Raw genomic sequence first — 72,089 nt, 5'->3', positions numbered from 1 at the left:
ACAATGCCCATCGACTTTAGAGATGCCCTGTCCCCTCAGATATTTCATTGGGGGCGTCAAAGAGATCCTGGACCCTTAGAAATAGTTTCGTTGCTTGGACATGTCCAGAATGTCTGCTCTGTGCATATCATGGGGTAGAAAGTACTTTCAACCTTTCAAATTCAGGTCCAAAAGGCCAAATAAAACACAATGTTTTTGCATGGTGCCTAAAAATATATAAAGATTATGTTGGGTGAGTATTCCACCAGCAGGGAGCCACCCCCGGAAAGGCCCTTTCCTATGTTTCCAGCCTCTGGATCACCCATGGAGGGGGCACTAAGAAAAACATGAATGAGTCTTTTGGCATGGCATACAATGTTTTGTTTATCTATTTATTTAAAGCGTTTAAATTGAGTTAGCTACTGACAGAACAATATTGAAAAAAAGAGTTGAGACACAACCGAACCTATAATAAATTACATTTCATTTCTTTCTGCTGCCTCTGATCAAAGGACACAGTGCAGTGCAATGAAGCCAATCCATCTCTCTTCCTACTGCAGAACTGTACAATACCTGGTGCCTCCCTCCTCCCTCTGCATCTTTGGCAAGTGCCAGTGAGACTCTATTTTGAAGTTAGGAGAACAGTGAAGCTCCACCACTGCTGCCCCACTGACTGCTACTGCCTTGCAAGTTGCAGCTATCATCTCCTCCTCCTCCTCCTCCTCCTCCTCCTCCTCCTTCAAAACATGTTTATTATTTTACATTCATTTACATTAAGATCACATAACATACAATTTACACTAGAATCTATTTATTTATCTTGGTGACTTCCCTTCCTTACATTGGTGATGGGCTAATTCTCCCTCCTCCCTGCTGCCTGCCCAACCTTATCTATTGACCTTAAACATATCTTACAATCTTTTACAAGGTGTGACTGTCTTCATGGCATGCACCAAATCTTGGGTTGGCAAAGGAGTGGAAGGTTGGGGCACCATCTGCCTGTTTCAGGAACCTGGAGGATTATTCCAAAGAACAGAGACTCTTGCAAAAACCAATGGACGACACATCTTTGGGTTGTTCTTCTTGGTATATCATGGAGCCTCCACCATGTTGACTTGATGTCAAAACATGCAGCACCGCCTAATGGGCCAAAAGCATTCTCCAATATAGTATCCTAGGGGCCAGGGACAAACAAATGGAAAGCAACGACCTCTGGCTCTCATACAATCCTTTCTCTTCAAAATTTCTATACTAAATCCTGTAGGGGGAAAAAATAGATTGGGGAAGAACTGAGAGTACCAGATAGAAATTCAGATATGCCTGCTTTAGTCATACAAAAAAATTATGTTTTGGTCATCATGATATTGTTATATACCTTGTCCTATTGATAATAGGAAATTGATTATCTTGTTATGGGTCAGCTTGAATATTTTGTTGCAAGGCAGGGTTTATATACTTTACAAAAATAAAGAAATACAAAATAGATAAATAGAATAGTCCAGCACAATCAGACATTGTGTCTTCAATTCACTTGTCGATATTTCCACATCAGTTCACATTCCTTTTTATAGAAATAATGAAAATTCACCAGGATTGTTGTTACAATTTCTTTGCAATTTGCCCTAATATACATGAGTTTGCAAAGCACCTCCCCCTGATATAATGAATTTTGTATGTTATTTTCACTAGTATATGCATTTATATGCACACTTTAGTAAATATATTTTTGTATACAGTGCTTGGCTGAAAAACCGCATTGCAACATTCAGGGAGAAACGCAAATACAAATTTCAACGGATGACTAATCTTTGCATCTCACATAATTTCAGATGGTGTTAATTTGGCAAGTTCACCTTTACATGCAAACTGAATCATATTGTCCTGCATCACTAGACCTGAATTAACTCCAACTCAACTTGGTTTGAAGGAATGGAGTCCTGGGTGCATCGCAGGAAACCAGGTTCATTGATCAACTCATATGCCCAAGGCCATTTTTAAGATTATTTTCATAATCTTAATTGATATATGCACGTATCAAAGAACATTTATACACATCTTACCTGGATCAACAAGCAGCAGCACTGAGAAGACGAGGACTGAGAAATGGTGGAGAGTCTTCATGGTTGGAAATTGGGCTGAAGTTCTGTGTTGACTAAAAATATGGAGTTGACTTAACTCCTGCCCCAATGGAAGTCTTAATTGCACTCCACTCATTTATGCTAGTTGACTAAAGTCCCATTAATTTTAATTGAATTTAAGCATTCAGTTGCATGTCTATACCATAAGGATATCCATGGAAAATAAAACCTATCTCTGAATTTTGTACTAAATCCAGCAGCTGTTTTTTTTTTTTTTTGTTTTTTTAGTAGAGCAGCATAAAGAGAAACATATCCTTGTATGCAATAATGAAGTAGCTAAAAAAGATCCTGGAGATCATACTGAGCTTCATCTGTATGAAGGATGTGGCACAATATAAGGCAGCTTTTAAAAATACAGGAAATTCACTTACCAGTCAGACCACTAGTCCATTTAGTTCAGCATTGCCTACAGTTTTTGCAATGAATCTCCAGGATGTCGGACAGTGGACAGCCTCAATGCTAGTTGGAGATGCCAAGGGTTGAACCCACAACTCTCTGCATGCAAATCAGATGCTCTTGTCACTGAACTATGATCCTTCCTGTGTTAAATATCATTTTACAAAATTTGGTGCCATCGCATCTTTTATCTAATCCCGTAATTAGCAGCACATATGTGCATGCTAGGGACGCGGGTGGCACTGTGGGTAAAACCTCTGTGCCTAGGACTTGCCGATCGCATGGTCGGCGGTTCGAATCCCTGCGGCGGTGTGCGCTCCCATCGTTCGGTCCCAGCGCCTGCCAACCTAGCAGTTTGAAAGCATCTCCGGGTGCAAGTAGATAAATAGGGACCGCTTACCAGCGGGAAGGTAAACGGTGTTCCGTGTGCTGCGCTGGCTCGCCAGATGCAGCTTGTCACGCTTGCCACGTGACCCGGAAGTGTCTGTGGACAGCGCTGGCTCCCGGCCTATAGAGTGAGATAAGCGCACAACCCTAGCGTCTGGCAAGACTGGCCCGTACGGGCAGGGGTACCTTTACCTTTATCTTTATGTGCATGGAATCTGTTTTCTGAATTCCTGCCAGTCATTATAGACAATACTCAGGTTGATGGACCAGTGATCTAACTCTGGATTGGCTTACACCTATACATGCTCCTTTGATCAAGGAATTCAACATGATGGCTGCTGGTTGTGCATTTCTCATCTGCATGCTAGGAGCTATATCCATAGAAGCTTGGCTACATCATCTGAGTGATGTCTATTGCCAGCGAGAGATAGCAAATGGGAACTGAGTTTAGCTGCAATCCTCTGTTCTGCCCAGGGCAACTGCTTCATGCACATAGAGTTGAAGGATGACCTTGCTAAACAACTTAAATTTGACAGCTTCCTTTACTAGAAACATTGAAACAATGCAGATGTGTAGAGCACAATTTTAACTCTATTTATCCCCCACCTTCTTCCCCCAAACTTCTTTTCTGCTCTATGATGTATCAATAGGCAATAATGCAAGGAAATATGCTGTCTCAATCCTAATGCAATTATATTTCAAATGATTGTAATGAAATAGTTGCCTGCAGCTACTTACCAAAGAGATGGGAAGCCTCTGTTGCTTTCCGATTTCGTTTCTTATGCTCTTCTTTGGTCTTTTAACTACACTATTAATAGATGTGCCTCTTTGCCTGAACGATTTATGATTATCTGCTGGATCTTCCACCTCGGCAGCGTCCTCAAGATTTCTTAAACCATCATTATGCATTTGTGTTAGCAGATCAGAGCTAAATTTACCAAGAACGGAGTGTACCCGCTAAGTACCATATGTCCTGCACCTGGTAGGAAGGTAAACAAGATCTGGACATTTAACCCCAGTCTCTCAACTTGCCCTGATAGTTCTTCTTTCTGTGAAAGGGCAAAATTCCATTTCTGATAGATACACCTAGTTATTTCATTCAACTGCCATCACCACCACCATCTGAAATGCAGTATACCTGTGACAGTTTCCAAAAATCCAATTGGCATTGAGATAACTGCTTTAACTAAATACTGAAATAACTAAAGCTAAGTTTCCCTTTGAGGAATGGACTGTCCTCTGATTGCTTTACCAGGTGCACATTTGATCCACACAACAACCCTGTGAGATATTTGAGGCTGAGTGGCAATGACAGGCCCTATGCCACCCAGTGAGCCTTATATCAAGTGAGGATTTGAATCCTGGTCCTAAAATCATAGAGTTGGAAGGAACCCCAAAGGTCATCTACTCAATCCTCCTGAAATCTTCTTCTTCTTCTTCTTCTTCTTTGGTAATCACTCGTGGCCGAGTAAGATTGTCTTCCATAAACACGGTTTTAACAATGAGTCTGTAAATGACTGTGGAGGCCAATTCTGGATCCTCATGACCTTCCACAGTGGGGACCTTGGTTTCCGGGCGGGAGTTGATCACGGTGTGGATTTGCCAAGCATGCCTTCCTCTTAGCATGTTTCTCGCTTGCGTCCTAAGTTTGAGTATCTTCAAAGCCCATGACACCTTTGGTAAACTTGAGCGCTTGCAGGCCAGTGTTTCCCAGTTGTCTGTTTATACTACATTTTTTAAAGAATTGTCTTTAAACCTCTTTTGTTCACCACCAGCATTACGCTTTCCATTTTTAAGTTCAGAAAAGAGTAGTTGCTGTGGAAGGTGATCATCAGGCATCCTCACAACATGACCAGTCCAACGAAGTTGACGTTGAAGAATCATTGCTTCAACACTGGTGATCTTTGCTTCTTCCAGTACACTGATATTAGTTCGCCTGTCTTCCCAAGTGATGTGCAATACAGGAATCTCAACTAAAGAATCCAAAATGGCCACCCAACCTCTATTTTAAAAACTTCAGTGAAGCATTGTCCTCAACCTCCTGAGCGAGTCTGTTACACTGTCGACTTACTGCCATAAAGTTATTCTTTAGGTTTAGCTGGAATCTCCTTTGATCTGGACTTAGAATCATAGAATCATAGAGTTGGAAGAGACCACAAGGGCCATCGAGTCCAACCCCCTGCCAAGCAGGAAACACCATCAGAGCACTCCTGACATATGGTTGTCAAGCCTCTGCTTAAAGACCTCCAAAGAAGGAGACTCCACCACACTCCTTGGCAGCAAATTCCACTGTCGAACAGCTATTACTGTCAGCAAGTTCTTGTTAAGACTTGTTAAGCTTGTAGTTTTCTAAGGCCTCTACAACATTTTCACTTATACTGCTAGCAAGCCAGGTGTCCCCCATTTTATATTTGTGCATCTTGGTATTCCTTCCCTATGTGCCCTCTCTCATCCCTCCTTTAGCTTTGAGAGTGCTTAGTTGCACTTGAACTATCTGCAAAAAGAACTCCATCCTTGTTGACTGAGATTCATATTTCCTCCACATTTTGAAGGTGTAATTTGCACAGCAGAAGCTTTTCATTCTGCCATTTCTGATCACAATAAGACTTGCCCCTCCTTTATCTCTTTTGTGTCACCCAAGGCCTCCTTAAAAGAGTTAAACATATCCCATTACTGAAACATTGGATAGATATGTCAATATCTGTTTTTTTCAGCTTTCTAATATGGCATGCAGTTCTCCACATTTCTGCACCAATTTACATTTTGTTAAAAAAACTCTTGTGAAATTTCATCAGCGTCTTAGTGCAAATTTCTCATCATAAGCACACATTTGCCAGTGGTTTAATCTAACAAACAGAATTGTCCCAGTGCATAGGCACTGATTCTAAGGGGCCAAGGCAGATTCAGTTTCCTACAATTTTCAGAGGGCATTTGGCTCCGCCCCTGGCTACTCAGGATGTTGTGCACACGATGTCAGGTTGTTGTGGGATGCTGTGTCACCCCCTGCCATTCCTCTGGAGAAGCTGGCACCTCTACCCTAATAGAATGCATATTGATATGTTTGCATGCTGCTTGCATAAATATATTCATTTTCTGCACATTTTCTGCTGATATATGCGTTGTTGCAAATGTTTAATTGGAGAAGTGTGTTGTAAAATTTGGAGGGATGGATATTTCAAAAGACGGATCTGTTTTGGTTCTTGTATTGTTTCGGAAAGTGCAAAATTGGTTCAATTTTATTTTATTTGTTGGTTGGTTGGTTTATGATTGTATACTGCTCTTCATCATTCATTTTTGATGTTTGTGTTGGTACCATCGCCACATATTCCCCAGTAAAGTTGGGGCCAACAATCTCCACACCCCCAATTTTCCTCCAGGTTTTTCACACTGTTTTAGAAATCAAATGCTGACATATACGTGATATGCCCAATTTATTCCCTAGAAAAAGGGGAGTTATTTCAAGTTTCTTTTCTTCCAGCACTTGGATCATCTCTACACGATCACATTACCAGTTGCAGCCACGTTCATTGCAAGCAGAGATTTGAAGACCTCTATATGGTGGCAAAAAGGGGGGCATTTTTATAGGTTTGGGGAGGCAGCAGTGCATCCTTTGACCACCACACACTCCCCCATAATTTTGCCGGGGCTCATAACAGTTGGTCTCTTGGCATTGGCCTCCTGCTATATCACACTCCACTGCAGTAAATACCCAGGAGAATCCTGTAGAAAAGAAAAGAAAAAGTGGTAGACAAATTCTGAGTAGGCATTTGCCTTAAAACACAAAGACAAATCCATGGATGGAGATGGGGTCATGCTAGCCCCCAGTCACTTAGTGCATGCTGCCTCACCTGCTCAGTCTGTGACCTCCCCTGTTTTGAGTGACAGATATCTCTAGTGCCTTGGCATTCACATTCCATGGAATAGGAGTGAAACGTCAGGTTCATTTGAGGATCCTGGTCATTCTAAATCATTTGAGGAAATAGTAGCACATTCCAAGCAAAGAGGAGTTTATGCTTCAAGGTGTGTGTGTGTGTGTGTGTGTGTGTGTGTGTGTGTAGTTTCCCTTCCAGCATGGGAAACCCAGCCAGATGCGCGGGCTATAAATAATAAAATTATTATTATTATTATTATTATTATTATTTTGAAACTGACTGTGCTCATTCATGCACCAAGTGCTTAGATTATTGTAACACACTTAGTGAAGAGGGTTTGCAACCAGACTGTTGCCTGAAAATATAAGTCAAGTGTTATTTCTACAGCAGTGATGGTCATTTTGCATCTAGACATAGGCAGGTAAAGGTGAGCAATGTAACCCAATTAAACTGCTTAACTTAGCCTGTGTTCCTAGCAGATTAGTGCTAGGTACAACCAAGATCAGTTCATGTAGAATCTTTCCCCACTGCCATTTCCAGATCTCAGCAGCAGCGAGGCTTGGAGTGGTGTTTCAATGGTAACCTGGACATATCTCCAAGCCTATGATCTAAGACGCATGTTTTGACTCAAATGCCCAACTTCATGCCAGATGTAATGGCTCATCCAGTCAGGGGTACCAACTTGAATAAAATATGGGGGGGCAGGTAAACCCCACCCCTTATAATCAATCACATCACATGGCACACGTACAACACTAGAATGGCAATGCCCATCAGTGTGGGGGCATGGCCTCTTCAAATATTTCATTAGGAGAGTCAAATGGACCTCGGCCCCTAGGACTGGCTCCTATGCATCCAGTTCTAGAATTCCAATATCACTGATACTTTGGAAGATTTGAATTACCAGATAGTTAAAATGTGTTGCTGCCCACAGAAAGAGCAAGTTCCTGTCACCCACCTGCAAAACAAATTTCACCTAGTAGTAAAGGTATTTTAAAATACCTATTATTATGACTATTGATTAACATAATCTCCTGCTAAATGAGAGGGACTGTCCCATTAACCTATTATTATGACTATTGATTAACATAATCTCCTGCTAAATGAGAGGGACTGTCGCATTATTTTAGCAGGGCATCCAGTGCATGTTTTCTGTCAGGGTTCCTAATGGGCATCACAATGATTCTGAATCATAGGCTGCATAGGCCTGAGGTTGATGGTTTCACTGCGTTTCTCAACTTGCCATTCAAATATTTGAAGCTTTTCATTCTGCCACATCTGCACGCAACAATATTTGGGCAAAACTTATCCTATTGTATCCGTATCGGGGTGAGGGTTTAGTAGAAACAGAAATTTCACCATTTTGATAGGGACTTTTCCAGACCCTCCAAGTATCCCTGTTTTCCAGGAACAGTACCGGATTTACCTTTTTCTGATTTGATCCCGGAATGTCCCGCTTTTCCTTAGGACGTCTCTATTATCATTGAAAAAAATGTTGGAGGGTATGGAGTCATGCAACCCCTGAGCCAAGAATTTAAGTAACTATACAACCTTTAGAAGACATTTGAACAGGGAAGTTTTTTAAATGTTTTATTATGTTTTTATACATGTTTTATATATGGAGTGGAACCCAGCCAGATGTGTGGGGTATCATCATCATCATGATGGAATAGGATGTACCTATTTTCATCAGAGAAATGTTTGAAGGTATGTTTTTCTCTGAAAGGTTTACTTTGACCTGTGTCTCAAATAAAGGGGTTAAGCCGAATATTCTAGCCTGAATATTATCTCTGATCAATATAGAAATCTGGCTTTTCTGAAATCCTGGCTATTTCATAAGCCAGCTATACCATAGAAATGTGTGTAATGAAGCCCTGAAACCCTTATTTTGTTAAAAGAAAAGCTGATTTAGGGTGAGGTCGATTTACACCACAGCCATGGTGATGGAGAAGCTGGCTGTTCCTTTCCTGTTCCTGCCACTTCTCCTCTTCTTCATATTGTTGTTGTTTAGTCGTTTAGTCGTGTCTGACTCTTCGTGACCCCATGGACCAGCGCACGCCAGGCACTTCTGTCTTCCACTGCCTCCTGCAGTTTGGTCAAATTTATGCTGGTAGCTTCGAGAACACTGTCCCACCATCTCGTCCTCTGTTGTCCCCTTCTCCTTGTGCCCTCCATCCTTCCCAACATCAGGGTCTTTTCCAGGGAGTCTTCTCTTCTCATGAGGTGGCCAAAGTATTGGACCCTCAGCTTCATGATCTGTCCTTCCAGTGAGCACTCAGGACTGATTTCCTTAAGAATGGAGAGGTTTGATCTTCTTGCAGTCCATGGGACTCTCAAGAGTCTCCTCCAGCACCATAATTCAAAAGCATCAATTCTTCGGCAATCAGCCTTCTTTATGGTCCAGCTCTCACTTCCATATATCTCTACTGGGAAAACCATGGCTTTAACTATATGGATCTTTGTCGGCAAGGTGGTGTCTCTGCTTTTTAAGATGCCCCAAATCCCCGAGGCTTCCAACAGTTTATGTGAAAGCCAGTGTTTCATGTTGCCAGCCAGTCACATAATACAACATTTAAACAATATGACTGAAGAATTCAGAATCAACAAATTTTATTGACCAAATTTAGTTAAGGGAACATTTACTGAATTCTGCTACTACTTTGAAAACAAATACAGAGAATTTTATATTTTGATTGCTGCATAGACCACAACTATATGCCGGCTGTCAGATACAGTCAACTGCTGTCTGAAAAGAAGTCCAGTTCTGGAGGCTGCATAATGCCTGCTGTCAGATGCCTGCCCCTTATGACCAAATCTTCCGATATGAGATGTTTATGTCAAATGTCAGTTAACCAGCAAATGTTAAGAAGATTCTTCCAGATTATTCATAACAGCAATGGAGATTTCTCAAGTTTCTTTGATTCTGGTATTCCCCCCCCCCCCTAATGCTGCAATATTAGCTACATCTACCTTCATTGCAAGCTGAGATTTGAGCTCCTCTAGATTTTGGGGTTGGCAAAGCCGCCCCACAATTTGCTGCTATTGAGAGCCCTGAAGTTGATTCAAGCAAATACCTATACAGAATAGGTCTTGCACAAAGACATGGAGCACATATGCTTCAAGTCTATCTTAGTGTTTTTCTACTTTGTGGGTAGACAACAGACTATTGTATACATATGACACATTCCTCCATAATAACTAGAGGGCCAATCGCATTCACGTGGTCTGCATTGTCCTTTGGCTTGATAACAGTGCTTTTCATTCCTAATGGTAGAGAATCCTGTAGAAAGCAACAAATATGACAAATGATTTCTGAGTAGGCATGCTACACCTTTGCCAGAAGACATGAAGCCCGGCCCATGAATGGGGACCCATACATGCATTCAGGTGATGTTTCCAATGTCCTGGTGGATTTTGCCCCAGCTGGTCAGTCCCTGACCTCCTCTGTTTTAAGTGATGAAGATCTACAGTGGCCTGTTACTCACATTCACTTGAATGTTGGGGAGGAGGGGGAGGAGGGAATTTCATATATTTGAGGACCCTGATGGTCCTCAATCAGCAGTGGTGTCAAGCAGCACCTTCTTCCACCAAGAAAACAGAAGTGAATGCTCCAGATATTGGTCCCCCCCCCCGTGTGTGTGTGTGTGTGTGTGTGTGTGTGTGTACCTTGCAGAAATGAAGAAAGACTTTGGGTGAATTTGTATGATCAGGGTTCCAAAGGGTTGGGCCATAATAATAATAATAATAATAATAATAATAATAATTTATTATTTATACCCCACCCATCTGGCTGGGTTTTCCCAGCCACTCTGGGCAGCTTCCAACAAAGTATTAAAATACAGTGGTCTGTTAAACATTAAAAGCTTCCCAAAACAGGGCTGCCTTCAGATGTCTACTAAAGAATTTGGTCATCTTCCTGCTGTACCAGTCCTATTTTATTTATTTATTTATTTATTTATTTATTTATTTATTTATTTATTTACATGTCTCTGAATCATCTACCCCCATAAGTCCATCATTCCATGCTGTCAAGGAGCTCTCAATGAGCCATGTCATCCACAGGGCAGGCACACAGAGAGAAAGCACGGGATGCAATTAGCATTTTATTAGCGGAAAACAACAATACAGCAATGTCCCTGGTTCGTCTTAACTCAATGAAGGCATTGCTGAAACTAAGCTCTAGATGTGCCTTTTCCCTCTAGCTTCTCGCTCTGGATCCCACCAAGCAGGTGAAGGTTGCATTGAGGGGGGTGAGCTCCTTCTCTGCACTCATCTGGCTCATTGCTTCAAGCAGTAGGTCAGAGTGGGAGGAGAGTCAGCAGGACTGAGAAAGTCTGTGTGCATGCTGTGATTCTCAACTTCTAATCATGCCCTGGAAGACCCTCCTTCTCCTGACCCTCCTTGACTGCTCAAGTCTCCTGCTTCTATCAGCTTCCAGCTTGTCCCCTCTGCTGGCTCCTCCTCAGTGTCCCACCACCAGGCTCTGGGCTCTAAGATGTCATCTTTGGAACCCTCCCTGGAGGGCTATTGAAAGGCAGGTTCCCAGCAGACTTTTTCATCCTGCCAGACCCTGACACATGCATATCTTACCTGGATCAGGCAGTAGAAGTATCAGGGAGAGGAACACTGAGAGACTGAAGAAAGAGTTCATGGTGGAACATTTGTTGAAAAATCTGTTGTAGGTGGAAGAGAGGAGCTGGTTTAATCCTTCATCGACATGTGGTACCCTTGAGTGAATCTTTCTCATTGGTTTGGATATTCCCCCCTCTACCATTCTGGTTTACAATGAATGGTTGTTGAAAGAGACATACAATATATATACCGTACTTTAGATATTGTACTTATTTATACCTACAGTTTCCTGCCAACCTAGCAGTTCGAAAGCATGTCAAAGTGCAAGTAGATAAATTGGTACCGCTCTGGCGGGAAGATAAACGGCATTTCCATGTGCTGCTCTGGTTCACCAGAAGCGCTTAGTCATGCTTGCCACATGACCCGGAAGCTGTACGCCGGCTCCCTCGGCCAATAAAGCGAGATGAGCGCCGCAACCCCAGAGTCGGTCACGATTGGACCTAATGGTCAGGGGTCCCTTTACCTTTATACCTACAGTTACATACCAAAGAAATGGAAAGCCTCTGTTCCTTTTGATTTAACTTTCTTCCTTGTGCTCTTCTTCAGCCTTTAATCTCACTGTTACATGTCATTCCTCTTTGACTGAACTGTTTATATTGATCTGGAGAACCTGCCTGACTGTAGACTTCACACCCAAAACACGGAACATGACGAACAACTAGATAAACCCACTTTTCTTCAATAATCATTATATGAGATCAGGATCAATGTTCCTTCTTAAGTACCTTACAACCTACAACTTGGAGGCACTTAAGGAACTTGCTTAAAACAATTTTGTTTCAGCAGTGTATTCAGGCATTTAGCAGTTATATGTGTTTTATCTCATTTTAGGTACACTTGGTTATAATTAACTTTTGAATTTTATTATGATCTGAAGGATCTTCCTACTGGGCAGTCCCTCTGGATTGTGATCTCACATCAAAAATGAGGAATACTGCAGAGTAGGTAGAGGAAGCATTACTAATCTCCCTTAATTTATTTCATTAATTCCTCACCGTAAGAACTCGGACCATCTTCTGTTAACGTTTCTTTTTGAATAAGTATGTTATCCTGAATTTTACCGAACTGTTAGAGATTTTCTTTACTTACTGTAGATATCACATCACTGACGCTCTTCATGGTTTAAAGCGTTGTTGTTGTTGTTAACCTTGCAAATCTGTTGTAGTAATTAATCTTATATGTTTGGCATTTATAGAAACATTATTTCCAGAGTGTGTAATGAGGATGCATGGTTCCCTCAAGTATTCTCCATGTGTTCATTGGAATGGTTTTACATTGCTTGTTTTAATGCTTTAGCTGTAGCAATAATAATAAAAACGAGGAACCATGATGTGCATCTGTATTGTTGCATTATTTAATAAACCTATCATTATGTATATTTTTAGCAGATCAGTGCTATGTACAAAGAATATCATGTAGCATCTTTCCCACAGTCATTTCCAGACCCCATTTTCCATGTTTACGCCAATGACAAAAGGAATTGGAGTGGTGTGTACTATGGATTTATAAAAGCAGGGAAAGCAAACTTTATCCAATTCAAGTATTGTCAACTCCCCAACTGAAAAAGGGGTGTTTCCATCCACTCACCACATCTGCATTGCAGTTGCAAAAGAAAAGACTCTCAGTCAAATAATTACAATATTGCTGTTAATTTACCGTTTTAGACCAGCATAACAGTTAACATCTGTTATGACCTATCGATAGAACCAGTTGACTCCAATTAAAATTTCTTGTAGTGACATGACCACTGATTGAGCCCAATTTATTTTCTATCTCAACTAGGGATGGGTCTCAACCCATAGTCTCTGCTTGTTTAATGTTCAATTCATTCAATGCTTGTTTAATGTTCAATTCAAAGTGTTGGTGCTGACCTTTAAAGCCCTAAATGGCCTCGGCCCTGTATACCTGAAGGAGCATCTCCACCCCCATCGTTCAGCCCAGACCCTGAGATCCAGCACCGAGGACCTTCTGGCGGTTCCCTCATTGCAAGAAGTGAGGTTACAGGGAACCAGACAGAGGGCCTTCTTGGTAGTGGTGCCCACCCTGTGGAACACCCTCCCTTCAGATGTGAAGGAAATAAGCAGCTATCTTCTCTTTAAAAGACATCTGAAGGCAGCCCTGTTTAGGGAAGTTTTTAATATTTAATGCTGTATTGTTTTCAACACTTGATTGGAAGCCGCCCAGAGTGGCTGGGGAAACTCAGTCAGATGGGCAGGGTATAAATAAATTATTATTATTATTATTATTATTATTATTATTATTATTATTATTATTGGTTCTCGCCATGACAAGTCAGTACATGGCCAACTGTTCTGGGAACAGTATCTATAAATTTCACCACTTCTTCATGACTTGAACATGCATGTAGCCAGTTTTTGTGAGGGTAGCTGAATGCACTGATTTCCACAACTCAAAAGATGCCTCAGCATTTTGATCGGGAGATCATAGCATGTCCCCTTTACTAAATTTCTCTTGGTGCCCAGGAGATTTCTAGCTTGCTGGACCCAATGCTTTCTTTGTGGTACAGAACAACACTGCCTCCAATACATCCTTTATAGAGAGTTTAAAATAGATAACCGTGTCCTACTGTGTCTCTTCATTCTATCCATTTCAATTGCGCCTACTATATCAATGTTGACCTCTAAGAACAAGCATTCCAGTTTGCCCATCTTGGCTCAAAGGCTTCTAGCAAAGTTTCTTGCCTCAAAGAGAAGAGTCTGTGTGGTCTCACATGTAACTACTCCATTTGAAGGTAGCTCCTCTCATCAATTTACAGATCTAGTTTTCTTAAATCATACCCTTATTTCAGGAGCCAGCTAAACCACCAAAACTGATGTCATGAAACTCTTGTTTTGTTATAAGAAAACCCCAAGAAGGATACATGTGGTCATCTAGGTAAAACCGATCTTGCACAAACACACATGACACATTGTTAAAATAGATCTTTGTATCCCCCCCCCCCCAAATTGTGGAGCCTCTGTCTATATGATCTCCTGTCAAAATTTGCAACAGACCAGAATATGGTAATTACAGCTCTCAATGCGATAGGGTTGGGGCAAACGGCAGAAAACTTCTTGGCAAAGTCCTCCAGCAGCATGACACTCCCATCTCCTCGAAATCCTATAAGAGAACGCTGTGGAAAAGAAAAGAAGATGGTAGACTATCTCAGAAGATTATATGCCACATGCTCTTATGAAACCTAATCCATGGATGGAGACAGGGCTGTGCATTGAACAGGTGCGAGCTCGGCCAAAATAATAATACCATATCTCCTCAAGCTCCTTTTAAAATGTTGAAGAACCTCAGACTTATCCCAGAAAATATCAGTTTAAATTGGCCTTCCTAATGTTGCCACCCCCCACACCAATATTTGCAGTTTTCTTTCTTTCTTTCTTTCTTTCTTTCTTTCTTTCTTTCTTTCTTTCTTTCTTTCTTTCTTTCACATGTTTCCCCTTTTGATGTCCATTTTTGTACATCTTGCTTGGCTGGAGAACTGCATTGCAAAAGTAGAAGGAATTTAAAGGATAGTTGTGTGCATTCTTTTGGAAAGGGTGAATTGGGCAGGTTTTTGCCATTAAATGTGAACTGAATTCAATTTCTTCCCCATCCTTACTTCCCACAGTATAAACCCTGCCAAATCATGGGGGAAATTAGTTTAGGTTTATTTGTAACTGGAAACTTTGACTTTATTTATTTAATGGCTTGAAAAGGGAATGATGCATAGTTCTTTAAAATAAATAAATGAATGGCAGCTTTGCTTTATCTGAAAGTGACAAATGATAAATTTCAGAAAGATCATTGCCTTGGTTTTCCTAGATGGGCAGACATTAATACTGAGGTGGTTGGGGAAACGAAAGAGATTTCCCTTAATGTATCCTACTGTTTTCTAAACTGCTTTTATGAAAATAGGAGACATGAACAGGATGCCCAGCACCTGCCATGTTATAGTCAAATAGGTCCAGGGACACTTCACACATGATTGCAAAGTGAGGAAGAAGAAGTGACCAGGAAGGTTGATAATTTTTTACCTAGTACAACCTACTTAGATTGTTGTTGTTTAGTCGTTTAGTCATATCCGACTCTTCGTGACCCCATGGACCAGAGCACGCCAGGCACCTCTGTCCTCCACTGCCCCCCGCAGTCCGGTCAGACTCATGTTTGTAGCCTCAAGAACACCGTCCAGCCATCTCGTCCTCTGTCGTCCCCTTCTCCTTGTGCCCTCAATCTTTCCCAACATCAGGGTCTTTTCCAGATTATTGCAACACAATCCATGCAAAGCTGTATTCGAAGCAAATTTGCAACCAGACTGTTGTTTGAATATATAACTCAATTTGTTATTCCAGCTGTAGTGATGGTTTGCATCTAGACGCAATTGAAACTGACGGTCTTTACCTTTAAGTTCTTGAATGTCCAAGGAGCAGGATAAGTCACATCTATGAAAATTCACTCCCGACACCTCATTACATACTGGAAGTCCTGGTTACTGTCTCTTGTCATCAGAAATATAATGCTTGCTAAATGTCTCTCATGTAGATCACTTAGTATTTTCCTGCTTTGTGGAACCTCTGCCTGTATTACTTCATGTCAAAATATGCAAGAGATCTTTTTAAATTTACCACAGTCTCCAACATAAGATAGTTTGGACCAATGGCAGACACGCATTTGACATATTCCTCCAGCAGAATAACACTCCTTTGCATTTATAAGTAAACTGTGTAGAAAAGATTATAAATGTTGCAGGAGGCATGCCACATACTAGGCTGAACTCATGAAGCCTAATTCACAAATGAAGACAGGGGCGTGCATGGAAGCCATGCTCTCAAAGTCCCCATGCATGTTGCCCACATGCTCAGTCCATGACCTTCCCTATTTTGAAGGTCAACACCCACCCACCCAATTTAAAAGGCCATAGATTGCTTAATTAACCAGAGCCAAAGTCTCGTAAGCTCCCATTGCTTGGTCCCTGCTCCTGCCAACCTAGCAGTTCAAAAGCACATCAAAGTGCAAGTAGATAAATAGGTACCATTCCGGCAGGAAGGTAAACGGCGTTTCCGTGCGCTGCTCTGGTTCGCCAGAAACGGCTTAGTCATGCCGGCCGCATGACCCGGAAGCTGTACGCCGGCTCCCTTGGTCTTTAAAGCAAGATGAGTGCCGCAACCCCAGAGTCGGTCATGACTGGACCTAATGGTCAGGGTTCCCTTTATCCTTTACCTTTACCTATGTTTTAAAATGTGTTAGAAGCCACCCAGCCAGAGGGGCAGGAAATAAATAATAAAACTATTCTTTTTTTTTAAAAAAAATTTATTAACCGGCCAATCAAATCAAATTAAATCACATCACATAAATTCCGAATTACAAAGCCGAATTTTAAATTTTGTTGTGTGGATCCATATTTCAAGATCCGAAGTGGGATTCTGATCATCTTCTTGCTACTGCGTTAATGTCCAAATCAATCCAAATCAGTCCAAGCAGAGTTCATAATTCTATCCAGTCTTATCTTGCTGTTTCCACATCACATCTTGTTCATATATTTTCTCTTTTTTCTTTATGATCTCTTCTGATAGTCTCCTTAAACCGATAAACACCAATAATAATCCTGTGTGAATTTTCCGTTCTTCCAATCCTCAAATCGAGATGGTTTCCATATATCATCACCTTCATAGATAACAGCGCTCTTTCCATCATTAATTACAGAACTGTCATTCTTAAGTCCCACTGAGGAGTTTCACCCACAATATAAAAACAGTTCTATTTCTCTATTTCTCCTCTCAGACTTAAGTCCTCCGACAGAACTTCCCAATATGGCGACGGCATTTTTAACTGCATCATTATACAGCTCTTATACATTCCACGCTCTTCTTAAAACATGCTTTGGTTCGAAAGTTTATCTCCACACAGCCTTAAATCCGCAGCTTAAGTCCTTAAAACGACAATTCTGACTCGTGAGGGGAGGGGGTTCTTGTTTAATCACATAAGGAAAGAAAGGAAAGTTTCCCCCCCTCCCCCATCAGTCATTTGCCATACCGTATCTTGGCGTATCTTCTCATGTTTTATTCTTGTCTTGTTTTATCAGAGATCTCTTCTGTTAGCAGTCTTTACTCCCCCTCCTTCCTTGAGATATGTGCATTCCTTCATCCAAATTGTTTCTTTTGAAGTTCTTGCAGCTAATGGCGCAGATCAGGGACGGTGTCCAGGAATGCCGGAATCCCACAGGAGGGCTTTGTGCCTAGTGCCCCCATCCCCACAAATTCGGGGGTGATATAGTGCACAGCAGGCAAGGGCAGTCCGTCCCCCCACCATCCTAGGAGGGGGTAGAGAGGCTAATTATTCCCATCATAGCCTCCAAATTACCTCGTGTGGGTCGGAGAGATGTTATTGTCAGCCATCTTCTGATGCACCCCCTAGTGGCCCCCCAATAATAATAAAATTATTCTTATTCTTATTCACCACTGTGATTTTTTTTTTTTTTGTAGAATTTGAAATCTGCCTCAGAGCCAAAAACAATGGCGGCCCTGTTACTGCCTCATCCATTTAGTGTGGCTTGTTTATGAATTGACATGCTGAGATTTGAGCCATCAACTGAACATCTATAATTCTATGGACACTCATGAAACTTTAAGTTTTGATAGATTCTGATCAGAATATGTATTTACAGACAATCATGTTAAGTAACAGCCTTGTAAAAAATCAAGTACTTTGCAATACTCGAGGCAAGTAGTACATTTGGCATTTGTTAAAATCTCTTAATAAATCACATTCCATTTTTTAAAACTTTGAAAGAAGTTTACGGGCACAATTGTTTTAAATGTTCTTCCACATCTAAGCTTCCTTTCCCAAGATGAGAAACAGATGCAGACATAATTCAGAAACTTATAATGACATAACTGTCCGCAGCTGTTGTTGTTATTATTAATAATAATTTCATTTCTATACTACTACTTTATATTTTAAAGAGAGAGAAAATAAAAAGGCAGATTACAACCTGGAAATGATTACACTTTATGGACTCACGTCATGCAAGAGGTGGAGAATGTGGATAGACAGAAGTTGCTTTCCCTCTTGCAGAACCCAAGAGCCCCAGATCACCCAATGAAGCTGAATTTTGGAAGACTCAAGATAGCCAAAAGGAAGGGATACTTTACATGAGATTCTTTTTGAAGATTCCCATGTAAAGCACCCTTGCATTTATGAAGGCTAAGATGTAAACCCTCCAGATGTTTTGGGACTACAATTCCCATCATCCCTGACCACTGGTCCTGTTAGCTAGGGATTATGGGAGTTGTAGTCCCAAAACATCTGGAGGTCCAAGTTTGGCCATGCCTGTCCTACACAAATCCAGAGTGGAGTCCCTAGGATGGTTAGATTCTGCCTTGTACGCCTCCTTGCAGCAACTCCTGCAGCCAAGCTGGTGCCAAACATATTGCTCTGCTTTCTTTTGGAGCACAATAGGGAGGCCAAGCGGGGAATCTTGTCATCTGGGCAGCCCAGAACCTCCATACATTCCACCAGGCTTGTGCCTCAGGGAGGTCAGCAAAAACACAGGAAGTGGCCATTATGAATTATCATAATGGTGCTGTGATTCTCCAAAGGTTTGACTTCACCCCCAGAGGTGCACTCCATGGTCTCTCAAGCCATATGGATGCCAACAACCCCTCTTCTGGTGAACCTAAAATCCGGGATGAGAAATAATCTTCATGAAGGTTAAGTATGGATTAATCAGAGTAACACAACTTTTGGTGACCTCCAGATTAAACCATTGGACTATTTCATATTTAGGTCTGCCTGTGGAGACTGTCTGACTCCTCAAAATATGGCCACTTAGCTGCTGACAGATGGTGGCAATGTGTCTCACTGGTAGTGGAAAAATGTGCTGGATTCTAGTTTTTTTCTGGGTTTACCTTAAAAAAACAAATCTATATGGTCTGGTTCCTGATCTAACCAATCAACTGCCCTGATGGTAGGTCCTATTCCCAGGCCATTATCCAACTGCCTCCTCCATTTTAAGTGAGGGTGGTGGGAACTGGGGTGAGGACCTTCTCAATTCTCCCCATTCCTCATTCCTGTGTGCAGGCAGGTAGGGTCTCAGCCAGCGTACCAGATGGAGCTGGCAGACAGCTGCCCTGGATACAGAATATAAATCAGAATATTTGGCCATATAAGTGACCAAAATATAGCATCCATCTGGATAAACAATAGTTTAGGGCAGAGTACACTTGGACCTCAGTGGATGTATAAAAAAATAATAATTATCTTGATTTGAAGGACATTGATTTTATTTACAGATAGGTAGCCGTGTTGGTCTGCCATAGTCAAAACAAAAAAAATTCCTTCCAGTAGCACCTTAAAGACCAACTAAGTTAGTTCTTGGTATGAGCTTTCGTGTGCATGCACACTTCTTCTGATTTTATTGCATTTGTATATTCCTTTATATATATTTTGCTTACATGGCCTTCCCCAAAAGGTCCCAGGACAGGTTAGAACAATTGTATAATAATAATTTGTGCCTTGGATGCTGATTTATCCAAATTTATCGTACATCTCTCTTTGTCTCAAACACTCAAGAAGGAAAATTAATCACAATGAACATACCAGTAGGTTTGGCAACATTTTCCTATTCAGAAGCAAAAACTTCCTATCTGGATGTAGTGCATTAATAGCAATATGAAAGAGAAATATTGTTGATTTTTGGATTTAATCAGTACATGTACCATTTTTACAAGAGTGATTTCAAACAGGAGATGGATCAGCACTGTCTTTTATGTTTTATGGAGGAAGGGAAATAGCAAGACATTGGTTGTTATTCTAAATTTACGTTGGGAATGTTCTTACCAGAATAAATGAATGATCCACTTCTTTTTTTCATAGGTGAGACCATTTGTGATACATACTTGTTTTCAAAGCTGATTGCATTTATATTTTTGAAACCCTGTTTTTAACATCTCTTTTTAATTTATTACTGTATATTTTATATAAGTTGCTTAGAGGTTCTGATAACTGGATGGTACGTAAAACCTGTTATATTAAGAAATGAATGAATATGGAGTTGTAGTATAGAGCTTGGTTACAGCAATATGTCTATATTTCAAGTTTCCTGAAGCTAACAGCCACAGTCAAAGATCATCTAAATTCTACTCCTATAAGGTCACAAAATGTGCAAGGGATAATAGTGAGGGACATAGATGGCCGGGCAAGTATAATGAAAGAAAAAGTGAAAGTGCCTCTGCATCAGGTAAATTTGAAATTTACAGCCAGCTATAATATAAGAGAGAACATGATGAAAATGGCTGATAGATGGTACCTCACTCCTTCCAGATTATCAAGAATGTATTAAAATTTGGTGAATGCTTGTTGGAGATGTGGAGGAAATAACGGTGGCATGATCCACATGTGGTGTGTAAAATATTAAGATTTTTTGGGGGGAAATATATGATGAATTAAAAAAGATGATGGGGATAACTTTTACTAAAAAAACTGGAGGCATTTCTATTAAGTATTATAGATAAAGAGATCCCAAAAAAATCTAAGAGAGGTATTCTTGTATGCAACCACAGCGGCTTGTATACTTGTGGCCAAGGGATGGAAAGATCACGAGGCTCCAAAAATAACAGATTGGCAAATCAAATTACAGGAATTGGTGGAGACGGCTCAATTGACTAGTAAACTCAGAGGAAACTCAAAGCAAAAATTTGCGGAAAAATGGAATGGTTATAGAAGATATGTTCAAAAATACAATAATAGTTTTGACTCTGTGCTAGCATTCGAGTGATAAAGGAACTAAAAGGAGGTGGATAACAATTAAGGATTTATTATGTTTTCAGAATGTATTAGAAAAATTATATAGAAAGGTTTATTGTTTTGTGTACATTCAAATGTAAGATAAAGCGTGTTCTCCATAGGAGAGAGCACGTGTTGCGGTTGGGGAAACAGGCCACCCTGTAGTGACTAGGCAAAATTGGTGAGGAACCCAAGCCTTTAAGTGGTTAACATTGGGTTGCTGGGGATTTTTGATTGTTGCCAATTTGGAGGAGGGGTCAGAGTCTTTAAATACAGGGGCCAGACGTAAGACGTCCTCTTGGCCATTTTGCACCAGATCACCCGCCCTCCCGCCCTTTTTTATAGGGTGGTTTTTTCATGTTCGCTTGACCTTGCTATGCCTGTCATGGGGTCGTTCGCCTTGGTGCGGGGGCCTGGTAGGAATTTTGCCATCTGGCTGATTGGCTGGTGCCATTTGGTTTTTGCCTACTGCGTAGCAAATCGTCACAACTTGTAAGGTTGGCGCTTAGGCATTGGTTAAATTGGTGCTTGGAGGGGTAAGTGCCTATCCCTCCAAATGATGCGAAGGGAATTCCGTTAAAGGAATCCAGGGGCTTGCCATTCATTTCGTCCTTGTCCCCGGAGTCGGACTTGGGCCGTGCAAGCCCCACCGGAACATGAGGGTGAGAAGTGATGGACTGTTGCCCGGCTTCATTTCTCACCCAATACTTGTTTCCCACGCTGGCTTCCGTTGGTGTCCGGAAGGGCCAGCTCTGTCCTTGAGGGCAAGGACAGATAGTCATAACCAATGCCTAAGCAACCACTCACATTTTTTGTATTTGAATAAAGTTGTGGCCAAAATTATGCCAAAAACCTTAAACAAAAAATCATGTGTGAAGTGTGAATTTTTTGGTGGGTGGCACTGTGGGACTCAACACGCAAAATATATGCAAAGGGACTTGACAGGAAGTCAAAGTTGAATAAAAGATTTTGGAATATAAAGGGGGGGGGAATATTTACAGATGTTGTGGGAATCCCAGAAGTGTTCAGTGAAGAGCTTTGAAAGCAACCAGTCAACTCATTGTCCAGTGCTTGGGATACTCTGCACCGGGAGCTGTGCATGTTTTATCTACAAAGAAAAACTGCACCACTTTTTAAAGGAGCATCTTTATTATTATTTTTCTTGCTGAAGGCAATCGCTTGGATTAAAAGCATTATGGGAAGTGCTGTAAATGCATACTGTTTTCTCTGCAGAAGGGGGGACGTTCCAATTTTAGAAGTAGTTGTGTTTGCCTCCATAAATTCTTCACTGTTAAGAGTGTTTTGCCTTCATTTCAGAAGGTCTACCTCTAATGGTCTGATTGTTGATTAAAGTGAGCCTCACTGAAGTTCTACTCTCAAACGCAATCAGCAGAGTGGACCTGAAAATACATATTCAGAGTCTGCTCTGATGGTGATCTCCTTTGATTTTGACAAGTGTTCATCACGTGACATCATTATGACACCCGGTGATGGACAGGTGTGCATTGTGCCTACCTGTCAAGGTTGCTCCATCAGGTGGAGGCAGATTAGGATCTGGGGAGCAGGCCCACCTGTGGGTTACAGTGTAGATTCTTTATCATTTATCTTGCTAAACTCTGAGCCGTTTTCTTTATCCACATGGTAATTTTCTCGTAAGTGGCAGTTGATGCACATTATTAACTGTGTCTAAAAACTCTGGGTCATTCCGTTTCTAAGAAGTTGGTCGTGATCTTATGACGATAATCGCCCTTGCCGTTTGATCCATAAATAATATATACTTTCTAAATATAATGTGCCTAATAACTAGCTTTATCCAACTTTTTTGTTTCGCTAGGACATTAGCAATATTTTGCCTAGTCTTTTCATCCATAGAGGTGGCAGTTTCAGGTTCCTTCATCATTGACTTGAAGACAGCTACCAGGTGACTTGTTGATGGCCATAGATAATTAGTTAGCTGTGGCTCGTCGGGATATAAAGTTTCTTGTATATATTCCAAGTATACTCTAAACACCGAAAGTTCACTTGCAAGTTTTCTTAAACATGTTTCCTTATCATACCTGCGTGGGAAGCATTCTTCTACCGTCTCGGCTTCTGGAATGATGAAATCTTTCAAACGTATAGTGTCCCAGCGCATGTCGCATGTACCTAGTTCCGTACACATATCGTTATACACCTTCTTGGTTTTTAATTTGAGCCAAATAGCCAGGTTCACGATAGGTGAATCGCTGAGTAATGCTTCCGCATAAGCAGGTTCTGGCTCTGCCCTAGCCAAGAGCATGAGAATAGTGCAAATACTGCATCCAAGTAGAACACTCATTGTCTTCCCTTCAGGCTTCTCTCTCTCTCTCTCTCTCTCTCTCTCTCTCTCTCTCTCTCAACTTTGTAGACTGAGATCTTGATTGGCTGGATGTGACAATTCCTTATGAGGCAATGATTTCAGTATGCACTCTTCAAGGACACCTGATATAAATCACATTGATAAAAGTGTAACCGTGAGTAAAGAGCAGGATAAAAACAGCAACTATAGCAGTTGCTATAGTATATATATTTAATATAAACTATATATATATTATATATATTAGGGACAATAAAAAAGGACATTGCCTGATTATCAAAACACCAACAAAGTTCATGCCAGACAAGAGTCCAACGCAACTGTGGAAGCGAAAGCTACCTACAGTTCCTGAAGCTCAATGGCCCAGAATATATACAGAGCAAGACAAAGTCCCCTGTGATATTCCTGTAGAGAAGTTGGTAGATGTGAGCTAGATGAGATAACTGTTAGGTAGATTTGTAGCTAGCTGATCAAACCCAAACAGTGCTCATTAATGGTTCCTCATCATCCTGGAAAAAAGTGACAAGTGGGGTGCTGCAGGGTTCTGTCCTGGGCCCATTGTTGTGCATTGTTGTGATTTGGATGAAGGAATTTAGGGGACGAGAATCAAATTTGTTGATGACACCAAACCAAGAGGTGTACCTAATGCCGCAAAGCATGTTCTCCTTCATGGAGAGCACGTGTTGCAGTGGGGGCCGCCAGGACACTCCAAAGTTGGGGGCGGGCTAACTGATCGTTGGCCACTGATGCGATTGGGGCTTCCCTTGTTGTTGGGAAGAAATTAATGTTGCCATTGATTGATTGACAGCCAGAAATGCTAAAACTCCTTGCACGAGGCCAGGGCTTCCTCTTTTCGCCCGTGCAGCAGATTGCCCGTCCCTCCCTCCCTAGAATAGGGTTGTTCGCTTTGACCTTGCTATGCCTGTCATGGGGTCGTCTGCTTTGGAGCGGGGGCCTGGTAGGAATTTTGTCCATCTGGCTGATTGGCTGGGGCCATTTGGTTTTTGCCTACTGCGTAGCAAATCGTCACAACTTGTAAGGTTGTGGTTAGGCATTGGTTTATGGTTTGGTTGGTTGAGGGGCATGGATTGGCTGTGCCTGCCCCTCTAATGCTGCTGCTGCAAGGAATTCCGTTAAAGGAACTGGGGGCTAACTATTGCTTGTCCACTCTGTCAAGGGGGCTCGGGCCATAGCAATGAGCTCCTGGTTGCATTTGGGGTGAGGGCAGGTTCCCTGCTCCGCGTAACCCCCGTGTATTCCCCCATTCTGACTTTCGCATCGTGCGGAATGTCAGTCTGTCCCCCATGGTGGGAGCAGATAGTCGCAACCAATGCCTAAGCAACCACTCACAAATTTGTATTTTAATAAAGTTGTGGCCAAAATTATGCCAAAAACCTTAAACAAAAATTCTGTGTGATGTGTGAGTTATTGGGGTGGACCTGGGAACCTCGACATGCAAAAGGCAAAATTGAGATTTCATATGACCGTAACAGATCAGAGAACTGGGCCCACGCTAACAACATGACTTTCAGTAGGGACAAATGTAAGGTTCTGTAATTAGGCAGGAAGAACCAGCTGCTCAAATAAAAGATGGGGGACACCTGGCTTACTAGCAGTAAATGTGAAAAGGATCTAGGGGTCTTAGCATACCATAATCTTAACATGGGTCAACTGTGTGATGCAGCAGCTTTTCTCGGCTGCATCTACAGAAATATAGTGTCCAGATCAAGGGAAGTAATAGTAGTACTCCCTTTATGTCTTGGTCAGAACAAGCCTGAAATACAACGTCCAGTTCTGGGCACCACAATTTATTTATTAGTAAGTATTATTATTGGCTATATCTTTCATAGGTATAAAAGGTAAACAACCAATATTATCTTGAAGCTTTTTGCTCAGAAGTCCCTGTTGGGCCACCATTGTGCTTAGGTTTAGCTAATTGCTATGCCACTGATTTTTCTACTAAGTTCTTGTTTGGTAAGACTTGGTAAAACTGTTAGTAACTAGACATATTTCACACTAAGCTCAGAAAGTCATTCCTCGTATCAGAACAGTTTTGTGTGTCTGATTCTAGTTAAACTATACAGTTTGTGGAATACCCCTGCCTTCAGAGGCGGTTTTAAAGTAGCACAACCAATTCAGCCCCACTGGGTGCCAGTGTCCCCTGAGGGGGGCTTGCAATCATGATGTAGAACAGAGTGCGAGAGGTGGGGGGGCGACCAAATTTTAGCATTGCACAGGGCACTGAAATTTGAGGGCCTAAGTTCCGCTACTGCTCCCTTTTAGCTGTTCTTGTGCTTTAAGTTCCAAAATTTAGCTTCATTGGATGATCCTTGTGTTGTGCAATGGGAGAAAAACCTCTCCCTATCCATTTCTGACCCATTGTATCTTACGAGTGCACATAGTGTGCAGCAAAGCACATAATATTAACACTGCAAGACCAATGAAGTTGAATTCAGTTCACTCAAAGCACTGGGATAACCAGCAACAAAGGATTCAGTATGATACCCATCTCTTCCTCCTCCTCTCTAAAAGGCTCTAGCCAGAAAGAGAAAAAGAAGAGGCTTGTGTAGAAGTCCTTTCCCCCTGCAACGGAAACAATTCTTTCCTTGCAACTAATACAACCTGAGAGAGCATACTCACAATCCGCAAGTGGAAGACAAATACGTTTCAGGTGGTCGTAATAGGTGTCTTCACCTTCACAAAAAGGAGCTTGCAACCCTCTGTGGAGTTTCCTTTTTATATGCTACTTCGTGCATTTAACTGTAGTATTTCATCCTACACACACACCTCCATTCTTCTTTTAACTGAATCCAGCTTTAATAATTTCAGGAACATTCCACTCCTGTGGGTTGTTCCTTGCCTTGTTGTTCCTTGACACACCTCAGTTCTTTGATAGCCTCTATCTCCCACCAATGTACCAGATCGTAGATACCATCCTCTTTCAACTTTATTTACCGTAAATTATCAGCTCTCATTAATTAGGTTTGGTTTAAATTCTACCCTCACACCCCCAACCAGCTTTCTATCTCTTTTTGTAACAGATCGATGTCCCCCACCCACCCACCCACCCAAGGTGGTGCAGCTTTCAAAAATGGAAGCTTATGTCTGGCCAAGAACAGAAGACATACCAGGGGCAGTGGGAAGCATGGATCAAAGATTCAGAATTAGGGTAGGTGATAAGGCACATAGCTATGATCTGTACTTGCCTCCAAGATATAGGCCAGAATGAACTTAAGACAGGGCGTTGATCTTTGTGTGCTTAACAGATCGGTTAAAAACAGAAATAGTCGCAAAATGACCACTGTAGGATGCCTGAGTGTTTACCGTTGCTGCGGGTGGCATAGACAATAACAAAATGGCGGCCCTTGATGATGCGTTTGATAGTTCCACAATTTGCTGCCATGACAGTCATTTCCCTGAAGGCAAATTGGTGAGGATGTGTGTGAAGTAAATTACCCGAGAAACGGAATATATTACAAAGCTACAGTCATTTTCAGTCTGCTCATCACAATCATGATTTTAATGTCTGTTTGTTCTAAGTGTTTTAAATGTGATGTTTTTATAGGAGGGGAGGTGTGTTTTCTGGAGTGTTATGATTTATTCCCCCCCCCCCGACGTTGGTTTTAAGTTTTTTAAAAGTTTCAAATTACACACATACACACACAAACACACACACCCCTTTGTCGGCTCCACTTAAGATTTTATGGCATTAAACGTCTCTCCTAGGTTGTGATGGCTCAGGCCTAGCAGGAAAGTGTTTGCTCTGACTCCGCAGATGAAAGTTTATTTGTATATTTATTAACATATGTATATACCACTGTTCATATATTTTTAAAGAACATCAGGGCCGTTTACAACAATTATAGGTAACATCATACAATAAAAGCATGGGAAAATGCTTAAATCAGAAATGAGCCTATTGTGTCGGGAAGATGTATTCTAAATTTCATGCCTAAATCTGACAGAAAACAAATGTTTTCAGTCGAAATAGAAGGCGCCTGCTGAATCTCTGTTGACAGAGTTTCCCACAGTACTGGGTTGATGATGCAAAAGGCTCGCTCTCCTATTGCTGCCATCACCAACTTGGGGAATGACTCCTGACACTGCTGATGACAGTCTCAGGGACCAAGCCATTTTATAAGCTTTCAGGCAGTCCTTGAAGTACTCTGGACCAACATCATTCAGGACTTTGTAGATTAAAACAAGGACCTTGAACCTGATTCACATTGGCAGCCAGTACAGATGTTTTAACAGGGGTATCACATGTTCTTGGGCAGATGCTCCCATCTGCGATGTGGCCTCCACATTCTGCACAAGCTGGAGCTTCTGAATTAGACCTGAGGGCAGCTCCACACTGAGCTCATTGCAGTAATGCAGCCTCAAGACTACCGGTGCATAGACAACAGTGGTCAGGCTAGATTTGTCCAGGAACAGCTGGTGTATGAGATGGAGCTGGTAGCAGGCACTCCCAGCCACAGAGGGCACTATGGCCTCTAATGACAAAGACATATCCAAGAGTACTTGTAAGCTACACACTTCAGAAGGAGAGCAACCCTATCCCAAAAAAAGAACTTGCCTATCTCCCGAATAAGAGAGCCACTCACTCAGTAAGAGCAGCTTGAAAGGGAAACACTTGATGAGATGGACAAATGGGAGCATATATTATGACCTGCCACCATTCCTTCAGGAATTGCAGGGAAGAATACATGCCTGCCCTGTGTACCATCTTGGGGTAGAATAGTGGGGAATGGCTGTAAAGCTGAAATGGGTTTTAAGCGAGGCTGCACTTCAGTGGTAGAGTACAATGTTTGCATGAGGGAAAGGTCCTAAGTTTGCCCTCTGTGTCTACAGGTAGGGGTCAGATGAGACTCCCATTTGAAAATCTGGAGAGTTGATACTAGTCCAAGTAAGACAATACTTGTAAGAAATGATAAAATCGCCTTTTCTCTCAAGGCTGCAGCTGCTGAAAACCTTGGGCATAATGTTGCTTTCATTCACATAAAGATACAGGTAAAGGTAAAAAGTAAGGGACTCCTGGACGGTTAAGTCAGGTCAAAGACAACTATGGGGTTGCGGCGCTCATCTCGCTTTCAGGCCGAGGGAGCCGGCATTTGTCCACAGGTTTCTGGGTCATGTAGCCAGCATGAGAAGACCACTTCTGGCAAGACAGGACACTGTGACGGAAGCCAGATTGTACGGAAACGCCATTTACCTTCCCACCACAGTGGTTCCTATTTATCTACTTGCACTGACATGCTTTCAAATGACTAGGTGGGCAGGAGCTGGGACAGAGCAACGGGAGTTCACCCTGTTGTGGGGATTCGAGCCACCAGCCTTATGATCGGCAAGCCCACGGCGCCACCCACGTCCCTATGATAAAGATACAAGACTACAGTTACTAGGCAGCCTCAGACATAAATTTTGCTTTGTGTTTTAGCAACGGGTGCGGGTTCTGTGTCTCTGTGTCTGTATGTGTGTCTCTGTTTTTTTGTGTGTGTGGAGAAAGAAAGAAAGAAAGAGGTCAGTTACAATGGACTCTTCCCTCCCCATCCCACTGAGTACATATTCTGTTGCAATAGAGGGATCAGGTTTGGGACTGGCTTCTAAGAGGGTGGCTGTTGTGGATCCGGAGAGTGGGAAATTTGAGGAGAAGGGAAGCTCTCATTTTGCTCTTCATTTCATCATGGGGGGAAAAAATCTTGTGAAAATATATCAGCATTTTTCTGTTTGGGATCTTGCTTAATATACAGCACCCACCCTGCCGGAATATCTCCACGGCCTGGCCTAAATACTGAGGAGAATGTTGGCTTTTTCATGTTTTTGCGTGGCATAGTTCTTACGCTAGCAAAGTTTCGACAGAGAGCACATCTCCTGCAAATAAAAGTTGTATACTTCCTTGTACTTTCAGTGATTGTATAGAAATCTTTTACTTTTTTGTGTTTTAACTATTGTTTAAGTGTAGTATTATGCAGCCAACTGTTTACTGGTAACAGTCCACCACAGGCTAGGCGCTCCCAATTTAATTAACTTTTTAATCAGAGTAATTGGTTGTTTCTTTATTAAAAATTGATAAAATCCTGACCTGTACTGGTATTTATAACCTCTGTTCTTCACATTTAAGATGGTATGTGAGCTTTAAAAGAGCAATGGGCTTGTTAACAACAAGAAAACATGATGTTTCTAGATTCTTAATGCTTTTGCTCTTGGCAATGTCAATAAAAATCAACTCATTCTGATTTTTTTTAATGGCTTCCATTATCTTTCACATGTTGTTGTTGTTTTGTTGTTCAGACGTGTCCGACTCTTCGTGACCCCATGGACCAGAGCACGCCAGGCACTCCTGTCTTCCACTGCCTCCCGCAGTTTGGTCAAACTCATGCTGGTAGCTTCGAGCACACTGTCCAACCATCCCGTCCTCTGTTGTCCCCTTCTCCTTGAGCCCTCAATCTTTCCCAACATCAGGGTCTTTTTTATTATTATTATTATTTTCAATGCAGAATCATAACAAAGATTACAAACATTGAATCCAAAAGAATACTATACAGACAAAAATCCCAGGAACATATAGAAAAAAAACAGAAAAGGAAAAGGAAAAAAAAGCAAAGGAAACAAAACTAAACTAAACAAAAACAAAAAAGCACACATCTACAGAACAAAACCATATCATTACATACATAAAAACAAATTGACTTCCTTCCTTTGTTCTAAGACCTCAAAAAAATTACTCTTACTGTATTGTTGTGTCTAATTAGATTACTTCCATCTTTGTGCTTTTTTACACCATTTTTCTTATTCTTTAACCCTGTAAAGCATCATTCATTACATACCAATATACTAACTCCAGAACAATGTTTTTTCATATACTCTTTAACACAACCCCATTCTTTTAATAATTTCTGGTCCGATTGTCCCCTTATGTAAGCTGTGAGTCTTGCCAGATTTATGTATTCACAAAATTTAATTTGCCAATCTTTCACTGATGGAATTTTTCTGCCTTTCCAGTTTTTAGCTATAAGCATCCTGGCAGCTGTTGTTGCATAAAGGAATACTTTCCTTTGATTTTCAGGGATATCATTTGTAATTAAACCTAAAATGAATGCCTCCGGTTTTTTATCAAAGGATATTTTAAACATCTTTTTGAGTTCTTCATAGATTTCATTCCAGAATTGTTTAATAGGTCGGCATTCCCACCACATGTGAAACATTGTTCCTATTTCTTTTTTACATCTCCAACAGGTGTTCGATTTTAATTTGTAAATTTTAGCCAGTTTTACTGGAGTTAAGTACCATTGGTACACCATATTCATAAACTTTTCTCTTATTGTATAACATGCTGTAAATTTAATATAATATTTCCATAATTTCTCCCATTGGTCCAGCCGAATTACATATCCTATATCACATGCCCATTTAATCATAACTTCTTTTACTTCTTCATCCTTTAATTTCCATTCTAATAATAAATTATACATTTTGGATATATATATTTTTGAGTTTTGTAATAATACTTTTTGTAATTTTGATTCTTCTTTTTCAAATCCTATTACTTTATCCTGGTTGAATATTTGTGCAATTTGGTGGTATTGTAACCATGTGGTACAGTATTGGATCACCTCATCGTATGGTCTTAGTTTTAATTGGCCCTGTTCTTCCTTTAGGAGCTGCTGGTAAGTTGCCATTCTTCCTATAGTATTTTTCTTTTTAACCGATATTACTTCTAGCGGTGAGACCCACCATGGGGTTTTTGGTTCTAACAACCTTCTATGTCTCACCCAGACCTTGTATAGTGCATTTCTAATTATGTGGCTTAGAAATTCTTTATGGACTGCCACTTTGTTATAAATTAGATAGGCATGCCAACTATATCTGTTGTTCCATCCCTTCAAATCCAAAATGTCAGCCTTCTTTATGGTCCAGCTCTCACTTCCATACATCACTCCTGAGAAGGATGTTGACAAGCTCGAACATGTTCAGAGTGGTCAACCAAGGGAGGGCATCCAAGATGATCAAAGGTATGGAAGGAGTTGGGTGTGTTTGAATGAGTTGGGTACCTTTAGCCTAGAAAAGAGGAGATTGAGAAGAGATATGATAGCCATCTTCAAAAATCTTAAGGGCTGTCACATGGAAGAGGGAACAAGCTTGTTTTCTCCTGCTCTAGAGGGTAGGACTCGAACCAATGGCTTCAAGTTACAAGAAAGGAGATTCCGACTAAAAATATGGAAAAACTTTCTGACAGTAAGAGCTGTTCAACAGTGAAACCTCCCTCAGGAGGTTGTGGACTCTCCTTCCTTGGAATTTTTAAAGCAGTGGTTGGGTGCTTTAGTTGAGATTCCCGAATTGCAGGGGGTTGGACTAGATGACCCCCAGGGTTACCTTCCAACTCTGCAATTCTATAATTCTATGATCCTTCTTAAATTGTGGTGCCCAGAACTGGATACAATACGCCAAGTGTGGTCTCACTAAGGCACAACAGAGCAGTATTACTCCTTCCCTGTGATCTGGACACTATACTTCTGCTGGTACAGCCTAGAATAGCATTATCTTGGTTTTTTTGCTGCTGCATCACACTTTTGACTCATGTTTAGCTTGTGGTCCACCAAGACCCTTAGATCCTTTTCACATGTACTGCTAGTAAGCCAGGTGTCCCCCATTGTTAATAATAGTAATTAGAGAACTGCTTTTGGGGTTTTTTTGTGTGGAAAGGAAAAGAAGTGAACTTGAAACGTTTGGGTCTGAAATTGCTCAGTTGAAAATAGAACACTCAGATGTCCTATTAGAATGAATGTTTTGAATGATTTCTTTTATGTAAATGACAGGTGGAAAACCAGAAGTCCTGTTTACCTTTCTTTCTTTCTTTCTTTCTTTCTTTCTTTCTTTCTTTCTTTCTTTCTTTCCATTGCTGGCCTCTGTTTTGGATTAACATGAAGGTGGTAAAGGGATGGAAGGAAAGCACCTGGGTGCATTTTCTTTTCTCTCTTTCTTCGTTTTGGTTTTTATCTAGATTATTTCATTTTATTGCATTGTATTACAAAAAAGTTTTAATAAAAGCTTATTCAAGTAAATAAATTAAGTAGTCCTGCCCTTACAGTGTGCATTTTATTGCTATTTCTGTTTTGTTTTTTGTTTTTTTACAAATCAGAATAATGGACAAAAGGATCCATGTACCTTCGTGTGTTCCTTATGGACTACACTTTGGAGGGCCTTACAAAAACCTACATTTTATTCAGCGCTTTCCACTTTCCCTCCTCTCCGCTTTGTTTTTGGTCAGGCATAAAATTTCGTTTTTGAAAGCTGCACTTTTGGAAGGTGGGTTGGAGAAGACGTTTTTGAACTAACTACAGGCAAGGAGCTGGAATCTTGTAGATATACTTAGCTTTAACTTTTATATCCCATAATTTCTCCCAGAAAGCACCTATTAATGCCAATTAACAAAGTCATCTTTGTTATGTGAGTACCATCTGCTTGTAACATTCTGCCCAATGACAAAACAGGCATTCTTTTGTCCAAGAAATTCTTGCTGGTTCTAAATGTTAGAGGGAATTCCATATGCAATCAGCAGACTTTCCACTTATTAATGCCTGCTCTTCCTTATGAAGCCTGTAGTTTCTTGTTTCTAAAGACTCTCCTCCCTGCAAGAGAGGGGAGTGGTTGTGGGCGGGAGCCCGAGCACCGCCCCTAGCAGGGGGTGTTAGCCCCCTGCCTCCACCTCACCTGGCTGGCGCCCACGCCCCTCAGCAGGCATCCAACCAGGTGCCGGAGGGGGGGCATGTTCAGCAGCCTTTTACTGCGGCGCCAGCCTTCGCCCGGCCTCATTCTTCGTCTTCTCGCCGCGAGTCACCCACCCTCCAATCCCTTTAGTTAGGGCTTAGGTCATTGGCCTTGCTATGGACCTTAGGTTGGTCGCCCTGGTTGTCTAGGGGGCCTGGTAGGAGTTTTTCCATTTGGCATTAGGCCTTTTGGTTTTTTCGCCTACCTCGTACCAATCGTCACAACTTTTGTGGTATTGGTGGGTAGGTTAGGCATTGGAAAAATGTGATGTGCTGTGTCGAAGAGCTAGGTGTGGCCATCGCCTATGCCTTCAATTTTTAGGGGTATTCCGTTAAAGGCATCTGGCGGTCGTGTATTCTGTCCGATGCCTGCTTGGTGGGAGGCCATGGCACGACCCTCGGTGACATCAAGAGTGAGCCTATAGTTGGATTAGCATCAACAGGCTCCACCTACTGGTGAATAAACCCACTTGCTTCAGAAATCCAATGCCTAAGCTTTTCACTGCTGTAATCAATAAAACCTTTTCACTGCTGTAATCAATAAAGTTGTGGCCTTTCCTTGCCCATTAACCTTACATCACGTGTCCTTGTGTATTCTTTCACATCGTGGGGGTCGGGTCCTCGAACCACAACATCCTGCTTTTTCATCTTGCTTGTAAGTGATTAATATGATCCATGCATCTGGGTGATTAATTGTTTGAGAATGTGTACAGTTAAACCTTAAAGCAATTACAAAAGAAAGGAAGGAAGGAAGGAAGGAAGGAAGGAAGGAAGGAAGGAAGGAAGGGAGATTTAGTAGAACAAGAAATCACATTGATTTTAAAGAAATTTATTTCAATGTTTGTTTTTATTATCAATAACATTTCATTCCTGCCCTTCACAATAATATCCTAGGAGACATTATAACAATCTTATCATACAAGCCTATACCTGTGACACTCTTCATCCACATTAACCTTATTTTTCCCTCCCTCTTATTCTTTTACCTACAAAAGTTATTCATAATCATCATAAATCTTGAGACATGGTTCTGTGGAGAAGCAATTGTTTATAATCTTCATGTTGTGCATTGATAATTTCCTATTTTTTATAAGTTTTTCTCTGATTTTTGAAACTAGGCAGTATATATACCAGTTTTTCAAGAGTGATTTGAATCACAAAATGGATCAGTCCTGTCTCTTGAGACTGTAAAAAGGAAGGGAATAGTTATTTGCTGGTTGTTTCTCTGAATTTAGAAATCAGCATGGGCAGGCCATAGGACCTACCACAATAAATGAATGACTGCTGTTTCGTCTCTTAGCTAAATATCACCTGTTCCAGGTAGAACAATATGCTGTGCTTTCTTGTTTTCAAAACTGCTGGTTTTATCATTTTGAAAACTTCCTTTTAATTTCTCTTTTTATTGGTACACAATGGATGTTTTATGTAACCTGCTTGGGGGTTCTGATGACTTAATGGGACATAGAATAAATAAACATGCAGTTGCCATTTGTAGCTCAAGTATAACAATATTTCTATATTTTGTTTGGTTCTGAAGCTAACTTAAAGTTAGTCAAGTGCTTCCATTAGGAAGCACTGGAAAAGTGGTTTTGCCAGTTTTCTCTGAAAGCCTCTACTTTTCTTTCTTTCCAATGACTGAAGTTTGCATTCAAAGCACTTTAAACACCTGCTGCTTTCTCTTCAGTCGAGCAAGTATTCTAGGCATCTTCAAGGTTTTCTACACAAATTATCCACTTTTAGGTGTGTTTTATGGCTGCAGAGACTTTAAATGGGTTCTAACTGATGATCTGATTGATTGTTATACCTGTACTCCTTTCCACCTCTCAATCTTGGCCCACTGTGGAGATTAGGATGTGGTCAGCTGTGGGCTGCAGTGCGGCTTCTCAAACATTTTTTTCCTGGTAAACTTGGGGTCATTTTTTTTTGTCCAAATGGTTGTCCTCTTCTAAATGCCAGTTGATGCACATGATTTACTGTTATCTATGATGTGTTTATGGACCGAATTGCACTTGCAGCTGTATCCATAAACTTCAGGTACCTTCTAAGTATGGTGTGCCTGAGAATTGCAGGTGTCCAACCAGTATACATTGCCATCTTATGAACAAGATCATCGTCAATGCCGTCCGGTATAGGTTGCATGCAATCAGGATTCTTCAGCTGTGACTTCAAGTTATTGGCCAGAAACTCTGTTGCTGGCCACAAGTACCGAGTTAGCTCTGGTTTCTTGGGAAATAAAGTTTCCTGCAGGTATTCCAAAAATATCCTAAATGAAAAAAGTCCCTCTGCAATGAGTTCCAGGCATCCTTCCTTTTCAAATGTAGAGGGGGAGCATTTACTTTCGCTATGGAACTCTGGGATAAGCAAATGTTCCTGAGGCAGATGACTCCAATCAGTATCACATGTGCCTCGCAGATTACACAGCGTTTTATACAACTTGGTAGTCTTTTTTGTTAGCCAGGTAGCCAAAGGCAAGGCTTCGGGAGAGGCACCTAACTCTTTCTCAAAAGGCATGCTAGCAGCCTGAACCTCAGCCATGATGAAAAGCATGGCAGCAGTGGCAGTGCAAAGAAGAACATTCATTGTCTTCTCTTCCGGCTTTACTCTTCCCTTTATCTCTCGCTTGTGTCTAATGGTGCTGGCTGAGTGGATGTAGCAATTCCTTATGAGGCAAGGATTTCAGTATTCACCTTACGAGGGCACCTGACAAAAATAACATGGATAAAAATACAACAGTGAATGTAGAGCAGAACAGAAATGACAACTAAAAGCAGGAGAATAAATAAGGTATTTTTCTGTCTCTGGAGGGCGTATGCAGCCATCATGGCCATTGTTGGAGCTACTACAGTGGTACCTCGGGTTAAGAACTTAATTCGTTCTGGACCTAGTATTGACATTACAGGAGCCAGAATCTAGTACTAAAAGAGTATTGGAACTGATTCAAGAATTCGGACAGGTAGCAGGTTTTAAGTTGAATAAGATGAAAACTAAGGTTTTAGAGAAAAACGTAACTGTGAATGAGAGAGAGAGGTTTCAGAAGGAGACAGGATTAACACTGGTTAAGAAAGTGAAATATCTAGGGGTTAATATGACTGCTAAGAATGTGAATTTATTTAAAGAGAATTATGAAAAATGTTAGATGGAAGTGAAAAAGGATTTAGAAATATGGTCAACTCTGAAGCTATCACTGCTAGGTCGAATTGCTGTGATAAAAATGAATGTATTGCCAAGAATGCTGTTTTTGTTTCAAACATTGCAAATTTTGGATAAAATGGACTGTTTCAAGAAGTGGCAGAGAGATATTTCTAGATTTGTCTGGCAGGGCAAGAAGCCCCGAATAAAATTCAAAATATTAACTGATGCTAAAGAAAGAGGTGGATTTGCCCTGCCAGACCTTAAACTTTATTATGAATCAGCCACATTTTGCTGGCTGAGAGAATGGCTGCTTCTTGAAAACACAGACATTCTGGACTTAGAAGATTTCAACAATGTATATGGGTGGCATGCATATTTGTGGTATGGTAAGGTCAAAGGACATAAAGCGTTTAAAAACCATATTGTCAGGAAAGCACTGTTTAATGTCTGGACAAGATATAAGGACTTACTCGAAAATAAAACCCCAAGGTGGTTGTCACCGATGGAAGCGAAGGCTCAGAAAAAGCTCAATATGGAGGCCAAATGGCCGAAATATTGGGAAATTTTGGAACAAGAGGGAGATAGATTAAAACTGCAGAGTTTTGAAAAACTAAAAAACAAAGTGCGAGACTGGCTTCATTATTATCAAATAATGGAGGCTTACAATTTGGACTAGAAAATTGGCTTCCAGGTGGAAAAATCAAAATTGGAAACAGAACTGTTATATCCCAAAACTAAGAACTTGTCAAGAATGTATAACTTGCTGTTGAAATGGAATACTCAGGATGAAACGGTGAAATCTGCTATGATTAAATGGGCACAAGATGTTGGACATAATATTATGATGGCTGACTGGGAACCGTTATGGACCACAGGTATGAAGTTCACGGCATGTAATGCCCTAAGAGAGAATATAATGAAAATGATTTACAGGTGGTACATGACACCAGTCAAGCTTGCAAAAATTTACCATTTGCCTGATAATAAATGCTGGAAATGTAAAGAGACTGAAGGTACATTCTTCCACCTTTGGTGGACATGCCCAAGGATTAAGACTTTCTGGGAGATGATCTATAATAAAATGAAAAAGGTATTTAAATATACCTTTCTGAAGAAACCAGAGGCCTTTCTCCTGGGCATGGTCGGCCAATCGGTGTCAAAGAAGGACAGAACTTTTTTAATGTATGCTACAACAGTAGCAAGAATACTTATAGCAAAGTATTGGAAAACACAAGATCTACCTACCCGGGAAGAATGGCAGATGAAGGTGATGGACTATATGGAACTGGCGGAAATGACTGGCAGAATCTGAGACCAGGGAGAAGAGTCAGTGGAAGAAGATTGGAAGAAATTTAAAGACTATTTACAGAAACATTGTAAAATTAAGGAATGTTAGAAGGATGTTGGAATGAAGTTACGTGGTTTTAGCAGAAATGTTATAAAAGATTAAGAAAAAATAGATTGTTAATTGGTGAGAATGTAAAGTTACATTATATTAAAATAAATTATCAGGATAAAAACAAAGAAGGAAAGGATTTGCTGAAATAGCTAATTGAACTAGAACACAAAAAAGGGAGGTGTGAGGAGGTCAAGGAAACTAGCAAATGAAAGATAAGTTTTGGAAAGATTGATTTGTTTTTTTCCTTCTAATTGTTTTTATTTTTCTGTTTTTTTGCTCTTTTTTTCTTTTCTTTTTCCTTAATTTTGTAATCTTTCAAAACCTTAATAAATATTATTTTTTAAAAAAGAACTTAATTCGTTCTGGAGGTCCATTCTTAACCTGAAACTGTTCTTAACCTGAGGTACCACTTCAGCTTATGGGGCCTCCTGCTGCTGCTGCGCGATTTCTGTTCTCATCCTGAAGCAAAGTTCTTAACCCGAGGTCCTATTTCTGGGTTAGCGGAGTCTGTAACTTGAATCATCTGTAACCTGAAGCATCTGTAACCCGAGGTACCACTGTATTAGATAAAATAAAGCAACTGCCTCACGTAGCATATTTGAGAGGGGCACTGTTTTGCTTGTCTCGGGCAGTACAATGCCTTGGGCCACGTCTAATCATTTATTGACTTATCCACCATGAGTAAATCTAATCTTTTTCTAAATCCACCCTTGTCCATTGCTATCAGTAAATCTTTTGTGACAAATTCTCCTGCGCACCTGGGACTTGGGACTAGTAGTTGCCTCAAAGCCAAAGTTACATCAAAAGAATCTACCGAGCCTAGTGAAATCAAACTCACATTGTCACACAGATAATAGCCTCCACAAACTTATACAAGGTTCTAAGCCATAACTTTTGAAACAGCAAGTCTCCTTTTGCCTGGAAACAGATTGCTAGCCGGTGAAGCTGTTCTAGCAATGAGGTGTCGTGCTCCCCATAACCAGCCCTGTCAACAGTCTGGCTGCAGGTCTTTGAACCAGTTGAAGTTTCTGGGCACCTTCCTAAGGCATTCCCACATACAGCACATTACAATAATCCAAACGGGATGTAGGGAAGACATGTGTCACTTTGCGCAACTCAGTCATCTCAAGGAACAGGCAGAATTGGCGCACTAGCCTTAACTGCAAATCCACTCCTATCCACTGCAGAAACCTAGACAGCCATGTTCAGGGCTGCAGCCAGGAGCATGCCCAGACCGTGAACCTGTGTCTTCAGGAGAAGTATTATTCCCTCTAGCATAGGCTGAATCCCCTTTCCCTGTTCTGTGTCCTGACTGAACAAAAGCACTTCTGAGAGAAGCATTCTGCTGATTCTATTTCCCGCTTCAAGGGAAAGGATATTCGCTTCCAACCTGAGCTAGCATACTCACAATCCCAAAAAGAAAGGAAAAGATGTCTCTAATGGTCACAAAAGGTGTTTTCAGCTTTATCAAATAAGATCATAGATTCTGGAAGCTTTTGTTGGGTTTCCTTTTTATAGGCTACTTTGTGCATTTAATTGTAGTATTTCATCCTGCACACACCCCTCCATTTTTCTGTTAACTGAATCCAACTTTAATAATTTCAGGAACATTCCACTCCTGTGGGTTGTTCCTTGCCTTGTTGTTCCTTGACACACCTCACTTCTTTGATAGCCTCTATCTCCCACCAATGTACCAGATCATAGAAACCATCCTCTTTCAACTTTATTTAAATTATCAGCTCTCATTAATTAGGTTCGGTTTAAACCCAATTTCCTCTTGCGTGGCAAGTCCCCTCCCCCATGTGAAATGAAGACACTGGACACATTATTTAAGGTTAATGGGCATAAAAAGGCCACAACTTTATTGATTGCAGAATTGAAAGGTATTGGCCTTAGGCACTGGCTCCTATCGACTACCCGGCATGGAGACCGGGAAGGGTTATCCACAAGCCGTGGGAGTCCTGTTGAAGTACGCCAACTAGGTTCCCACGGGTGTCACCGCTCGGGGGCGTGCCGGAGGCCCTTACCTCCCTAGGTTTTGGACAAGGCAACGCCCCCCGGAGTCCTCTACCGGACTACCCCTTTTCATTGGGGAAAGGTGATGGCGCTTCCTTCCCCCCATTCATTTGCATAACAATTCAACCCCCTTACAATGCCTAACCGCCACTCAAGCAAGGCTCGCCGCCAATACCTTCAAACCTGCAACCAATTTCTAATCCCTGCTATGATGTCTCCCAACCAAATATTGTTTCCAGCATCTGACAGATGCACGCCATCACGTCTGTAGAGGGCCTCGTTGCTGTACTGGATGCTTGGGTGGCCAATGACGCACCCACCCAGAGCCGCCAGATTCTGGAAGCTTTTGTTGGGTTTCCTTTTTATAGGCTACTTCATGCATTTAATTGTAGTATTTCATCCTACACACACCCCTCCATTTTTCTGTTAACTGAATCCAACTTTAATAATTTCAGGAACATTCCACTCCTGTGGGTTGTTCCTTGCCTTGTTGTTCCTTGACACACCGCACTTCTTTGATAGCCTCTATCTCCCACCAATGTACCAGATCATAGAAACCATCCTCTTTCAACTTTATTTAAATTATCAGCTCTCATTAATTAGGTTCGGTTTAAACCCAATTTCCTCTTGTTAGGAAAGCATTTAAAAATATATATATATTTTTATTACTTTTGAACAAACATACAACAAATTGCAGTTTTCCCCTGTCCCCCTTAACAACTCCAGCTAGGTCTAGTTGTATTAGTAATTATAAAATAAAACATGAATTCAATAGCTGCCAATCTAAAAAGTGCCATTCCATGGGTTCACATGTGTCTTGGATGGTTTATAAGCATGTTCATTCTTTGTCGGAGATGAAATGAAATTGAACCATGTTTTATAAAAGCTTTATAGATTCTTACATTGACAACCTTTTCATCAATTTTAAGTCCCAAGAATAAACATAGCAATCTGGATATTAGTTCGCATAACAATGCAAGTTATAAGATGCAAAATTAAGTCTCTGACCCTAATAATAGATATTATTTGAGTATTTCATCCTCAAATACTGAAATTAGTGCCATTTTTGGATCTAAAGTAGTCAACTAAGATGTAATGTGTTCTATTTCCTGAAATATCTGCAATGAGAAAGGAGCAATCAGTGGGCATTCCTACTACATGTGTATAAATGTTCCATCATTCTCACAGTTTCTCCAACATTGTGGAGAGGTCATTTTGTCCATTTTACTTACCAATGTGTTGTGCAGGTACATCCTATTTTCTATAGCACAGATAGAGTGTTCCCTTTTGAAAAATGGGGAAAGGTGGACCAATAGGGCTCAAATACATTTACAAAGGAGGCACTCCTTTCTCATACACGAGCAGAAATAGCTCAAAAGTGATTTATTTATTTATTTATTTATTTTGCCACATTATTTCCAATAAAGTATCATCAATCTCTTGTCCCAAGTCTCTTTCCTGTCTTGTTTTCCACTTGGATAATTTTGCCATTGAAAGATTAGCAACACTTTATCAATTAAATAAATTAAGGCTTTGCCTCTAGGGTCTGACATTTGCGTGTTGAGTCCCACAGTGCCACCCACCAAAAAATTCACACATCACACGTCAATTTTTGTTTAAGGTTTTTGGCATAATTTTGGCCACAACTTTATTCAAATACAAAAAATGTGAGTGGTTGCTTAGGCATTGGTTATGACTATCTGTCCTTGCCCCCCAAGGACAGAGCTGGTCCCTTCCGGACACCACCGGAAGCCAGCGTGGGAAACAAGTATTGGGGAGAAATGAGGCTGGGAATCAGACCAACACTTCTCACCCTCATGTTCCGGTGGGGCTTGCACGGCCCAAGTCCAGCACCACGGACAAGGACGAAAGAATGGCAAGCCCCTGGATTCCTTTAACGGAATTCCCTTTCCGCATCATTTGGAGGGATAGGCACCTTACCCCTCCAAGCACCAATTTAACCAATGCCTAACCGCCAACCTTACAAGTTGTGACGATTTGCTACGCAGTAGGCAAAAACCAAATGGCAACAGCCAATCAGCCAAATGGCAAAATTCCTACCAGGCCCCCGCACCAAGGCGAACGACCCCATGACAGGCATAGCAAGGTCAATTGAACCCAAGAACCATCCTATAAAAGGGAGGGGGGTGATCCGAAGCAAAATGGCCAAGAGGACGCCTATCGTCTGTCTCCTATATTTATAGACTCTGACCCCTCCTCCGAATTGGCAACACTCAAAAATCCCCAGCAACCCAGTTAACCCTTTACAGGCTTGGGTTCCACCAAATTTGCCTAGTCATGATGGTGGCCTGTTCCCCCAACCGCAACACGTGCTCTCTGCTAGTGAGAACACGCTATACAGTATAAAATATTTTCAAAGAAAACAGTTTTCAAACATGGTTAATGACTTTGTCCCTTGTCTGCAGAATTCCATGCTATGGAAATGACTTGATGGATTAACATGCAGTTGTAGACCATTTGTTGTATAGCTATTCCAGACAAAGGAGTGCCTCCTTTGTAAATGTATTTAAGCCCTATTGGTCCACCTTTCCCCATTTTTCAAAAGGGAACACTCTATCTGTGCTATAGAAAATAGGATGACACAATAATGGTGTTACAGGAGAAGGGTTATCTGTCTCGCGAATTGTTTGTCGTTATTATTAATCTCCCAACAGGACCTCTCTTACTGAATTCTACCGATTTGGATTTGACCAAGCTATTTTTGGTGATCCCTGAATTAACAGCGGCATCCTATGGAAGTGGATTGCTGCATGCTTCCACATGATGTTAAATACAGCCACACTGCCTCTTATGTACTACCAACCTTACTGTGTACTTGTGAAACATGGACCACTTATAAACGCCATCTCCAACTCCTCCAAAGATTCCATCAACGGTGTCTCCGAAAAATTTTACACATCACTTGGGAAGACAGACGAACTAATGCTAGTGTACTGGAAGAAGCAAAGATCACCAATGTTGAAGCAATGATTCTTCAACATCAACTTCGTTGGAGCAGTCATGTTGTTCAGATGCCTGATTATCGTCTTCCAAAGCAACTACTCTATTCCAAACTTAAAAATGGAAAGTGAAATGCTGGTGGTCAACAAAAGAGGTTTAAAGACCATCTCAAGGCAAATCTAAAACAATGTGGTATAAACACCAACAATTGGGAAACACTGGCCTGTGAGCACTCCAGTTGGAGAACAACCTTTACCAAAGGTGTCATGGGCTTTGAAGATAGTCAAACTCAGGACACAAGGGAGAAACGTGTTAAGAGGAAGGCACGCTTGGCTAACCCTCACTGTGATCAATTCCCACCCGGAAACCTATATCCCCACTGTGGAAGGATGTGTGGATCCAGAATTGGCCTCCACAGTCACTTACAGACTCCATTGTTAATACTGTGTTTATGGAAGACACTCTTACTTGGCTATGAGTGATAGCCAAAGAAGAAGTTAATATAATATTTTTATATTGTAATCTTGAACTGTTATTGGGATGTATAATTTTCCAAATAATGTTTTACCAGTTTTGTTGTTTTCCATCTTCTGTAGCTAATGATAAACCTCTAGAAATATAGGAGGTACGGCAGTACCATCATTTTTATTTTATTTTTTGGCTTTTTAAATCTTTGCCCCCAACACCCACAAAGAGGATTCATGGGGGCAAAGATTTAAAAAGCCAAAGTCAAGAGTTATGATCATTTAAGTAAAGATGAAAGATCATGGTTCCTTTTTTGTGCATCGTGGTCTGAGCTATTTGCATGAGACACGAAGTATATAGTGTGTGTCAAGGGACAAATCAGGAAGGCACAGGATGGGACTGTTCCTGACATTATTATAGTTGGACTCACTTAAAAGAAAAATGGTGGGAGTAGGATGGGACCAGTACAGTTAAAGGAACTGATAAGCAGATAAAAAGGAAAGCCAAGCAGAAGGAACAGAAACTTCCAGGTACCTCTTTGGTAAACAGCCACTGACCATCTGAGACCTCCTTCTCTTTCATTTTGGGACTGTGAGTATGCTCTCTCAGGTTGCATGAGATGAAAGGAGACTGATATTTTCCATATCAGGAGGGTGGGAGCAAATAAACTCAACAAGACACTATTCTTCTCCTTTCACTCACCCTTGGCTGGCCAACTTCTTATGAACCTATTCAACTCATCCTCTCCTCCGCTCTTGAGGGTCTATCAGAGATCAGGAGGAAGTGGCAGGTATCCTATTCAATTCTTCATTGATTAATGCTCCACGGCAAGGAAGAAACATATTATTACAAAGTGCTTTATGCGCTGAATTAAACTTTGAAAGTTCAACAGCGTTAATTTCAGGTGTCACCCTGCACAATGTATGCACTCACATGGTGCAAAAGGTGGAGAAGGTGGATAGGATCATAGTATGAAGCTGAAATTGGGAAAATTCAGGATCAGGACAGATAAAATGAAGGGAAATTGCACCAAAGGTGCATTTAAACTACAATTAGACTACCATAAATATCTTTATTCTAGGAACGCCTTTCTGAGAACAAGCTTAGTTTAAAATATAGTGCGTAACATAAAGTTAGCATAATAAATGTTACATGGAAAAACATGAAACTTAGAAAAATAGGTGAACCTAATAATACTTGTGGCTCACCAGGGTCTTTTCAAGTTAGAGGCAATAATGCTCTTGTGTTTTATGTTCTAAATTTATTTCCAATTAAAAAATGATAAATAATTCAAAATCAATCCAAACTATTTTAAAGAAGAAGAAGAAAACTTCCAAAAGGTATTGGAGTGGATCGAATAATAAAGATCCGGTGGATAATAGTCATCATTTTTAAAAGTCACATAATAATCTAAATAAATTTATGTATTGAAACCTGGACCCTCTTCAGACAACTCTGGTCCTTTTCCCAACAGACAAAGGGCTTGTTGTGGGTTGTGGGATATCCTGTGTCCTGGTTGTGGGTTTCCCACATGCCTCTGGCTGGCCATTGTGAGGAAAAAGATCAAATGGGCCTTTGCTTGCCTTCAGGAGGATGCCAAGTTCCTTTGTCAATACCTTCTTTATTGGAGGACTAAGGAAAATAATGGGACGTGGGTGGCACTGTGGGTTAAACCACAGCGCCCAGGACTTGCCGATCAGAAGGTCGGCGGTTCGAATCCTCGCGACGGGGTGAGCTCCAGTTGTTTGGTCGCTGCTCCTGCCAACCTAGCAGTTTGAAAGCATGTCAAAATGCAAGTAGATAAATAGGTACCTCTCCCACGGGAAAGTAAACACCGTTTCTGTGTGCTGCTCTGGTTCGCCAGAAGCGGCTTAATCATGCTGGCCACATGACCCGGAAGCTGTACGCCGGCTCCCTTGACCAGTAAAGCGAGATGAGCGCCGCAACCCCAGAGTCGGCCACGATTGGACCTAATGGTCAAGACCTAATGGACTGGACCTAATGGTGCCTTTACCTTTACCTTTAAGAAAAATAATATACGTAGCTGGTAACCTGCATTTTGGGGCTAGGGGGAAGCAACATTGGCTTCCTAACTGTGATTCCTCAAAAGCTTTCCTGACAATAAACAAAGAGGCCCTAATCAGAAGACGAGAAGCTTCCTTGAAAGATTTCTCCTTGAATACACAATAGCAGGCAAGGATTGAGGTCTCCAACGTAAAGCACACAATTTGGACAAAGTAATGGCGAGATCCAGCTGGCACAATTTGTTCATTCAGCCAGTGAATCAGCATTTAAAGGATTCCCGGAAAACACAGTGTTTTTAAATTCTTGTCCCTTTCTTTCTCTGTTGTTAAAGGCTTTGTCCCTCATCCTCAGGGAGTTTAGGTACGAATTGCTTTGCTTCCACAAGTGTTACCTTGGGGGGAGGGGGGAACCATAGAATTGTAGAATCAGAAGAGATCTAGTCCTATCAGAAGAGATCTAACCCATGACCCATTAGATCGTGCTCTAATGACTGAGGAAATTATTTATAAATGAATGCTATCCACTTCGTTGGTGTTTCTGTCGCCAGAAAAAGAACTTCCCTGAGAAACCTCTGCTGGAACTGTTACAGTTTCTGCATTTATTCTGTTTCATTTTGCTTTTTAATTCACTGCTGTTCTACTTTTATCCATGCAATTCGCATCAGGTGCTCTTGAAACCACTGCCTCACATCCAGGAATTGCCACATCCAGCCGATCAAGGCCTCAAGGTCTTCACTTCTCAAGAGGGATATACGGAAGAAAAAAGCAAAAAGAAAAGGCCATGAATGCTCTACTTGGATTCAGGCTTTGCACTGCCACTGCAGCCATGCTTTTCATCTGCACAGAGGTTTGGCCTGTCGCTTTTGCAGCAGCAGGACAACACCAGGCTGTGGCTATCTGGCTCAAACTGAAAGCCAACAGTTTGAACCAAGATGTGTGTGAGGAGCTGGGTACATGTGAAACTGTCTGGGAGGATCTCCCTCGGATGAGTCTCCACCTTCCAGACATTGATGACATAGAAGAATGCTTCCCCCCTGAATTCAAAAGGGAAGTCTGCCTGAGACGCCTTTCCAGGGGACTTTATGTATTTAGTACCTTTCTGAAATATTTGCATCAACATTTGTATGCCACCGAACCGCATACCTATTTTTGGCAACAAACGGAGAAGCTCGCCCAGACCACAAAGTCGTTGATGGATCATCCTAGCACTTTGATCTTCCCAGATGTAAATGTTGCAAAATCTGTTGAGGCAGTGAAAGCAGCTCACACTGGTTGGACGCCCTCCATTCTCAGGCACCTGGTACTGAGGAAATATATTGAATTCATGGATGCAACTGCAAGAGCGTATTTCTACGTTAAAAGAAACTAGAGTTTATGGATAACGATTAATCATGTGCACCGACAGCCGCTTATGAGAAATCAACTATTTGGATGGAGAAAATGACCCAGAATTCACCAAGTAAAATGATTTAGAATCCACAATGTAGCCCACATCCTTAACTTTGGTCAGCGGGCCAACACTGACAGGTTTTGGAAGCACAACTTCCATGAGGCTCCCTTTAAGCATCAATCAAATTGTCAGTTAGAGACAGCCTCCATGATGTATCTGCAGAGGCATAATTCTCATAAAAGTGAGGAGTTTGTGGAGAAATCCAAAAGGGCTCCTAAAACTAGATTTCCCCCACTTCAGATAAAATAGTTTGTCACTAAAGAACCTCCCCCATTGTTTTGAGTTATGAATTACCATCTTAGGAAGGAAGGAAGGAAGGAAGGAAGGAAGGAAGGAAGGAAGGAAGGAAGGAAGGAAGGAAGGAAGGAAGGGTTTGTATTTGATATCCTACTTTATCACTACCCTAAGGAGTCTCAAAGCAGCTCACAATCTCCTTTTCCCTTCCTCCCCCACAAGAAACACTCTGTGAGGTGAGTGAGGCTGAGAGACTTCAGAGAAGTGTGACTAGCCCAAGGTCACCCAGCAGCTACATGTGGAGGAGCAGGGATGTGAACCCAGTTCACCAGATTTCTAGTCTACCGCTCTTAACCTCAACACCACTAAAGAAAGAAAGAAAGAAAGAAAGAAAGAAAGAAAGAAAGAAAGAAAGAAAGAAAGAAAGAAAGAAAGAAAGACACATGCTTAAAAAAACAAATAAAAGGGCTCTTTCTTTCTTTCTTTCTTTCTTTCTTTCTTTGCAGAGAAAACTTTCACTGCCCTTTCGGCAGCGCTTCCCAACCCCCTGATAATCAGCTGACTGGTTGCTTGCGAAGTTCTTCCTAGGCTCCGATAACACCAAGAGTGCCACAAGTTGTTCATCCCTGTCTTACTGGAGAACATTATTCTGCTTTAACTTCTGTACTAATACGATGATTTGTTATATATTTTGAAAGTGAGGGCAGATTTTAAATGTTCAACCTTCTGAAATTATGTCATTTGCCTTCCAAATGCAAACGATCACTTCATGTGGAAGTAATAGGATTGCTTGACTGATTGCATTTCTTTGCCCAAAGTGGCTTACAAACAATAAATAACGATAACATAATAAAACATGATAGAACATCACAAATACAGCAGAAATCATAGAGAGAGGCACTTATCCTATTTTTCCCCCCATTAGATTTGCCTAGTCTTTTATGCCGCTGGTCACCTGCATATTCTTTTAGCTCGTAGGAGTAGAATGGGCACTATCCTTTGTGAAGTCTAAGTTAGCTTCAGAATGCCTTGATCTGCACACACGTTGACTTTGCCCAGTGGTGCAGGGGCCAGGTAGTTAAGCCCCACTGGGGAAGTCACTGGCTGGCGGGGCCAAAAATTATTTCACACCCACCCCCTTCCAACCTTAATTGGCTCCAGGGTTGGGGGCTTTCCCAGCCTTCCCCTCAGTAGCATATGTCTTATTTATGTTAGTCAGTCTTGGAATTTTGTATATTCCTGCAGGATCAGCACAGAAAGGGAAACCCCATGAGAGGTTGGGGGTGGAGTATTGGCTACGGCACACTCTAAGCTTGGGTTAGGGCCTCTGCCCAACTCGAATCTCTCACCCTGGATGTCCAATGAGGCCCTGGATGCTTGGTTTGCACCATTCCAGGGCTCAACACAGGTCGTCTCCACTGGAAGGGGTTCGGCCCTTACCACCAACAAAGGAGTGCCATTGCAACAGCAAAGGCTGTTGGAATGAAGAACTGAATCTGCGTTCTGCTGCCATGCCAACCCTGCTTTCCTCCTGTAGTCAATAAAAATCTGACCTGATTTCTCCCAACTCTAGTGCCTGTCTCAGTCATTTCAACACAGTCGCTGTGAACAACAGAATGTGTCTGCCTGGGCAAACAACAAAATATAGTAAACTTGCTATGCTTGAGCTATGAATGCAAACTACATATTATTTACTGGCTATTCATCCAACAGGATTTATATTCCACTCAGTCATCAGAACCTCTAAGCAGCTTACATAACATATACATTAAATAAACCAATGAAAAGAGATGCTAAAGACAAAATTTCAAAATATAAAATAAAGTCAGTTTCAAAAATAGGCGTGTGGGTGATTCTGTGGTGACCAGTGTCACATTTGTAAGCTTCTTTACATAATATTTTGTGTTGTTGCTAATACTATTTGAACACCAGTTTACATCAAACTATTCCTTTGTTTGATCTTCTTGCAGTCCATGGGACTCTCAAGAGTCTCCTCCAGCACCATAATTCAAAAGCATCAATTCTTCGGCGATCAGCCTTCTTTATGGTCCAGCTCTCACTTCCATACATCACTACTGGGAAAACCATAGCTTTAACTATACGAACCTTTGTTGGCAAGGTGATGTCTCTACTTCTCAAGATGCTGTCTAGGCCTGTCATTGCCCTTCTCCCAAGAAGCAGGCGTCTTTTAATTTCGTGGCTGCTGTCACCATCTGCAGTGATCATTGAGCCCAAGACTCTTGAGAGTCCCATGGACTGCAAGAAGATCAAACCTCTCCATACTGAAGGAAATCAACCCTGAGTGCTCACTGGAAGGACAGATTGTGAAGCTGAGGCTCCAGTACTTTGGCCACCTCATGAGAAGAGAAGACTCCCTGGAGAAGACCCTGATGTTGGGAAAGATGGAGGGCACAAGGAGAAGGGGACGGCAGAGGACGAGATGGTTGGATAGTGTTTTCGAGGTTACCAGCATGAGTTTGACCAAACTGCGGGAGGCAGTGGAGAACAGAGGTGCCTGGCGTTCTCTGGTCCATGGGGTCACAAAGAGTCGGACACGACTGAACGACTAAACAACAACAAAATTCCTTTGTTAAGCGGAGGGGACAGAACTAGAGAGGGGGACTTAGGCTGAATCTTATACCCATCAGCTCAGTCATGTGACCTAGAGACCCGCCATAGAAAACTATTTTAAAGCCTTGTTTTCCCTCTGCGAAGCAGCCCCACTGCTGAACCTAATTTGGATCTGGTGCAACTTACTCCACCTTAATTTACACTTGCTTGCTTCGTGCCAGTTTCTTGGGCCTCAGATTGTTCTCCTGATATTACACACATACATAATTTTATTTGTATGCCGCCTTTCCACAGTTCAAGGCGGCTTACATCATGAAAACAATACATAGCTACAACATAACAAAATCAGCCATCAATAGTAAATACAAAAATACAAAACCAAACTGAACAATTTCCACGTAAATCACAGCAAATGATACAAAAAAACAACAACACAAAACCCAGCAGCAAGAAGAGGAGGAGTAGTTTGGATTTGATATCTTGCTTTATCACTACTCGCAGGAGTCTCAAAGCAGCTAACATTCTCCTTTCCCATCTTTCCCCACAACAAACACTCTGTGAGGTGAGTGGGGCTGAGAGACTTCAAAGAAATGTGACTAGCCCAAGGTCACCCAGCAGCTGCACGTGGAGGAGCAGAGACGCGAACCCGGTTCACCAGATTACGAGTCTACTGCTCTTAACCACTACACCATGCTGGCTCAACTCCCTCCCCAGCAGGTGTAGAGCAGGTGTAAAAAGGCCAGAGCTTCCTGACATGCTCAGTTCTCGTTTCCAGTAGAAGAGCCAGTTTGCCCAGGTCAAGTACCTTAAGATCAGGGCAGCATCAAAGATCAGCATGGCTTACTGACATCCAACACCCTTTTAGAATGTGGTTCCTTTGGGGTTCTTTTTAATTAGGTTATTGTTTGTGGTTTGATTTTATATGTGGTGGTCTTGTTTGTGAACCGCCCTGAGACCTCCGGGTATAGGGTGGTTTATAAATTGAGTAAATAATAATAAAATAATCTGCTGAGGGCTCACACACACTGACCAGAACCCCCAGACACTGCCACACACTGACCAGAACCCCCAGACCTTCTAGTCCTCTTTCACCATTGCAACCTACTAGTTTGTTGCCTTTCATTCTGACAATGGTGAAGCAATAGACAAAAAGTACTGGTAGCAGCCACTGCCTGCTTGTTCATTAGCTTGCTGTCTTTCAAATCCAATCCAATGCTTTTTTTCCCCAGGTCAAGCCATGATAATCATGTTTAATACTTTTACCAGCTTCAAGGCTTTTTATTATACAATGTGTTGTTTAGTCACTCCTGTCTTCCACTGCCTCCCGCAGTTTGGTCAAGCTCATGCTCGTAGCTTCGAGAACACTGTCCCACCATCTCATCCTCTGTCGTCCCCTTCTCCTTGTGCCCTCCATCTTTCCCAACATCAGGGTCTTTTCCAGGGAGTCTTCTCTTCTCATGAGGTGGCCAAAGTCTTGGAGCCTCAGCTTCAGGATCTGTCCTTCCAGTGAGCACTCAGGGCTGATTTCCTTAAGGATGGATATGTTTGATCTTCTTGCAGTCCATGGGACTCTCAAGAGTCTCCTCCAGCACCATAATTCAAAAGCATCAATTCTTCAGTGATCAGCCTTCTTTATGATCCAGCTTTCACTTCCATACATCTCTACTTGGAAAACCATGGCTTTAACTATACGGACCTTTGTTGGCAAGGTGATGTCTCTGCTTTTAAATATGCTGTCTAGGTTTGTCATCGCTTTTCTCCCTAGGAGCAGGCGTCTTTTAATTTCGTGACTGCTGTCACCATCTGCAGTGATCATTATACGATGTGCAGAAGCAGAAATGTTAGACCTGTGAAGTACAAGGATTTTAGTAACCTGTTAGTAATTTTCAGGGAAGAAGATACAATGGTCACAAAAAGAAGTTTAAATGGCACACATTACAGCACGTTCATGCTTTGTAAGTTTCATCGTTGTGGTGCCAAATTGGTCACAAGAATCACATATCCTTAACAATAAGAACCTCAAAGAAGGGAATAAAGTTAAAACATACAGATTTTTATTTTTGTTTCTTGAGACATAGGGGGGTGGGACTATACTTAGAGCAATGGCATTATTTAGGGAAGACTGCATTCCTTCATCGCTCTCTGTGAATTATTGAATAAATAGCTTGGTAAGAACTGTTACCATTTCTCTGTTTCTTGACTGCTACCATGGGAGGAATCTGATTCCCCGAAGCCCGACATTCCTGGGCAGGGACAGCATGACCACTGTATTCCATGTACTGGTAACATCAAAACTGTAATACCGCCATGTGGTCTATGTGGGACTGTCCTTGGGCCTGGCTTGGAAACTCCATCAGTGCCAGACTGCTAATGGAGGCATCTAGCCAAGAACATAGGATACCATTGTTAAAACATCTGTCACATCTACTACCAAGTCAAATTCGAGATCCTTGAATTAATTTACAAAGCCTTGAATAATGTTGGTCCGATCACTGAGATCATCGTCAGCAGGGTCATTACTCCTTCTCCAAGTTGCTGTCATCACCACCAGACCCTCCACGTGTCCCTATTTTCCAGTGACAGTCCTGAATTTACAGGAGCCATTCTGGTTTCTGATTTGATCCCAGAATGTCCCGTTTTTCCTTAGGATGTCCCTATTTCCATTGGAGAAATGTTGGTGGGTATGGAATAGGATATACTTATTTTCAGCAGAGACATGCCCCTCTTTCATCAAAGAAAGGTTGGAGGGTATGCACTCCAGTGTTGTGGAACACACTGCCAATAGAGAGACTGCAGATTTATATTTATACCCCGTCCATCTGGCTGGGTTTCCCCAGTCACTCTGGGAGGCTCCCAATGGAATATTAAAAACACAATAAAACATCAAGCATTAAAAACTTCCCTAATCAGGGCTGCCTTCAGATGTCTTCTAAAAGTCAGATAGTTGTTTATTTCCTTGACATCTGATGGGAGGGCGTTCCACAGTGTGGGCACCACTACCAAGAAGGCCCTCTGCCTGGTTCCCTGTAACCTCACTTCTTTCAGAGAGGGAACTGCCAGAAGGCCCTCGAAGCTGGACCTCAGTGTCCAGGCTGAATGATGGGGGTGGAGATGCTCCTTCAGGTATACAGAGCCAATAGAAGTTGTGCCAGGGAAAGTGGGAAGTGAGGAATCAAATGTTTTGAACTGGAGTAGGCAATCTGATAACTAAAGTAAGTTCTGTAAAAGCCTCCAAAACGTGGGCCACAAAGAACATCAGAAGGAACATATGTTGGCCCTTGTGCCCTTAGCTCTGATCTGTTAGAAACAGAAATAGTCACTGATCAAAGTTAATGACACAAGATAATTTAAGTAAACATGGAATATCAGGGTTCCTATTTATACATCATGATTTATCAGGTCTGAGGTAGGTAGCTTGTATAAACATTTATGATGATTCTCAATGGAAAAGTCAAAAGGGTATAGGAATAGAATGTTCCTGAAATGATTATAGTTGGACTTAGTTAAAAGAAAAGTGGTGGGTGTGCAATAAAATGAGTGATGGAGGATATAAAAAGGAAACCCTTCCAAATTCCTCTTGATGAACAGCTATAGACACCTATGACAACCAGTTGAGACATCTTTCTCTTTGGGATTGTGAGTATGCTCTCCAACAGGGGAACTGGTGGAGGGAGAATGATCCATGCATGGGATGGGGTGGAGGAAACAAATAAAAAGAGGTTGTTGCTGGTGGTGATGTTTTGTATTGGAAGGGACACTGGGGGTCTAAACATTAGGAAGAACTTCCTGACAGTAAGAGCTGTTCGACAGTGGAATTTGCTGCCAAGGAGTGTGGTGGAGTCTCCTTCTTTGGAGGTCTTTAAGCAGAGGCTTGACAACCATATGTCAGGAGTGCTCTGATGGTGTTTCCTGCTTGGCAGGGGGTTGGACTCGATGGCCCTTGGGGTCTCTTCCAACTCTATGATTCTGTGGGTCATTTTGCATAATAATAATAATAATAATAATAATAATAATAATAATATATTATTTATACCCCACCCATCTGGCTCGGTTTACCCAACCACTCTGGCCAGCTTTCAACAAAATATTAAAATACAATAATTCATCAAATATTAAAAGCTTCTCTAAACAGGGCTACCTTCAGATTTCTTCTAAACATCAGATAGTTGTTTATTTCTTTGACATCTGATGGGAGGGCGTTCCACAGGGCAAGCGCCACCACCAAGATGGCCCTCTGCCTGATTCCCTGTAACCTCACTTCTTGCAGCGAGCAAGGGAACCGCCGGAAGACCCTTGGTGCTGGACCTCAGTGTCTGGGCAGAACGATGGGGGTGGAGATGCTCCTTCAGGTATACTGGGCAGAGGCCGTTTAGGGCTTTAAATGTCAGCACCAATACTTTGAATTGTACTTGGAAACGTACTGGGAGCCAATGTAGCAATCTTGCAACACAGGAATCTTAACTTAAATTGTGGTGCTCAGAATTGGACAGAATATTCCAGGTGTGGTCTGACCAAGGCAGAATAGAGTAGTACAGTGGTACCTCAGGTTAAGTACTTAATTCATTCTGGAGGTCTGTTCTTAACCTGAAACCGTTCTTAACCTGAAGCACCACTTTAGCTAATGGGGCCTCCTGCTGCTGCTGCGCCGCCAGAGCACGATTTCTGTTCTTATCCTGAAGCAAAGTTCTTAACCTGAAGCACTATTTCTAGGTTAGCTGAGTGTGTAACCTGAAGCGTATGTAATCTGAAGCGTATGTAACCCGAGGTACTACAGTACTATTACTTTCCTTGATCTGGACACACTAGACTTCTGTTGATGCTGCCTACAATAGAATTGGCCTTTTTTGCTGCTGCATCACACTGTTGATGCCTGTTAAGCTTGTGGTCTACTAAGACCCCTAGATCTTTTTCACATGTACTGCTAGTAAGTCTTTATTCACTGCTGTATTTTCATCCATGTTGTTTGTGTCAGGTGCCATTGAGGAGTATATGCAGAAATCCTTCCCATGTAAGGAGTTCCCATTTCCAGTCAATCATCACCTCAAGATAAAGTGTATATAGAAGAAGAGAAAAGCCAGACAGCAAGGCAATGAAAGTCCTTTTTGGATTCCACCTTTACACTGTTGCCGCATTGTTCATCACTGTAGGAGTTTGGCCTGTTTATAGTGCCTTTCCGACAGAATTAGGTGAAATACCCCAAGCCATGAACTTGGCTTTTTGGCTCAAGGGAAGGATTAGCAGTCTGAATGAAGAAATATGTCAGAAGCTAGACACATGTCAGATGGGTTGGGAGGAAATTCCTCTCGGTCTACCCGAAATGACTCACCAAGCGAAATGCTTCCCTCCTGACTTCGAAAAGGAAACATGCCTGGGGGTCCTTTCACGTGGGCTTTTCGTTTATAGCACGTTTTTAAAATATTTAAAAGAAACTTTATTTGCCAGTGAGCCGCACGAAAGCAATTATTATTGGAAAGCAATAGAGATCCTCGCAGGTAACTTGAAGTCATTGATGAAAAATCCTGAGACTGTCGAGTTTGTGGCTCCAGACTTGGAGGCACTGCTAGCAGAGCAGAGTAGCTCGACACCTACACTTATCAGGCATGTCATATTTAAAAGGTGCATGTTGTTTCTAGATGCAACTGTAAGGGCATATATCTACATTAAAAGCTCCTGACACAGTGCTCTGGAAGCCACTAACAAGAAGATAATGATAGAGAATTCACACTGTAGCCGACAAGAGCAGGGTGGGGCTGGATTTCTTTTTTTCCCTTTTCCTTTCCCTTTTTCTTTTACTATTAGTATTATTTTCTCATAACACAATAAGATTACAACTACAAAAGAAGAAAAAACAAAGCATAGAAACAGAAAAGGGGACGAATACAATACAATAGAAATAAAGAGAGGAAAAAGATGGACGAGGAAGAGGAAAAGAAACATTAACAAAAGATAAGAAAGAAGAACTTCCAATCTTCCATCTGTCAGTTACATAAAAAAGGAAAATCTGATTATTTAAAGCCTTCAGTTCATGCATACATACATCTTTTCCACTTTCTGTTAAACCATATTTCTTTTAAGTCAAGGTGTATCAGAATCATTCATTTCTTTTTCCAAAAAAAGTCCAAGATAGCTTCCCTAATAGTTATTATTGTTACTAAATGTTATCCATATGGTTTCTTTTCATTTTACCTCTATTAATTCCTACCACTGTTACTCCATGTGGAATAATACTAAATTCTTCTGTCCTTTTCCATATTAAAGTCTCTCCACTAAAATCACAAACTGAGTCAGTATTCCATTTCTGTTTCTTGTTGTATATCCACTAGTTCGTGTCCAGTTTCATATAGGAGTGGGGGCTGGATCTGGCCAGATCGCTACATCCTTATCTCGGACCCCCTCCTAAAAGTGGAGAGTTCATGAAGAAAACCTTATGGGCACCCAAAACTAGAACATTTACCCCCCCCCCCCCATACACACACTTCAGAGGATTCTGTTTGCATTTACAGTACTTGTCCCAGTGCTTTGAGTTACAAACTCCTGCCTTCAGAAAGAAAAAGATTCCTGGATAGCTCAGTTTTTTACAGCATGGTGCTGATAATGGCAAGGTTGCAGGTTTGATCCCTGTATGGAACAGCTGCCTATTCCTGCACTGCAGGGGGTTGGACTAGATGATCCTCAGGGTCCCTTCCAACTCTACAATTCTATGACAATCAGCTGTTTGGTTGCTTGCAAAGCACCTCACACAGTGCTTCTGAGGTTCCAAGAAAATCTGAATTGCCACAGGTTGACCATCCTTGCCTTAGCTTAATGGAATGCATTATCCTGCTTTAATGTATCTGCTATGAAGATTTATTGCAAAATTTCCAAGTTAGAGCAAATTTGAAATATTCAGTCTTCTGAAATTCTCTCACTTGGCTTCTCAATGCTGTGATCTTCAGATGAAGGGCGATATACAAATATAATTAATTCTGCTGCTGACACAATTCAAAGTGTCGGTGCTGACCTTTAAAGCCCTAAACGGCTTCGGCCCAGTATACCTGAAGGAGTGTCTCCACCCCCATCATTCAGCCCGGACACTGAGGTCCAGTTCTGAGGGCCTTCTGGCGGTTCCCTCACTGCGAGTAGTGAGGTTACAGGGAACCAGGCAGTGGGCCTTCTCGGAAGTGGCACCCGCCCTGTGGACTGCCCTCCCATCAGATGTCAAGGAAATAAACAACTTTCTGATGTTTAGAAGACATCTGAAGGCAGCCCTGTTTAGTGAAGTTTTTAATATTTGATGCTTCATTGTATTTTTAATATTCTGTTGGGAGCCGCCCAGAGTGGCTGGGGAAACCCAGCCAGATAGGTGGTGTATAAATAAATGATGATCATGATGATGATGATGATGATGACCTGAAAGGGAGAGGCACTCAGCCTGACTTGTTTCCCCATTAGACTTGTTCAATCTTCCATGCTCCTTTCTTTTTATCACCTGCACATCCTTTGACCCCATAGAAGTAGAAATGATGCTATCCTTGACCAAGAGGAAGTTAGATTTGGGGCTCAATGAATAAAAAAATATTTCTTTGTATGGCTCCTGTGTTTGTGCTACCTCTTTTAGCAACAGTAGGGGGCTGTGGGATGACTTTCTCCATAAATTCAGCTTATGGCTCATGGGCAGGTATTTTCTAGCACCTGATTTATTTCCTTCACAGCCTCCCCACTTCACCTTTTAGTGAGATGAGCGTTTCATTGCAATTGAAGTAACTGAACACATCACCAAAGGCAGCCATTTTGTGCATGCCTGCTCCTGCAGTGGCCATTTTGTGACTACCGTATTTTTCTCTCCATAAGATGCACTTTTTTCTTCCTAAAAAGTAAGGGGAAATATCTGCGTCTTATGGAGCGAATGCCTGGTCCCTGGAGCTGAATTGCCCAGGGGCAAAAAGCAGATCATGCTTTTTTTGTTGTTGAAACAAAGCCACTGATCATTTGTCAATCGGGAAGAGAGATAAGGAACGCTAGAGATAAAGGAGGCTGCCTGCGAGGGGGGAGGTAAAGACAGCAAACTTGCAAAGGGGGGAAACAGGAAGGCTAAAGCAATAAGGAGAGAAATTAGAAGAAAAGGAGGAGCAAAAAACTGCTCCAGCTAAGGAAAAGACACTAAGGCAAACAAGAGGGAAGGGGGTGTTAAAAGGAAGCAGCTGATCGGTGGGATCATGAGAGAGATAAGGTACACTAGCGGAAGCTGCCTGGGAGGGGGGAGGTAAAAGCCCATGGATCCTCAGAATTTTTACATTGGGTCACCCAAAATTCACCATCAGATCACATAGCATGTCCATGGCTACAGCCTGCACCAAAAAAATCACGCATCCACTGTTTCCTGGGGCTGCAATGGTGCAAAAATGTGGTTACAAAGCACAGATCCACATGGATCTTCAGGATTTTTGCATTGGGTCACCCCAAATTCACCATCAGATCACATGGCTGTGGCTACAGCATGAACCACAAAAATCATACATCCACTGTTTCGTTCAGAATTTTTTTTTCTTGTTTTCCTCCTCTAAAAATTGGGTGCGTCTTATGGAGCAAAAAATACGGTATTTCTGTTTTTGACAGAGCAAAGTTAAGGACACAAGTAGCAATGTTCCTTCTTACATTCCTTACAGCCTACACCTTGGAGGCCCTTACAGAACCTTCATAACCTGCATTGGCTACACCAGTTCCCAACATTTAACCCTACGACTCTCACTTTCCATGGCATGTCTTCTGTTTTGCAGGTGGTGGTGAAGAAGGTGTTTCTGTTCTAAATATAGGCAGAAAGCTGGAATGTTGTAAATAACCTTCTCTCACAACACTCTACTAATGATATTTGTGAAATGAAACCCACATCAATATTTGTTATGTCACTGTCATTTGTTATGTCACATTTTCCTTTAAAAAAATAAATAAAAATCCTTACTGTCTCTGACAGTCAAATGAAATTCCACCACGGGCAGTCAACAGATCTTCCCTATTAGTTAATACCAGTCTTTCCCCATTAATTAATACCTGCCCTTTCTTCTTTGTAATATGGGTTCCCGCCCCCATCTTGCCGTATAAGTGATAAAAAGAACGCAATCATTTGGGAAGGTGATTTTTTGGAAATATTTATGGGTAGATGTTGGAGGACACACACACACAAAAGCAAGAGATCACATTCATTTAAAAGCTGTTTCTTCTCATGTTTTTATTCACATAAATTTTACAGGGGTCAGCAAACTTTTTCAGCAGGGTGCCGGTCCACTGACCCTTAGACCTTGTGGGGGGCAGGGCTATATTTTGAGGGGGGGGGATGAATGAATTCCTATGCCCCACAAATAACCCAAAGATGCATTTTAAATAAAAGGACACATTCTACTCATGTGAAAACACGCTGATTCCCGCACTGTCCGCAGGCCGGATTTAGAAGGTGATTGGGCCGGATCTGGCCCCCGGGCCTTAGTTTGCCTACCCATGAGTTAAAACATTTCATACCTACATTTCAATGATTGACTTACTTTTAAAGATAAAATGATAGCTAAATTCCATGGGGCCTGATCTATGCACACCCATTGGCCACCCTGAGTATATGTGCTAGTTGGTGAGCATCATTTGCGGCATGTAGATTGCTAGGCCTCCATGTACGTATACAGGTTTCAAACGTTCTCCAGCAACGAAATGTAACCTTGGAGAATGAGGTGCTTGATAACTACAGTTCTGAAGTCAGTATAGCTTGCTAGCATTTGAGAATAAGAGTCCTTCACCTGTTCATCTGGATAGGTCACAGTCTCAGGGTCTTCCATCAGGGACTTCAGTGTATTTGCTAGGTGCTTTGCTGTTATCCACGAATATGTAGGTGGCCGCTCAGAGACTAGAGTCTGTTCTACATATTTCAGAAATACCTCCATGTGAAAAAGCCCACTTGAAAGCGCTCTCAGGCAGGTTTCCTTGTCAAATGCATGTTTAGGCTGGCATCTGTCTGCTGCAGTGATCTCGGGAATGCTGAAGGGAAAATTAGGATGATCATCTCCCTGGCATTCACATCCACCAGATTTCTCACACAGTTCTTTATTCCACTCAGTAGCCACATGTTTGAGCCAAGTAGCCAAATTCATGGCTTGGGGCTTGTCAGGCTGACCAACAGACAAAGTTGCAAAGGGGAAGCATAAGGATGGTGGCAGTGCAGAGAACGCATCCAAGTAAAATACACATTGTCTTCTGTTTGGAATTTCCTCCCTCTCTCGCTCTTTCTCTCTCTGCTTTCTTGCTTGTGGGGATGACAGACTGAATCCTGGGTTTCCCTTATGAGAGACAACAACAGCAAATAAACAGAACAAAACCTGCAAGTATAGTAAAGGTAAAGGTACCCCTGACCATTAGGTCCAGTTGTGACCGACTCTGGGGTTGCAACGCTCATCTCGCTCTATGGGCCGAGGGAGCCGGCGTTTGTCCGCAGACAGGTTCCAGGTCATGTGGCCAGCATGACTAAGCCGCTTCTGGTGAACCAGAGCAGCGCACGGAAATGCCGTTTACCTTCCCGCTGGAGCGGTACCTATTTATCTACTTGCACTTTGACGTGCTTTGGAACTGCTAGGTTGGCAGGAGCAGGGACTGAGCAATGGGAGCTCACCCCATTGTGGGAATTTGAACCGCCGACCTTCTGATCAGCAAGTCCTAGGCTCTGTGGTTTAACCCACAGCGCCACCTGCGTCCCTTTTCCACTTAGAGCTCAGCAAATTACACTGACCATGCTAACAATCCAGTAGGGATCGCCCAGCAGGGCTAAACAATCAAAGGATCCAGTGGCAAAAGAAAACAAAGAACTTAAATGAAGAACTGGAAAGGGCTTCTTCCTTCCTTCCTTCCTTCCTTCCTTCCTTCCTTCCTTCCTTCCTTCCCTCACACCCACCCCCACCAGTGAAAAAAAGGGGGAGGGAAGTTTTTAAATGTTAATTTGATGGTGGTGTTTACATTGCTGGTTCTACCTAAATAGCTTCCCTCCTTATTAAAAGTGAAAGTTTATTTATTTATTTTAGGAGACTAAGTCTTTGCTTGCTTGCCCTCTCTCCATTTGATAAAAAGGGCGATATTGGTGGGATGGGGGTTGGGGTTGGGGGGTGCCTTCTGTGTCATGGGGAAATGGAGGGGAGAAGATTTAGCTGGCTGCCTTATGCTGAAATGGGAGGTTGGGTACTGTGTGAGAATGATGGGGAGGGTGTTTGTTGGTAAGCAGTGCAAGCAAATGCGTGTCTACTCACAACCAAGCCCTACTGAATTCAATAGGGCTTACTCCCAGGAAAGTAAAAGTAAGTTTAGTTGAATTCCTTGGGGCTTATGCATACATAGATTACACTTAGATCTCTGAGTAGGGAAGCAGATGCAACTTGGCTAGTAAATCACTTAAACTACTCTTAAATCAGTTGAAAATATGTTATATGGAAGTTTGTTTACTTCCTTACATTTTAAAGCCCTCCACTTTCTCAGGAAGGTGTGGTGAAGCCCTCTGCCACCCCAGGGAAGAGCAACACCCCTTCTTCTGCTGGGTACAGGAGGTGAGGAACTCAAGAGAGGTCTAGTGTCTAGATCAAGGGAAGATAGTGCCACTCTATTCTGCCTTGCTCAGACCACACCTGGAATACGGTGTCCAATTCTGGGCACCACAATTTAAGAAGGATGTTGACAAGCTAGAGCGTGTGCAGAGGAGGCCAACCAAGATGATAAAGGGTCTCGAAACTAAGCCTTATGAGTAGCGCTTGAAGGAGTTAGGTATGTTTAGCCTGGAAAAGAGGAGACTGAGAGGAGGCATGACAGCCATCTTCAAATATCTTAAGGGTTGTCACATGGAGCAGGGAGCATCCTTGTTTTCTCCTGTTCTTGAGGGTAGGACTCAAACCAATGGCTTCAAGTTACAAAAAAGGAGATTCTGATTCAATATCAAGAAGAGCTTTTTGACAGTAAGAGCCAATGGGCAGTGGAACAGACTCCCACAAGAGATAAGGAACTCTCCTTTCTTGGAGGTTTTTTAACAGAAGCTGAATCTGTCATGGATTCTTTAGCTGAGATTCCTGCATTGCAGGGGGTTGGACTAGATGCGGTGCAACTTTAGAGAGCATACTCACAATCCCCAAATGAAAGATTAGGATGTTTCAGATGGTCAAGATCAGTGACTGCAGATCTTTACCAAAATGGTCCCTCAAAGCTTTTGCTGCATCTTCTTGGGTTTCCTTTTTATATACTTCATCATTCATTTTCTTTTAACTGAATCCAACTTTAATTATTTCAGGAACATCTCAACCCTATGTCTTCCTGATTCAGCACACTTCATATATTTCGTATATCCTCCAAATATCATGATGTACAAATAGGAGCCATGCTGAAACCGTCTTGCCTCGGTGAGCAACCTGGCTAACAGGGTTATATTTATCAATACAGCAAAGAGAACATCTGCAATCCATATTTACCAAATTCAGAAAGGACAGGTTGGAGACTGTTTTGTCAAACTCTGGTAGGGAAGCCTTCCCCTCAGTACCTCTAGACATGTTAAAAGCTGTAGTCTGTGACCCCCTAGCTAAGGATTTGGAGAAAATTTCCAAGCCCTTGCTAAGTGATCCTTGGGTAAAGGTAAAGGGTAAAGGGGACCCCTGACCATTAGGTCCAGTCGTGGCTGACTCTGGGGTTGTGGCGCTCATCTCGCTTTATTGGCTGAGGGAGCCAGCGTACAGCTTCCGGGTCATGTGGCCAGCATGACTAAGCCGCTTCTGGTGAACCAGTGCAGTGCACGGAAACGCCATTTACCTTCCCACCAGATCGGTACCTATTTATCTACTTGCACTTTGACATGCTTTCAAACTGTTAGGTTGGCAGGAGCAGGGACCGAGCAACGGGAGCTCACCCCGTCGTGGGGATTCGAACCGCTGACCTTCTGATCGGCAAGTCCTAGGCTCTGTGGTTTAACCCACAGCACCACCCGCATCCCCTGATCCTTGGGTATATGAGCTCAACAGACACCTAGACTCCATTGTTCAGTGAACTGTGTGCGTCAGGTCTAAAGGGAGCCCCTCTCAGAGATGGAAGGAAGAGACAACCCCAACCAGACAATGGCAAACCAAGTTGATGGCAAAAATAACTGGGAAGCTCAGGAACCAAGAAGACAAGAACTTTTTAAAAAGGATGGAAGATGAATGACAATTTGTTTAGAGATCAGGAGATTATTAAGAAGGCCAAAAAAACAATAAAGGACTATTTTGAGATAAATTTGAACACTGCTGTGGAAAAAAGAACAATCTGGGACGCAAGCAAAGCTGTGATGAGAGGGTTCTTGATACAACAGAATGCCATAAAGAAAAGACTACAAAATGAGAAAAAGGATAAGATTTTGGGGAAAATTAAAGAGTTAGAGAAGAAACTAAGAGTAAACCCGAAGTCACAGCCGATCTTGAGAGAAATCAAACTTCATCAGGCACAATATTCCAAACTGATAAATCAGGAAATAGAATGGAAGATTAAATCAATGAAACAAAAAACATTTGAATCGGCTAATAAATGTGGGAAACTGCTGGCTTGGCAGTTGAAGAAGAGACAAAAGCTGAACATAGTAACAAATTTGGAAATAGAAGGAAGATATATTCAGAACCCGGTGGAAATTAGAAAATGTTTCCAGAAATATTTTAAGAAATTATATACTCAAGGGCCACAAAATGAGGAAGAGATTGCAAAATTTTTGGAGAAAAATGGACTTAAAAAACTATCACAAGAAAATAGATCACTCCTGAATAGTAAAATAACACGATTAGAGATAGAACATGCCATTCAGAATATGAAGTTGGGCAAGTCTCCAGGGCCAGATGGCTTGACCTCCAAGTACTATAAGATATTAAGTGACTATTTGATTCAACCACTGATGGAGGTCAGCAATGAAATTATGGAGGGAAAGAAGGCGCCTGAATCGTGGAAGGAAGCTTTCATCACATTGATACCAAAATCAGAAACTGAAAAGACACAACTTAAGAACTACCGTCCCATTTCCCTTTTAAATGTGGATTACAAAATATTTGCTGACGTTTTGGCAGGAAGACTCAAAAGAGTTTTAAATGAGACAATTCATAAAGACCAGGCAGGCTTTCTCCCAGGAAGACATTTGTTTGCTAATACAAGGAACATTATTGACATTCTGGAACTTTTGCAAACAAATATTAACACTAAAGCAGCTTTAATTTTTATAGACGCGGAGAAGGCCTTCGATAACATCTCTTGGAAATTTATGAAGGGGAATTTAAAAGAAATGGGAGTGGGGCGGGGTTTTGAAAATGGGATTGACGCGATTTATTCAGAACAAAAGGCAAAACTGATAGTTAACAATGTGGTTACAGAAGAGTTTAAGATTGAAAAAGGGACACGACAAGGCTGCCCGATTTCCCCCTTGCTGTTTATTTCTGTCCTGGAGGTGCTCTTGAACTTGATTAGAGGGGACCGGTTGGTGCAAGGGATTCAGATCGGAGCGAAACAATATAAACTTAAAGCTTTTGCAGATGACCTTGTTCTGACATTGCAAGAGCCAGAATCTAGCACAAAAAGAGTGTTACAATTGATTCAGGACTTTGGTCGGGTAGCGGGCTTTAAACTAAATAAACAGAAAACTAAGGTGTTGGGAAAAAACTTGACAGATGCAGAGTCAGAACGGTTTCAGAGAGAAACAGAACTAACTGTGGTTAAAAAAGTAAAGTACCTAGGGGTAAACATAACAGCAAAAAATCTGAGTCTATTTAAGGACAATTATGAAAAATGTTGGTCTGAAATTAAGAGAGACTTGGACAGTTGGTCAAAATTGAAGCTTTCTTTGCTAGGCCGAATTGCTGCTATTAAGATGAATGTATTGCCTAAGATGTTGTTTTTGTTTCAAACATTGCAAATTGTGGATAAGACGGAGTGCTTCAGGAAGTGGCAGAGAGATATTTCTAAATTTGTCTGGCAGGGCAAAAAGCCCAGAATTAAGTTTAAGATATTAACTGATGCGAAAGAAAGAGGGGGCTTTGCCCTGCCAGACTTAAGGTTGTACTATGAAGCCGCAGCTTTCTGCTGGCTAAAAGACTGGCTACTTCTAGAGGACACTGATGTGTTAGATTTAGAAGGTTTTAACAATGCATTTGGTTGGCATGCATACTTATGGTATGACAAAGTTAAGATCAATAAGGCCTTTAAGAACCATATTGTCAGGAAAGCAGTGTTTAATGTCTGGACAAAATACAAAGACCTATTGGAAAATAAAACTCCAAGATGGCTATCACCTCTGGAGGCTAAGGCCCGAAAAAGACCCAATATGGAGGCCAAATGGCCGAAATATTGGGAAATAATAGAGAAAGAGGGCAATAATTGGAAATTGCAGAGTTTGGAAAAAATGAAAGACAAAGTGCGAGACTGGTTACATTACGCTCAGATTCAAGAAATTTTTAAAAAGGATAAAAAGTTAGGATTCCAGGTGGAGAAATCGAAGTTGGAAACAGAATTGTTAGAACCTAAGACTAAAGTACTCTCAAGAATGTATAACTTGCTGTTGAAATGGAATACACAAGATGAAATGGTTAAGTCGGCCATGATAAGGTGGGCACAGGATATTGGGCATAATATTATGTTTGAGGATTGGGAAAGGTTGTGGACCACGGGGATGAACTTCACGGCATGTAATGCTCTGAAGGAAAATGTAATGAAAATGATATATAGGTGGTACATGACCCCAGTTAAACTTGCCAAAATATGCCATGTGCCAGACAATAAATGTTGGAAATGTAAGGAAAATGAAGGAACATTCTTTCACCTCTGGTGGACTTGTCCCAGGGTGAAGGTCTTCTGGGAAATGATATATAATGAGCTGAAAAAGGTATTTAAGTATACCTTCCTTAAGAAACCAGAGGCCTTCCTCCTGGGCATTGTCGGCCAGATGGTGCCAAAGAAGGATCGAACATTCTTTTTGTACGCAACAGCAGCAGCAAGGATACTTATCGCCAAGAAGTGGAAAACTCAAGATCTACCCACTCTGGAAGAATGGCAGATGCAGCTGATGGACTATATGCAACTGGCTGAGATGACTGGCAGAATTCGAGACCTGGGAGAAGAGAGGGTTGAAGAAGATTGGAGGAAATTTAAGACTTATTTACAAAAATATTGTGATTTGGTGGAAAGTTAAGTAGGATGTTTGATCATAAATAATTGGCCACCACAAAATCGGATCGGAATGGGATGTAAAGTGAGATTAAGAGAAATTAACTTGCAGAGGACTATATTTAAATAAGTGGTTATAAAATTTGCAAATTAGAGGATAAATTGCATGGAAAAAATCTATGATGATGAAAATGGCAGCGGGAGATGTGAGGAAGTCCAAAGAAGTTATGAAACTCTGTTGAGATAAAAGTAAGGTTGTTTATTGTCTTTGTACTTTATTTTGTAAAAACCCCTAATAAAAATTTTATTAAAAAAAAAAAAAAAAAGAACTTTTTAAAAAGAATAGGAAAAGTTTGTAATTTATATACAATATTATTGTAAGCAGGTTAAAACATTGACAGGATTTTAACTTGTAATGTAACAGAATGTACGGATAATTTAGAAAGATGAAAAAATTGGAGAACTATTGATATGCAGTGGGAAATAGGATCAATAGGACCCATGGAAGGGATGGGGGAAGTCTGGACATTCAGAGTAATCTCAGTATTTGGATTCAGAATCGGTTTTCTTGTATGTTTTAATTCTTGAAAATCAAATAAATATTTATTTCAAAATAAAATAAAGGGAGCGCCTCTCTAGGACCCACCATGCAGAAGGCATGTTCATGTTCCTAATGCTTATATTCCTAACTTCCAGCTTGTTCACCTCATTCCACGGGGGGCAGGGAATGTTTTGTTTTGTTTATTCATTGTTTTGCTCAATGTTTTGTTTATTCATTTGCTCAATTTATATCCTGCCTTCTCTCCAAAAGGAACCCGGGGCTCTCTGCAGATCTTCCAAACTTATTTCACATCCCTGAACAGGAAGATGAAATCCATCAGCCCTAAATAAAAGGGGGGGGGAGTCATGTCCCTGATCCTGTCATGGGGTATGTAAGTCCACCCCATTGTTAGAAGGACCTTGTTATCCATTGTGTTCACACCACACCTTGTCCTCTCCACCTTTATGGACTCACCCAAGGAACAAGTTAGGAGCCCATCTTTGAAAGAAGCTGTGCCTGGAGGAAGAACTGTGAGGGGAGAGACTCCATCTGGCAAGGCCTCTTTCCACCTGCCTTGCCCCCCCCCTCTGGCCCCAGGTTTCCTCATAAGAAAGCTGTGCCTGGAGGAAGAACTGTGAGGGAAGAGACTCCATCTGGCAAGGTCTCCTTCCACCTGCCTTGCTCCATCCTCTAGTCTCTGCTTCTCAATTTGTATTGTATTATTTCATGTACTGTGGCTTGCCGTTGTTTTATTGATTATAGTTTACAAAGCGTGTTCTCACTAAAAGGAGAGCACGGGTTGCGGATGGGGCTATACAAGGCACCCCATGATTGCTAGGCAAGTTAAAGCCAGGGCTTGTTTAGATGGGAGGATCTGGTTATCTGGGGAAAGTTGATGTTGCAAACTTAGGGGTGGGGTCAGTGGCTATTTAAGCAAGGTCCACAGCTTTCTCTTTCTCTTTTGCTGTGGACATCGGATCTTGTGGACATCGGATCTCATCGGATCTCTGAGTGACTACAGCAGAAGTTTGGGTCGTATACCCTTTCCCTTTGTTTTTCTTCCTCCATTTTCTCCTCTTTCTTTAATTTGTTGCTGAAAGATCCTTCCCCACTTTATTTAATTTTCCTGTTTGTTTTGATTCCCTTTAATTTAGTCGGGGGGGGGGGTGCTCGGCCTGGGCCCAGGGGCCGTGTGGGGAGGGCTTCCCTCAATTCCCCTGCCCTCTTGCAGGGTCGATCCCCAGTCAAGGGAACATTTCTTCTCAGTTTGTCCTTGCTTCTCCCTTCCCCACAGGCTTCTGTTGGTAGCTTCCCTGCGGCTGGCTGCCTGGCTAGGGGTGGCTTACCTTGCCCTGTAGCAGGCCCTGGGAGGCCGGCCTGGTGTTGCTGGGGGGCTGGGTGCCGCTGGTTGTCCCCAGAGGTGCATTGATTTGAGCGGAGAGCTGTGAGGCCTCCATTTTGCAGCCTCATTAGGCGGGAGCGCCATTTTGATTCCTCTCGGCCACGTGGCGGCCTCTAGCGTTCAGGCCTAGTAATTGCAGGGCCTGGTGGTTGCTTTATCCTAGGCTGAGTATAATTGGTACTACTGCGACCTCTTGTGGCAGTTGATATGTTTGCAGGCAATTAATTTCTTCAATTGCACGCAGCCTGGACGGCTAGTGTAGGTGTGTGTGCTGGTAAAGAGCACAAGGTTGTGGTTTGTTTCCGTATTGGACAGCTTCTGATTTGGTGGCTGGTGCTCTTCCCAGCTGCTCCTGGGTTACCGATCTGTTGCATAATCTGTAAGCAAGTGGTTGCCTCCTGTCTACTGGTGCATCATGTTATAGTCTAGGTCTTAGTTTTAATTAACTATTTAATTCATTCTGCTTCATTTTCTTGCAGATTCTAGCGTCTTAAAGAACTTAGTTGGTTTTTTTATTTTTTTATTTTTTTATTTTTTATTTTTTTCCTCCTCTACTTAATTTTATTTTCTTTTCTTTTCTCACCAGTAGTAGGAATGGCTCCTAAGAAGGCAGCAGGAAGGCCTGTTCCAGCCCGCTCCTCGAAGCGGCCTATAAAAGGCCCATCCCAGGCCTTGCGATCTCCGCAGCCTGGTCAGTCCTTGAAACGCATCCAGGCTATGGTTTCAAGTTTGTCTGGCGACCCGGTGACACTGGCAAGGGTAGAGGCGGAGATGGATGGCCTGCTACACCGTTGCTCGACCCCGTCAACGTCATCAGCATTCCCGCCTCCCCCGGTGGATGTTTCCTCTCCTGCATCATCATCTAGTGAAGAAGGGGAGCCACTGTTAGCCGGAGTTGGCTTACCTGATGCTCCGCAGGTCCAACCTTCGGTGCTGCCTGTATCGCAGGATGCAGTGCCTAGGGGCCGTGGTCGTGCCAGGGTCGGCGCCAGAAGAAGCGCATCGACCCGGGGCCGCGCTGTACGGGGCTCACCTGTACGGCCCCCAGCGCTGGGGCATTCTAATCCAGTTCATTCACAAGTTGTCTCTGTTCAGTCAGCCCCAGGAGCAGTGCAACAGGGTGAAGCGTCAGATTCTTCGATTGAAGACAGTCTTCCTCTTCCTCCAAGGTCCTCTTCCGGTGGGCATCGTCGCCGAAAAAGGGGCTCCAGGAGGCACTCTAAGAAGAGACGGAGGGACACATCGTCCTCCACTTCAGGTACTTCCTCCATCAGCTCTAGCAGTGATGAGGGGGGCCCCCTTAAGCTTTACTGGGGCTACGGGGAGTCGTCGGGGCTGCCAAGTGGGTTTGGGAGCGTAGGGCAAATTCTCATAGGGCCAGGTATGGCGCCGTACAGGAGTGTCGAGAAGGGGTCCTGGTGCCTGACGTAAGAGTCTCCACCAATTCTGCTAGGGATATTATTCCTGGTGCCCACTTGTCTTCCAAATTGCGGTCTAGGATTCTGGATGGCCGCTACGTGGATATTTTCAGCTTGGCTCCTCCGCTTGATGGTCGGGAGCCGCTGGACAAGGGCCTTTCCGTTCCCAAAAGACGGACAATTGTAGCAAAGGCTGACAGGACTTTTGAACGTTGGATGGATAGTTTCCAGGTTTTTGCTGGTGTGATTTCTGCAGCGTATCCCAAGAGGTCTCTGCACCTCTGGGTTTATCTGTCTATTGTCCGTTCAGCTTTTACGATGGCTGGCGAGACTGCTGCATTATCATATGACCAGAACTTTAGGCGTAGGGCGGCCAAGATACCGACGGCCCGCTGGGACAGGAAGGACTTGGATGTGTGGACCACTTATGTGGCACCACGTATTGAGAAGAAGGCTTCTGAGTTGCAAAAATTCAAGCCTGCCACCCAAAAAGTTGGGCGCAAGTGGTTCTGCTGGGACTTTAATAAGGGCATTTGCCAACGTCAAGCCTGTAAATTCGCACACCTTTGTGACAAATGCTCTGGGAGCCACTCGGCTTCTGCTTGCTCCGCGGCCAGGCGGCCCTTTCGCAGGGGAGGGGGCTCCCAGCAGCCCCCCAAGGTCCCTGCCCAGCCTCCTGTTCCCGGAGCAGGAAAGTGATATCTTTTCTTTGGCCTATACTCCGGTTCGGCTACAGCCGTTACTGGCGTTACTGGAATCTTACCCAGACAGAGAGTCAGCGTCGTATTTGAGTAATGGTTTTTCGCTGGGATTTAGGATCCCAGTGGTCGTGGCCCCTGTAGCCCAGAATCCTAGGAACCAGAAATCCGTTAAGGACATGCCTGGTGTGGCGCGTAAGAAAATTGAAAAGGAGCTGGCTTTACGTCGTATGGCTGGTCCTTTCGCCACCCCCCCCTTTCCTAATTTGCACATTTCACCCTTGGGAATAGTTCCCAAGAAGGCCCCGGGGGAGTTTCGCCTAATTCATAACCTCTCTCATCCTAATGGTACGTCGGTTAACGACGTAATTCCCCCGGAGCTCTGTTCGGTGAAGTATGCCTCTCTTGATCATGCGATCAAGATGATAAGGAAGTTTGGGCCTGGTGCCCTATTGGCCAAGTGCGACATTGAGTCGGCTTTTCGTTTGTTGCCAATTCATCCTGAGGATTTCTGGCTGCTGGGTTTTCAGTTTGACGGGGGATTCTATTTTGATAAGGCTATGCCCATGGGCTGCTCGGTAGCTTGTGCGGCTTTTGAGTGTTTCAGCTCATTCCTGGAATGGGCCTTGCGCGACAGAACCGGTTTGGGCGGGGTTACGCATTATTTGGATGACTTTTTACTGGCCTCCGCGAGGGACACGGGGAATTGCGTGGTTCTGCTGCGTGCCTTTGCGTCCCTGGCTGAAGACCTGGGGGTTCCATTAGCGGCAGAGAAAACTGAGGGTCCCACTACGCAACTTACCTATTTGGGTATCTTGTTGGATACCGTGGCCCAAACCTCTAGTTTGCCGCCAGATAAGTTAGTTGCTTTAAGGAAGGTCATTGAAGAACTGCTCCCATTGAGGAAGGTTACCTTGCGACAGCTTCAGTCGTTGCTAGGTCATTTAAACTTTGCTTGCAGGGTGGTGGCGCCGGGGCGCCCGTTCTGCTCTCGCCTGGCCAAACTTACCTCGGGGCTGCAGGCACCGCATCATAGGGTTCGTTTGTCCGCCCAAGTGCAAGCCGACCTCCGTGTGTGGCTGGAATTCCTGGAAGAATTTAATGGCGTATCACTGTGGCAGGACACTTTGAACCTCCACAATGATTTTCAAGTGCATTCGGACGCGGCAGGGTCACTGGGGTTTGGTTTGTTTTGGGACGGCAGGTGGTGTGCTGAACCTTGGCCCCAGGCTTGGTGTGGGGAAGCGATAACTCGAGACCTGACATTTCTTGAGTTTTTCCCCATAGTTGTTGCGGTACACTTGTGGGTCGAGCATTTTAAGGACCATCGGGTTTGTTTTTGGTCCGATAACCAGGCAGTAGTGACTGTTTTAGCTAAGCAGTCATCCCGGTCGTCTAGGGTTTCGGCCTTGCTTCGGGTGTTTGTTTTGCACTGTCTGCGTTTTAATATTGTATTTTCTGCTCGCTTCGTTCCGGGTATTTCTAACGAGATTGCTGATGCTCTGTCCCGTTTTCAGATGGAACGATTCAGGTCATTGGCGCCAGAGGCTCGAGACCGTCCGGAGATTTTCCCGGATCATCTCTGGAACCTTGGCAACACTTAGTTTCACAGGGAGTAGCAGCATCAGTCGCCCCTTCCACGCTAAGGTCCTATAAGAAGGCCTGGGCTGATTTTCTGTCCTTTAATGGCCAATCGGCGGGGGCGGTCATCACCCCTCATTCTACTGCCCAGGTGCTTAAGTATCTGGCACATTTGTTCCAGATGCGCCGGGCGGCTAGGACCCTGCGACTTCACTCGGCAGCAATTTCTTTCTTTAGCAGGGCCACTTTTGACAAGGACCCATGTAGGAAGTTTGTGGTGCGCCGGGCATTGGAGGGATGGGGACGGCTCACCCCATCGAGGACTGTTCCCAGAAGTCCCATCACTTTTGAGTTGCTGATACAGATGCGCAGTAAACTGCGGAGCATCTGTTGGTCCAAGTTTGAGGCCCGTCTATTTTCAGCAGCCTTTTCCTTGGCATTCTTTGGGGCACTGAGGGTAGGCGAGGTGGTCCTGGAGCAAAAACGGGATGGAGGTTCCAGGGGTTTGCTGTTGCAGGACGTGAGCATGTCACAGTCGGACCTGAGGGTGCATATCAGGAATTCGAAGACCGACCAGGTGGGTAGGGGAGCCGTCATTCGGCTCTCGGCAACGGGAGAGAAGGGTCCTTGCCCCGTAAAGGATCTTAAGAGATACTTGTCCTTGCGGCCGGCAGGCGAGGGGCCTTTGTTTATTCATGAAAATGGGCACCCTTTAGTCCGGCATCAGTTCACTAAGGTGATGCGCAAGGTGGTAGTGGCCTGCGG

General features: G+C 42.4%; 1 protein-coding gene and 3 long non-coding RNA genes across 4 annotated transcripts; 1 reads left to right on the top strand and 3 right to left on the bottom strand.

Annotated features, from left to right (window-relative positions):
- Positions 1-9,358: 9,358 nt before the first annotated feature.
- Positions 9,359-12,009, bottom strand: LOC310842344. The gene is made up of 3 exons (XR_014563081.1): positions 11,890-12,009; positions 11,363-11,445; positions 9,359-10,052 (listed from the first exon to the last, which is right to left on the bottom strand). It is a non-coding gene; the product is annotated as an uncharacterized lncRNA (long non-coding RNA).
- A 22,084-nt stretch (positions 12,010-34,093) lies between these two features.
- On the bottom strand, positions 34,094-39,278 carry LOC310842139. The gene is made up of 2 exons (XR_014562919.1): positions 39,220-39,278; positions 34,094-35,980 (listed from the first exon to the last, which is right to left on the bottom strand). It is a non-coding gene; the product is annotated as an uncharacterized lncRNA (long non-coding RNA).
- A 13,835-nt stretch (positions 39,279-53,113) lies between these two features.
- LOC310842347 lies at positions 53,114-55,704 on the top strand. The gene is made up of 2 exons (XR_014563084.1): positions 53,114-53,168; positions 54,505-55,704. It is a non-coding gene; the product is annotated as an uncharacterized lncRNA (long non-coding RNA).
- A 3,481-nt stretch (positions 55,705-59,185) lies between these two features.
- On the bottom strand, positions 59,186-59,644 carry LOC310841193 (interleukin-6-like; the record flags this gene model as incomplete). Its single annotated transcript, XM_083731777.1, has 1 exon — positions 59,186-59,644. One exon carries the CDS (start codon positions 59,642-59,644, stop codon positions 59,186-59,188), a length of 459 nt encoding a protein of 152 aa, XP_083587903.1.
- Between the last annotated feature and the right edge of the window lie 12,445 nt (positions 59,645-72,089).

The sequence above is a fragment of the Podarcis gaigeae genome (assembly GCF_964106915.1).
Source record: "Podarcis gaigeae genome assembly, chromosome: 3".
Classification (NCBI taxonomy): Eukaryota; Metazoa; Chordata; class Lepidosauria; order Squamata; family Lacertidae; genus Podarcis; species Podarcis gaigeae.
This window is presented reverse-complemented; position numbering and strand designations above follow the sequence as displayed.